A 72,089-nucleotide genomic window follows, 5' to 3' on the forward strand; every position below is an offset into this window, starting at 1 on the left:
CAAATTACAATGGACTATATTAAAATGACCTAGAGGGTGTTATGTATGATTGGTGGCTTGTGAGCGTTTGATTTTTTGATGATTTTGTGTTATTGTTTGTTACTTGGTTATAATTTATAGTTCTGCTGTGAATTTTTTTTGATTTTTATGTTTATGCTTGAATTAGGTCCCAATCAAGAAAGAAAATGGTCAAACTGTCATGGTCCCACTTTTTCAAAGTCAGCAGAATATTGTTGGACAGGTATGTTGTTCGACCTTAACATTCTAGTGTTGTGGAAGAAGTTCATGACATTCAACCGTACACTTTATGATTTAATCTTTTTTGGTCATTGTAGATCTCTGTAGAGCCCGTTCAAGGGAAGAAAATCGAGCACAATGGCATAAAAGTGGAACTTCTTGGCCAAATAGGTATACTTTCATTTTGATTCGTGATATTTAGTACTGTTTCTTGCATGCTATTCAATTCATTCATCTTCAATACGCTTGAAGTTCTTTGTATTGTTAGTTTATGTTAGTGATTATCATATTGAAGTATTTGGGAACATACATTGATGTGTGTTGGTTTCTGGTTGTGGTTTGTGTGTTTGCATACTTAACTTTTGGTATGCCTTTTTCACGATATTGATGAATTGCTTGTTTGACGTTTGCTTGTGATGTGTTTTCCCAAATCTATAAGTGTTCATGTGAAAAATAGTACAAATTAAAGAAAGGGGTACCTTGGGGTTGTTGTGGATGTACGGTGGTAGGGTGGAAATCATGTAATTCTTTCAAGATAACACCAAGAACTTAGAGGTGGGTGGTGCCTCCGATGCCCAAATTAGTACCCATTTATCACTAAAATGATGTAGTGTTTAGAGAGAGAAAGTGTTATATATCATTTGGGAAGCACATATCAATTAGCCTTAGCTTACTCCCTAGAGAGTATATATAGTGAGGCATACGTTGAATCCTAGTGGGCCTTTTCTAATGGATCTAGCCCATAAAATATAGAGCTTATATATTATGTATAAACAATTACCCCCCAACCTAAGAGCTATACTAGATGGGGCACCATGTGCTCCACTCTGTGTGTTTTGCGAGTCTTGCTCTAGAATCTAATCTTGGCTATCATTTTCTACTGGAATTCAGTTTGGATTGGATGTCAATGCAAATTAATGGCTTGTGTCTCAACATAGTTCATATGTTGCAAACTGAGAATACATTTAACCAACTATTTACATATACAAGGCTAGCGCCAAATTCAGAATGAGTCTGGGTTCTATCCACATGTGAAAATTTCAAATTTATTTTGTCCAAATGTCATCTAAGCCATACCTATACAAGTCCCCAATCCATATGCTTTAAGGATCATGTTAAAAGGATGTGAACTCTAGAAATGCAATCAATGCCATATGCTGATGCTATCCGACAATTCGTATAACTGTGATGAAAAGCAATACAATGAGCTATATTTATACAATATTATGAATTTACTTAGCTCAATCCGTTGGGTGTTATTCGTAAGGTATATGAGCAAGGTGATAAGTGTCAGTCACTTGCTATTAAAGTACTTTTCTATTAAGTACTTACCAATTAGCCTCTCTAACTGGGTAATCTTCCAATTGGGTACATTAACTTGCTACCAAAAATTTGATTCCCGTAAACTGGAGTCTGTAAATTTGCTCCTATAATCTAGGACGCCTTGTCTAGGCATTTCATATATTGACAATTCTACTCAAATAGTTATAGAAAATGTTGGTGATCCCACTTTTTGGAAGGATATCGTAACCGGAAGATCGTAACTGGAATGGGACACCATAACTGGTGCTTGAGCTTTGATTCTCAGATTTGGAGCCTGTGTCTCGTATCTAATTGGCACCCTTTTGTTTTTTACTTTTTGTTCGTTGTTTTGGAGTACACACTCGAAAATGGTGGGGAATAATACCACTTGTATTTTCAAAGTTTCTTGGCCAATTTTTCTCGTGAGGAGAGGATAAAAATAGTTAGATTTCTCAATCATCATTAAAGATGGTCAATAAGTTTTTTAGTTAGATTTGAATTTTCAAGAAGAATCCTTCCCTTGAGGATATGAAAATGGCTAATTTTTTAACTTATCATTTGAAGATTGTGATGAAAGAGAAGATGTGAAAATTTTGATGTACTTCAATGTAAGGTTTTGAGCTTAGAGGTCATTAGTGGCTGATCTAGAGTTTATAGTAAGTGGGGTCGAAAATGTGAAAGTCAAAGTCGTAATCAAATACTTCTTCCATTCCATTATACTTGTTACATTTTTCTTATTTAATCATTTCAAATTACTCTTGCTATCTTACTATTTTTGATAAAAATAACAATGTGTTAGTCTAATTTGTGCTACTTTTGTCCTACCCCGTACCTCATTAACTTTCACACCCTTCTCTTTAGGGGTTACCATGGTCTTTTTAACGCAAAGATACCTATTTATTAATTTTTGTCCAAAATCCTAATGTAGAACCAAAAAGGAACGGAGGAAGTTATAAATTCAAAGTTCAAATTTAAAGTTAAAGTCAAAATTATAATCAAAGTTGATCTGGTTTTATATACACACTCGCAAACATCTCATCGTCTATGAGGGTTGCATATATAATTGTGGTACCCTATCCTACTCAGACTTGCCAATTTTGCCGCCTCACTGGTGTGCGGTTCGACCAGTATGGATACTAGTGCTGGATAGATGTTCGATATGTCGGACCGAACATGGGTATAGAATTTGAAAGCTAGAGGGAATATATTTGAATTGAACATAGGGTTTTCTCTTAAATTACAAACCTAGATGTTATTGTTGAAGCTACTAACATACTTGAAGTAAACGACGTCACAGAAGGAGCTCTGATGAGAAAGCTTTTGCTATTTGTGAACAAGAGGAGAAAACAAAACAATAAAGACTAGTTTTTTCAAAAATTTGGTATATCTGAAAGTCTTCTTTTTCTATAACATTAAGCGCCTTAGCTGTCCCTAACTATGATTCTTTACTTATTCTTTTTTATTTGGATAATTCTTTTTTACAGTTTTGTTTACTTTTTTCCTAATTGAGAAATTATATTATTTGTTTTCTCGAATTCTTGTTTCAATATCCAATACTAGGATGGTGTCCCCATATCCTAAATATTTTAAAATGACGTAACGGATACTACTCGTACCCGAGTCCTGTAACATAGGTGGTACCCTAATAGTATTATTTGCATCTCAACATTGTACCTCTTCAGTAGGTCTTTAAGATGAGTAATTTAATGAAAAATAATTATTAAGAGTATTTTGAATATGTTTTGACATCCACTAACATAATATTATTACTAATACTATAAAAAATTGAATCAAATATAAAGCACTAAACTAATAAACTAAAAAAATACTTCTATTATGAACCTCTACTTAAAAAAAACTTGCATTTTAAAACTAAGAATATTAACTAAGTTATTGAAAACCTTTAGCAATCAGGACTTCAAAGTTTTGTTTTAACTTTCCGGGTATTGTCAGTATACACTAGTGATCAAAAGAGTTATGTGTCTGTTTAAGAGTCACTACACAATCGTTTTACTTTTACCGTCCCTTGCCATCTCATAAAAGCAAATAAGCATGCAAATATCGTTTAGTTCACTCCATTACCAAATGAAACCCCAAAGGCCAAAATAGAATATGAGCACAGTGGGCGGCTATGTGACATATCCCAGTTATTCGGCTACCATATTGTTAACCCTAAATTCCTCAACCTCTAGCTAGTTTAATTTTATAAGTTTTATTTCTCATTTATTTAAGATTTTAAAAGGCTCAATAATTGAAGATCTTAAGGTATGCATAATTCTATTTTATTTTGATTCAAAGGTAGGCTAGAAAAGCGCTATAAGAATGAGAATTAATCCTTTCTTGTGCCTTTTGAGAAAAAGGGTAAAAAGGGACTACCCATGATTCTCCATAACTCTATTCTTATTGATATACATAAGTGCAATTTCCCCTCAATTTACATATTTTTTAAAATATTTTTTTCTTTTTTTTTTTATTAAAAATATTATGTAATTTGAATTCAATTGCTTATTTTCTTACCATTTTAGGGTATAATGTAAAATACAATTTAATGTATATGCTATTTCTTTTTATTTTCCTATAACTTCGGAGTAACATGTAAGTCAAAATTATTTGTGCAATTGAATATAGTGAATTTTTTTAGTTCCAAGTGGGGTCATTTGACCCCATTCCGTAAAATCTCTTTCCACCTTTTGTGGTCATGAAGCTATAGGTAACTCACTATTAACACGATAACCCTTATCCAAGCCGCGCCAAAATATTCCTGTAAAAAAATAGGACACTATTGAAGGGATACGCTTGGGGTGGTTGTGGTGGATATTCGGTGGTAGGTCGTAAATCGTGGAATTTCTGCAAGATGACACCATGAACCCAGGGTGGTCCCTGGATGCCTTTAACACTCAAGTTAGTACTCAAATATCAGTAAAATGGTGTATAGAGAGAGAAGTTGTGATATTTCTCTAAGAAAGAGGCACATATCAGTTAACTTTAGCTTATCCCAAAGAGGGTGTATAGATAGTGAGTCATTTGTTTGACCCTAGTGGGCCTTTTTAATGTATCTAGCCCTTAAATATAGGGCTTATATATTTAGTACAAACATTATGTGTTCTTTGGATTTTGTAACATTTATATTTTTTTCCTTTGCAGAGATGTATTTTGACAGGGGGAACTTTTACGACTTTACCTCTCTAGGTTAGTGATTTATGTTCTTCTATACTATCACAACTTTGTGCAACTTCATTGTATATTTGACTTGATATCTAGAGTTTTCATATTATTATGTTGGTTTTCAGAACCTATGCCAATTTTCTTTGTCTTATATTTAAATGTGCTCCTGTCATTGTATAAAGTCAAGCAAAATATGTTGCGAAATATGTTTTAGTCATATTTACATTTGATCCCTTGTTATCTAATCAAATTACTTTTTGGAGATGAATAATTATGAGCTAAATGGTAAAAAATATTTCCAAGTCCAAAACTTTTAAAATTATCCCCAACATATCAAGTTTCAAGTGTTGATACAGCATAGATACAATAGGGAATTGTCTAATGTGAACTTCAAATGCTTATATTCGACTCTAGCCTGTTCTGATGTGTACTTTCATACTAGAGAACTTGGAAATCACTTATTTTATGTTTGAGCGTGCTGTATTGACATATTGTTATTCCATAGTCATAGTAGGTGTGGAGTGGTGTGTATATTCTAATTTTCTAGCTTCAGCCTCTTTTAACTCTAGGTTCCTATGTTGAATTTAAATCTGAAACTAGTATTAAGAAGCACATATTTGGTCAATCCACAGAGCAAAATAAGTATGCATCATGTCATATCACCCAACTTGCAAAGGTTCTCAAATCTATCGAGTTTATGTTGGTCATGTTACCCGTATCGTATATTCTTGTGATATCTCCTAATATTGGTGATTTGGAGGTATAAAAAGTAATAACTACATCACCTTCCTTACCACATCTTCATTGTAACCGTTAATGCAATCATGACCAAAACCCCATTTTTTGCACTATGGGCCAAACTTCAAATCTTGCAGATAGCAAATTAGCTTTGTTAGAACAAGATATTTGTGATCAAACTTATGTTTACAAATGTGTGACAAATATGGACCAAATAGAGGCGAAAGTTTGATGTATGGTTTTGGTTTTCCTGAAAATCCAAACTACTCCAAACCAAATTTATTTAGATTCTAAATTTTTTCAGTCTAAATCTGAGTCATATATAGTCCAAATCCAAACTGAACCGAGCTATATTCTTTTGAAAATAAAGAAGCCAAACCACAAAATGAGTTAGAAAACGACCTACTAATTGAATAATTGATCCAAAAAATCAAAAAGTTAAATTAGCAACATTCAATGCAAATATTCAGTCATCATTTACAACTTATAACTAACTAAAGTTTATGGCTTTTAGCAATTCAGGCTGAATTATATATGCTTTAGTTCGGAAAAATTATAAGCAAACTCAAAATAGCATTTCAATTACAGTAATCCAGGTTGAACAATAAGATGCTTAGTTTACAAGGGATGAGGCACTTAATCCATTAAATAAATGAGTGAAAGACCCTATATAAGTACCCTAGATAAAACCCATAAGAAAATGAGAAATAAAGCAGAGAAGAAGAATAATGGAGAAGAGGAGAGGAGAAGAGAAAACATAGTGCCCGCATTAAATGGGCTTGTTTGAAGGTCAATAGTCACGAACAAAAGGCGCCTCAAGGCTCCTGAGGCACTCATATTAGGTTCCATAAAGTGCTCACCTTAAGGAATCGCCTCGCCCACTTTGCACCTAGCCCTTTGATCACCCAAGGCACTCGCTTTAGGTGAGCTTTTTGAAACTACGATTATTACATTTCAATGACTACTTTATAAATTACAACTAATCAGGTTGAACAATTCAGCAACTCTGGTTTAATAGAAGCTTCAACGCAATCTGCAAAAAGCAAAGATATTCAAAGTTACACAAAACATCATCAATTATTAAAAATTCAAGTTGAGGTGCATCATATTTCATTCATTTCACAGTTCACTGTTTTTTAAAAATTAAAGGCTTTACAATAATGGAATATCACACCACAGTCTGATTCTTAGGAACGAGCTCAAGGTGTTAAATTGGAGTTTGAAAGGACCGAAAACTATTTGATTATCATTATTGACTGCTTGGTGAAATATCGTGTTGGATAGTAGTCCACATTGAACAAACAATAAATAATTTGAAATTGAGATTTAATTATATTTATTTCACAAACAATAAATAATTAAAAAGACATTTATTTCACAATTGCATTATTGATTGTCAACTTTTAAGCATTATCCACATCAAATTTTACCACTTTAGCTCATTACATCAAAATTAAACTATATGTTCTCATCTAAATTAATCAATAAATATGAGATTGTCACGATGTACAAGAAGGATTAGTTTTTCCTACTTGCATGTAGGAGATTCTTTAGCCTTACCCCTAATAAAAAAGCACAAAAAAAAAAGATCTAAGTGTAGAAGAAAAGTATCAAAAACCGCAACAATACATTTCTAATTACAGAAGTATTTGATAAGCAAAACAAAAACAACAAAAAAGGGAAAAAAGTGAAGAGCATTGTGATGTAGACTAAAGCTTGAAATATTTAGAGAAATAAAAAAAAGTGAGATAGTAGTAATGAGTTGATCATTATGAATAAGAAAAAATTCAAAATAAGCAAGAATTGCTTGCCCAAGAATTGATTCATGAATCTTGAAGAGAAAAGAGAAGAGTGAAGAACTCAGAGAGTTGATGACAATCTTGAACTTTTAAGAGAGAAAGTGAACTTTAATTTTTGAATTTTGAAGTGTAGAAACTGAAATGGTTGTTGCCTGCTTCTAGGGTTTATGAATCATTAATTATCAAAGTCTTAGTCCACTCAAAGAATTTTTAAATGCGCTAAGTTTGTAGTACCGTCGACGCTAACATGTAGGGCTAGAAGAAATGGCGCCATTTTGATCTTTTATGCCCAATTAAGAAAATGGGCTCAAGGCTACTAACAAAATTGGATTTAGAATTTTGGTGTTTTGGTTTTGAGTTGGCTAAAATATCTTGTTTTTTATTTTTCAATCCTAATTCCAATAATAATGTCATAAAAATCCAAAACATATTTCTTATTTAATTTGGATGAATCAACTAGCATTTTATTCGAAAAGCTTTAACCTTTATGGATTATTATGAAAGGTAAGATCAGTGGCGGAACCAACTGGGTATCCGAGTAGGCACTGGACAACACTTGATTTAGCAGAGTTGGTCTGGCTTTTACCTTGTCAACCTTTAAGTCTCAGGATCAAATACTCGCATCCCCATTTCCCTTTAAATTTTTAATATCATCAAACCTCTCTTTGGCTTCTCGATTTTAACGGTAGTCTTAACCCATCTCAATAACCTGCTACTGTTGCCTCTTGATTGAGGAGTTGGTCTAGCTTTGACTATGATTAGTATTTTAATTTCCATCAAATTTTTTGGCATTCATCAAAATGTTTCCAGGATGCTTTAGGAATTTGATTTCTGCTTTCGCATATCTTTTCTTCAATTTTTCTAGGTTTTGATGAATATGGCATTTAAAGTAGTTGAATTTTGGGGGTTTCAAAATTTGGGTTCTAAATATGATGAGTTAGAGTTTTGTGGGAGAACCACACTTGAAACCACTTAAATCACTATGCTTTTCCGGGTTAATTGCGGTATTAAGTTTTAAGTTTGCAACATCATAGTATTGTGGTATTAGCTTCTAATTTGGTTAGTGGGTTTTTTTTTGGGATTAGAGAATTAGTAATAATATCTCCTTTATCAAGAGAAAGTGGAGTATTTATCAAATTTAATGAATCATCAACAGTTGGCAATTGCATTGCAATAGTAACTTGAGATCTAGTGGGGTTAACAGATGAAATTGGGTTAAATTAGAAGAAGCGAAAGAGGAAGGTGAAGGGCTAGAAAGATATTGTAGAATATATTTTTATTTATGAACATCACTTGTTTTATTTCTGGATCCGCCCCCAGGGTAAGATGTTAGGCCTAGGGAACATATTTATTGGAGATATTTATCTTTTGAATATGGTGCATCTTGATTGAATTGTTGTGGTTTTTAAGACGAGCATGTTGAAACATAGTAGATGTGTAGAGTATGCACATCATGAGTGCAACAACGACAAATAGTGAGGTTCATGAAACTAAAGGAAGCCAAATATAGCAGTCCTCATTGGATTTCATGCTAAATTCACATGATTTATGCTACTTAACCCAAATGCCATCATAAAGTCACCTATACTCTAACTCATAGATACTTAAAACCTTAAATAAAAAGGAAAAATGACCATGGATACATTGCATGATTACACAATTTCAACAATGCCTTTTAAATCATAGAAATAATACATAATACATATCCCTTCTTCAAGAGAATACACTTTACTAGCTCAATATTAGTATCCTTGAATCATAAGTGCACTTATCTTTTACTTAGGATGGGTTCTATCTCAATGAGACAAGTTTGAAAAAAGGAAGAAACAAAACAACATATTAGAGTACTACAGCACCAATTAGTAAAGATTTGAGTTCAATGCAAGAATGCAATTACTAAAACCGACACATAAAGGTTTAAAACCAAGCCAATGCTTTTGTACACAAATTGCCTTTTCAATTCATAAAAGGATATGCTAGGAATTAAATGACTCACAGTAATAATGGAGTTGTAGGATTGATTTAGAGGGGAATGTATTACTAATATTAAGCAAAATACTCAGCAATACAATGGAAGCTTTACTTTCGAGAGGAAGGTGCTCTCCTAATAATAACTTGTTAATTAATCACTGGATACCTTTCACTTTCCCCCATCCTCTATTAATAGCAAAATTCATAACAAACTAACTTAAGTATACCTTCAACAAGGCAGCCAGGATAACAAACTCATAACAACTTTTCTCTAGATTTACTTTATTACCCTCTACCCCAAAACTGAATTTAACATCCTTCCAGCTCAACGATCTTCTGGCAACTTCAGCCTTCTTCTGGCAACTTCGTTTTGGGCCTTCTAGCATAAGTGAAGCGAATATCAGTTTTGGGCTGGTTCCTTGCAATACCCCCCACCCAAAGTTTCACCTTGTCCTCAAGGTGGAAACTAGGGAATCTGAGATTGACTTCCTCAAAATATTCCCAAGTAGCTTCAAAGTCCGGCAAGTCCTTCTAGTGAATCAATACTTCCATGTTGGCCTGAGAATTGCGCACCCCAAGCACTGTCCAAGGTTCCACCTCTAACACCAAATCAACAGACAATTGTGCAGGAAGACTGGTAGGTTTATGCCCTGCCCCTGAAGCCCTCTTGAGCTGAGAAATATGAAAAACGGGGTGAATTCTTGACCCTGGGGGAAGATGCAATTTATAGGCAACTTTGCCAATCCGCTGTATCACAGGATAAGGTCCATAGAAACGAGGGGAAAGCTTCTCATTGGAACGCTTCACCAAGGACTGCTGCCGATATGGTTGTAGCTTCAAGTAAACCAGATCCCCTTCCTCAAAATTTCCCTCACGTCTCCCCTTATTCTCATGGTGTTGCATGTATACTTGGGCTTGTACCAAGTGAAACTTCAAATCATCCAAAATTGCGTCGCGTTCTTGCAATTGTGTTTCCACTGAAGACACAGCTGTGCAGTATTCAGCCTAGGGTAACCAACGAGCCCAGGTGTGTGGTTTACCATACACAAAGCATCTCAAATAAGATTCCACTCCCTTATTGACAACCTCAGTTTGGCCATCTGTTTGGGGGTGGTAAGCCGTGCTACGCATGAGTTGAGTTCCTTGTAGTGTGAACAACTCCGACCAAAAAGTGCTCAGAAAATCCTTGTCCCGATTGGATACAATGGAGCTTGGTACTCCATGTAACTTCACTACCTCAGATATGAATTTTTGCGCCACACCTTGAGCAGTAAAGGGATGTTTGAGTGGAATGAAGTGCCCATACTTGGTTAGTCTGTCCACTACCATGAATATAGTATCCCACCGTAAAGACTTTGGTAATTTCTCAATAATGTCCACAGATATGTCCTCCCAAACCCTCTATGGAATTGGTAACGGTTGGAGGAGTCCCAACGGAGACAAGGTGGACAACTTGTTTTGTTGACAAACGTGACAGTGCTGCACGTACTTTGTCACATCTTTTCTCATCCCAAACCAAAACCATTCCTCAGCCAAATGCTGGTAAGTCTTGAGGTCACCAGCGTGCCCACCCACCAAAGAGTCATGGTACTCTTTGAGCAACTTAGAGGTTAGCTCACAATGTTTTGGGATCACTATCCTCCTCTTATATTTCAAAACACCATTCTCCAGAGAAAACCACTTTGGTGTCCTTTCTCCCTTTTGGATTTGAGACACTAATCGTTGCAACGCAGCATCCTTTGCTATGAAAGCCTGTACACAATCCCATCGTAATCCACACGAAACTACCAAGGTACTACATGTAAACTCAGGGCTTTGTTGGCGTGATAGAGCATCTGCCACTTTGTTTGTAGGGCCCGGCTTGTAGTGAATGTCAAATGTATACCCCAGTAGCTTACTAACCCTATTTTTGGTATGCTTGACCCACCGCTCTCTGTTCCAAGAGGAACTTAAGGCTCCATTGATCTGTGCGTACAACGAAGTGACGCCCCATCAAATAGTGCGTCCATTTTTCCACTGTAAAAACAATGGCCATCAGCCCTTTTTTGTATATGGGTTTACCCCTATTTTTAATGCCTAGAATCTTGCTATAGTATGCAATTGGATGCTCAACTTGTAGTAAGACAACCCTTAAACCATGCCTTGAAGTATCTGTTTCAACCACAAAGGAAAAAGAAAAATCAGGTGCTGCCAAGATAGGAACGTTTACCACAGCCGTTTTCAGAGTATTAAAGGCTGAAGTGGCGGCATCAGTTCACCCGAAATTCTCTTTGCGTAGTTGATCAGTCAAGGGAAGAGTAATCTGAGCATATCCCCTGATAAACTTGTGATAGTATCCTGTTAAGCCAAGGAATCCCCTGAGCTGAAATAACATGACCAAGATAGGCCACCCTTTCCTTCCCCACTTCACATTTTTTAAAATTGGCAAAGAGCTGGTGGTCTGATAGAACCTGCAGAACTTTGTGTAAATGCCCCTTGTGTGTCTCACTGCAAGGACTATATACCAGAATATCATCGAAGAACACTAATACGAATTTAAGCAGGAAAGGCTTGAATACTTCGTTTATAAGGGACTGAAATGTAGCCGGAGCGTTGGTTAGCCCAAAGGGCATTACCAGGAACTCGTAATGACCCTCATGGGTACGGAAGGCTGTCTTATGAATATCCTCAGACTTCACTCGAATCTGGTGGTAACCAGATTTTAAATCTAGTTTGGTGAAAATTGCCGATCCACCCAATTCATCGAGTAGTTCATCAATGACGGGTATTGGAAATTTATCCAGGACTGTTTCTTTGTTTATGGCCCTGTAATCTACGATAAAACCGGGCTAGAGTAAGCACTGGTTAATGGTTGAATCACCCCTGCTCTGAGCATATCCGCAACCAACTTCTCAATCTCATCCTTCTGAGTTTGCGGGTATCTATAGGGTCTGACGCTGACTGGATTAGCCCCACTACGCAGTACTATGGCGTGTTCAATACGTCGTTGTGGAGGTAATCCCTCAGGGAGTTGAAACACGTGCTGAAATTCTTGTACCAACGATATGAAATCTTTAGGGATGGTTGGCTCAGCTTCCCCTTCTCCCTCCAACTGATTCAATTCCAGTAGGTATCCCTGCCCTTCCTTCTGCAAGGTTTTGATCATGGCTTTAAGAGAAATTCCCGTTCAACCCAAATGACGGTCACCCTTCAAAGTGACCGTTGTACCATCTAACTGAAATTTCAATGTCTGTGTTTTCCAGTTGGTTGTGATGTTGCCCAATTTCTCCAACCATTGAATGCCTAGGATTACATCCGAGCTGCCCAGAGGAAGAATCAGAAAATCTTCGACGATCGTGACCCCTTGGAGGTCTAGCACGACACCTTTACACACCCCTTCCCCTTGTATCGTCTCACCAGTGCCCAAGGTTACCCCGAAACTTCTGGATTCGGTTGGATTAAGACCAAGCTTCTGGGCCGCGACCTTGGAGACGAAATTATGGGTTGCTCCTAGGTCAATCATCACCACCACGGAATTCTCATTCATTATACCGGCCAGGCGCATCGTTTTTGGACTAGTTAGTTCCATTACGGAGCTCAGGGAGACTTCTAGGGTCAGGTTTGGGTTCGGGTGGGTTGTGTTGGTTTCGCCCGGACTTATCTCCGCCACAGAAAACTCACCCACTTCCGTCACATCCTCCTCCTCCTCCGTGAGTAAGACTCTCAACCCGCGGCGCTGACATCGGTGATTAATCGACCACTTCTCATCACAACGGAAACATAACCCTAGCTCCCTCTTCTGCTGAAGTTCCTTCTCGGAGAGCCGCCTTATCTTACCGGAATTTTTGTAGTTGTTAACGGTGTTTCGATTCGTGAAAGGTTGGTGGGTGGTGGGGTTGTGGATCTGTTTTGTGTTTGAAGGGGATTGTTTTGGGTTGCTGAATTTGGATAAGAACTTGGGTTTGGGTAAGGGGTACGCCACGTGGGCAAGTTAGAAGCCTGTTTGGGCCTTGGGCCTATTCTCCATTTTTCCTCAATTAGCATGGACAGCTCCATAGCTTGGTCCAAAGTAACCGAGTCTAAGATGCGAACCTCAATCCGGATCTCCTCCTTCAATCCCTTAATATATCGCCCCTTCGCAATTTCTTCTGGGACACCTATCGGGGCTAAAAGCTCAATGAAGCGACGTTGGTATTCCGTCTCCGTTCCGATCTGTTCATGAGCGAGCCACTGCTCGTGCAACGTGCCGGTGGTGGAAGTTCTGAAATGTCGGAGAAGTAATTTCTTCAGCGCATCCCACGAAAGCACCGAGTGGCGACATTGATACCATAGCAAGGCATCTCCTTCCAGCGTAACAATGGCTGCCTCCAATTGATCCTCTTCCCCCAACCGATAAAAATGAAAAAACCGCTCAGCTCTGAGAATACAACCATCCGGGTTTGTACCGTCAAACAGAGGTAGGTCGAGTTTTCGTAATTTCCAATTCGATTGCCCCCCTTGGTAGCCACCTTCTCCATTTCTCAGCTGAGGCTGAGATGAAAATGGGTTATCCCATGTAGAGGGAGAACCGTTCGTCAATGTAGAACGAAAGTCTGACTGGATTTTCTCCTGGCCAGCAGCCAGCTGGGAATTGAGGTCAGTTTTGAACGCTGCTAATGCCGTGGTTATCTCCTGAGCCACGCGCGCCGGCAGTCCAGCCACCTTCTGTTCCAACAAGTCAAGCCGTAGTCCGTGATTTAAACGGGCCATCTATTTCTCCGGTTTGGAACATTACTGCTCTGATTCCAATTTGCTAGGAATTAAATGACTCACAGTAATAATGGAGTTGTAGGATTAATTTAGAGGGGAATGTATTACTAATATTAAGCAAAATACTCAGCAATAGAATGGAAGCCTTCTTTTGAGAGGAAGGTGCTCTCCCAATAACAACTTGTTTATTAATCACCGGATACCTTTCCCTTTCCCCCATCCTCTATTAATAGCAAAATTCATAAGAAACTAACTTAAGTATACCTTCAACAAGGCAGCCAGGATAACAAACTCATAACAACTTTTCTCTAGATTTACTTTATTACCCTCGACCCCAAAACTGAATTTAACAACCTTCCAGCTTAGCGATCTTCTGGCAACTTCGTTTTGGGCCTTCTAGCATAAGTGAAGCGAATATCAGTTTTGGGCTGGTTCCTTGCAGGATATAATCTTAGTTACATGGAACATGGAACGTAGCCATGTTCCACGATCTGGGAACATTCGCCTCCAATCACCACCAAACGCGACCCAATTCGCTCAAGGTGACGTTCCGGTGTAGAAGACCTTTTTAAATTTCACCTTCATTTACAAATTTAAGAAAAAAGCAAGGAGGACAAACGAGATTAAACCTAGAAAACTAAAGAACATTCAACTTAAAAACAATATTTAAAGCAAAAAACCATTTTAATTTAATTTTGTTTCAAATATACTTTTTATACATAATGTATCTTGTACCCAATCGTTCCTGAGTCAATCTAGGTTGCGTTCTTTGTTTTCGTTCCCGTTCCAGTTTCAAACCGACTGTCATTCTAGGTAACAATTGATATAATATCATTATTCATACATATAATTTTGGGAGTTAAGTCCTCTACTAGGAAAGTAAAAATACTCCCCTCTCTATATGTGAATATTTACTTACCCATAACGGTGAGTTGTGTGCTCACACCTAACCACGATTTCATTTGATACTTGTGAATACCCTATACTTATCGCCCAAAACGATTCCTAAAGTGTTTTGTATATATGTTTGATTTAAGTAGTTAGGTTCAAGAACCATTTAATTTAAGAAAATTTAATTGTTTTTCCGCCTTTACTGATAGTATAAATTCCACCTTTTGATTTATATATATATCACCTCTATATCATTTGTTCATTTAAAGTACTTTCTAGTTGTTTTTTGTTGCCTTTTAAAACTTGTATAGGTACTCCCAATCTTCTTATTAATAAAGCGGAAAATAGTTTAGATGATTAAATGATATAAAGGTGGAATATTTATATATTAGATTAAAGGTGGGCATTTAAAATTAATTTTTCCTTTTATTTATTACAACAATGAATTTACAATGTAAAATTGAGTTTAAGGATTCAATTCATCTATACCAAGATTACTGGTCCAAGTTGGCACCAAGGTTTTAGGGGTTCAATTAACATTTCATGATCAAAAGCATACATTTATTCGGCTTGATTTTAGTAATAGGAATAAGGATGTGTAAAACTTCTAGACTTTATTAAGTATACTGAATTTGAAATTTTCAAAATCATAAATTCATCTTAAATTGTAATTTTCCCATGGCAAAAAATAGTATGGAAGTACAAGCATGATGCAAAAATACGGTTACGATCATGGTCACTATAACGGTTGTAGTAACAATTGTGGAGTTGATTTGCGATGGTATCGACCTATATTTTTGTCACGGTTGTCATGGCGTATATCCAATCATGACTTACGATACTTGCAACTGTATTTTGCACTATGAGTGCATGTAAAAGATATTTTCCAAATAGTCCAATTACGTCAAAATACCAAACTTTTAGCCTTCACTTGAAATGATCCATAAAACTGTAGAAATAATTTTGTAGTTTTATGTGTAATGTAAACATGATTTTCATATTAAAACTTGTTAAAGGACTCACAAGACCAGAAGATTAAAGATGGAGAAGCAAAGAGTTTTTCGAAGGGAAAAAGAAGTTAATGAGAATAGAGTTAATAAAAAGTCTAGGGAAACAGTGGAAAGCGACTCAATGACAACGGAAATTTCGGGAATAACCAGCAAGGTTGTTTACAAATATACGATCGAGGGCATATAAAAAGGAGTTTTGGCACAACTTACAAGTGCAGGAAGAACCACTTAAATTGATGTCATGTGATGAATGCCCTCTCTATTATCAATGCAATCGACCTAAACATGTCGCAAAGGTCTGTTGGAGCAGTGGAAAGAGGCCTAAAGGATGTAGTCAAATCTTTGGAGAGATTAGATTGCGAAAGGACAAGGGTGGAATTTGAATCAACCTAGACAAAAAGGGAGAAGTCTCGGGCAGTCCCAGTTATAGTCTACTAGGAAAGGGGAAATGTTTGCATTCACGGAAGCAAAAATGGTTTTAATTGAATGGGCGAAAAAAGAAGTTAAGGTGGTTGGTGCATACAAATTTCTAGCACTTTTGTTAAGAAACTAAAATATAAATTGCTTGAAACAACAATTAACACCAATGTAGAGATGCATAATGGCACCACAATTGATTGTAGAAAGATATTTCAAAGTGCTCAATTTAAAATGGCTTGCCAAATAATGTCCACTTCTTAATTATGTGAAGTTAGGGATGTTGTTTGCTACCAAGGATCAATTATAAATAATGTCTTAGTCTAAGTGTCTTTTTCATGCTTAGTACTACTGTTTGCTTATAGGTTTACCTTAATTATCCTTCTTTAAAATGCGGAATTGTGAGGTAGAATTTTGAGGAAGTTGTGAAAGTTCTTTGGTTGTTGGGAAGATTAGGAGAAATCATCATGTAACTATGAGCTTCTCTGGAAGTAGCTTTTACTGTGTAGCTGCAGAATATAATTTTTGACCAACTATGCTTGGGAGAAGATATTTGAAAATTGCTGTTGTTTGTTCCAAGAAGATGGATTACTATTTCTTCTGGTATGTTATTCGTTGAATGATCTTGGCTAGGAGATTCCTCTCTATTATCTTTTTGACTTTGTTACCCCTCATTTATGACAGGCTGCCATGTTTTAAATTTTTGATAAAGAGGTCGTATTTCTGGGAATCTCCATCAAGGGGAGCACAAAGACTAGACTGGGATTTTTACCTTCTTGCAGATCTGTCTTGTTTGTTCCTGAATACCACATCCTAGAGATGGCAGTTGGTACTTGGTAGTTTGTCAGTTGTTTCCTCTTGGAATGTCTTCTAAACACGTGTGCTATGTGGACCATTCTTTTGCTGCCTTAAATTATAGTTCAGAAATCAGATGTCTATATGATGTCTTTTATTCTGGAATTTGCTTTAGAATTCAGATCAAGTCACTACTAGCATAAATTGCTGATGGAGGCTTTTATCAAGACATTGGAAGTAATTTTTACATTGCGAGCTTGCTACTTATTTGTAACATTAATCTTTGAATGAGTAGAGGTAGTTTGGCAGTCTGAACTCTGATATCCTCAGCTTCTTTTTTGTTCTTTTCTAAGTTTTGGACATTGCGCTTGGAAGGCCTTAGGGCTGTAAATTGTTTCTTATTTAGCTTTTTCTGCTATTATAGGCGCTAATGTTGGATTTTCTTTGATAAGTATTCAGTTTAACGTATTGTATTAAAAACCCACCAAGTGGGGATGGGGTCTTACATATGCACGAGGGTGAAGGACAAAATTATCGAGCTTCCTGCATGGGTGTGTGCTGGGATGATTAATGCAGGGATATAGGTTTTATGTTCATGTTGTCATTATAATTATACATGTTTTAGAACATCTATGAATGTTGAATGCATCTTATTCATTACATCCTTTTTTTTATCAGACTACGATTTGTGAATATAGTTGGCTTGCTGACTCATTCATTATTTGTGTTTGCAGTTCGTGAATTAGATGTTCCCGGTGAAATATACGAAAGAAAAATATATCCTTTTGAATTTTCCACTGTTGAAATGCCGTATGAAACATATAATGGGGTGAATGTGAGACTTAGGTATGTTATATTTTGGAATATCTTTTTTTGAAGGTGGATGTTGAGAACTTTCAGATGCAATAATTGGGGTGTATCTCATCTTGCTTTACCTTACTATTAAGTTGATGCTACCAAGGAGTCTTGGATCCATTAGCAGTTAGAGGAAGCCTTATATAATTCTAAAACTTTCCTTGGCTGGTATTTAAAATCTTATATTGATTCTTTGTTAAGTGAAATTATACTAATCATGGAAGAACTTTGTTTTGGATTTTTGGTGCATGCCTATGCTTTTATAATGTAATTTGGTTACGTGCTTGTCTCTCATTTATTTCTTTGTAATCCTTTTCTTGGTAATCCTTAATAAATTGGCTCTTACCAGAGAATTGTCTAAACTTTTTGGTGCCTCACATGAAAATGCCTTGATCCTTTATGCTATTTAAAATTATGTAACAACTAAGACTTGGCCTTCATTTTCTATGCTGTGCAAACTAATTGATATTGTTCATTCTCTGTTGTTTCAACCAGTGGTACTCTTTATCATGATTTTTCTATGAATTGTCAAATGATCAACCTGCAACTTAATGGCCAATCTCACCTTCTGACCTCTGTTCGGTTTAGTAAAAAATTACAGTGTATTCAAAAAATCTTTTGCTTGGATTTTATTTTATTTTTTATTCCCTTTTGTTTCATTATTACTCATGTGATTGCAAGCTATAACTCATAATTCTATTTATATGCAGCGTTCATATTGCATATATTCTGAACAAATGAAAGGCTGTCTTTTGTCTTGCCTTTCTGTCTTTAACTTGAGAGGCTGGGATAGGATGCTGTCAACGTTTTGTGGCTTTTTATCTTATAAGAGTATATATAAAGACAATTTTGCTAATCAAAGTGAGAGGTGTGAGAGCATTGCCATGTCTTGTATTGTTCAGTGCTTGTTTGGCATCTTGTGTGTGTGCCACAAAGTGTCATTGGCTTACTGCTCTTAAATATCTGTGAGGTTGTTTGTTGGTTCTTTAGAGGAAAATTCAAAATATAGTTTATAGTTGCTGCTTAACAAATCATGATTAATGCTTTGAGTATTCACCCCCTCCCCCTAATAGGAATTGTTTGCCATTTGCTTGAGCGAGCTTGATAAAAATACTCTGATTTGTTTCTCAGATATGTCCTCAAAGTAACTATCAGTCGAGGTTATGCTGGAAGTATAATGGAGTACCATGACTTTGTGGTAATGCTCTGTCCTTTTCATACTTATCCTTCGTTTGCATGTCTAATTCTGCTATTAGTATATTTTGTTTTGTAAGAACTTCCTATATGTTATACCTTCTTTTCACTTCCAGTTATCCCCACACCGCTATGCTATAAATAAAAGGAGAATAAATTACACCACATTCTTTTGTATTCTCATACAAAAGGTGCATACTAAATGTGTTTTAGTCAAGCCAAATGCACATTTTATCTTTATGAAATTCAAGTGTCCATTTATCCAGTTGATTATGTGTCATTTTTACAGATGGTGGAATGGTTGAATGTTTTGCTACAAGTCGTTTTATTTATTGTTATTTTGTGTATGTGAACTCGTTTGTTAGCTCCTAGAATATTTAATAGGATTTTGTAAAGGAACTCGTTTGTTAGCTTCATGAAATTAATTTTCCTACTATTCCTAGAGATTTACAATAACAACCTTTCCAAAATCTTGATCCCAAAAGATTGGGACAATGCCCAAGATATATCGAGCCGAGGGACTCTGTGGCCGCATCCTCCTTTATGGGTATGGGTTACCGTCTTCCTTCCCTTTCCAGACCCTGGTCATGGTTCCAATGATCGGGATACACTAGGTACGATGATAATGATGATGATTTTCGTTGACTATTTTTCAGGTCGAGAATTTGGATCATAGAAGTTTTTGCTTCTTTTCTTTATTTATTCATTGTCATTAAATCTTTGCATAACCGATATTTTTGTTGTCTAATTATGACTTTGTTGTCTAGTATTTGGATCATAGAAGTTCCCACTTCTTCATTTTTAGTTGCAATTTGGATAATAAATATGTCTGACATGAATCAGGTTCGCAACTATTCTCCACTACCATCGATCAACAATAGCATCAAGGTCAGTTCGATATTATGTTTTCTTCATGCAGATATGTCTGGCGTGCATTACATATTGAACCTGAAACTTATTTCTCATTCTTTTACTTCAAGGAAATTTTTTTTTCTATTTCCTTTAGAATTGCTCCTACGTTTGCAATCATGATAGCAGTTAACAGTCTATACAGGACTCATTCCTTACTCGAGACTCATAAAATTAGTTTTTTCATATGTTCTTAATACAACTTCCTGCTTATGATTTTGTTGCAAGTTGCGGCAATGTTTAGTAATATTACTGTTTTCTAGATGGAAGTTGGAATTGAAGATTGTCTACATATTGAGTTTGAATACAATAAAAGCAAGTAAGTTGAAAAATTCCTTTTCATTTGTTATGTGTCTGTTGAGTGTTTGAGTCTGGATGGTGGTTTAGAGAAAATAGCCATTTTTGCTTGATGATAGTGTTATGTTATGCAAATCAGTGATGTAGATGAAGGAACTAATGTACCGTATAATTGGTCAATATTCTTGTCTGGTTGAGGTTGTTTAAGCCTGTGTCTGAGATTTGTAACTAATTTGATTGTACCATGAGAGCATACTGCAAGGACGGTGTCATTCAGTGGTTCATTTCATACATTATCTTGTGCACGCCGTCACGTATTTTGCCTGCTTTCAGGTACCATTTGAAGGATGTAATCATAGGCAAGATATATTTTCTTCTTGTCCGAATCAAGCTAAAAAACATGGATCTTGAGATCAGGCGTCGAGAGTCTACTGGTTCTGGTGCAAATACACATGTTGAGACAGAGACTCTCGCCAAATTTGAGTTGATGGATGGGGCTCCAGTCAGAGGTATCCAAGAAGCTAATAGCTATTATCTTCCTCTTTCGGATACATATTCTTTTCACTCATGTTTTTGCCTGATATCCTTTTTCTGGCATTGTGTTGACTTAAGTTATTTGATAACCAAAAGAATGATATGAAAAAGAAAATATATCCATTTCAAAAACTTTGCAATAACCTCCATGTCCAAACTGTATAGTTACTCCTAGTCTAGTTAACAATGAGTCAGTGTTTTTGATGAGGAAGTGTTACTACTAAAAACTGAGAACTCTTATGCATACAACTCTTGCTCATCTGAATTGCAAATTGCTTCCTCTCTGAGATTTTCTATACTGGCTTATTGATGTCAAAAAATTTTGAAAAATTAAACTCCACACATCAGCATAAAATGTGCATAGTTTGTCTTACATACTGATATGCGCATTACCGCAAAATCTTATCAGGAATACTGATATGTACATTATATTTTCATTATCATCTCCATCATTAATACCAACCAAATAAGACATTTTAGCTTTTCTACTATGGATGTATTTTCAAACATAATTGTCTTTTTTTGACATTTCTTATGTTATTCCATCACCCCAATGCTATAATTAAGTGGATCCCACGTAGGGGAATTTGAGGGGTCGTATATATGTGACAATACTATTAGTGATGACAAGTGGTTGTTTCCAATTGACCAATCATCTGCACCTTCACATAATATTATTAAGTGCTCATAATTGTACGAGCCATTTTAATATAGTCCATTATTATAATTCGAAACCAAAAAACTATATATATTTCTTATGCTCACCACATGGAATACCTTTTTTGGGATCTTACATGCTTGCCTCTGGCCCTTTGATGTGACTTTATGCAAATGTCCCTCCCGTAAAATAATGGTCTTAAAAGATAAACAATCAGTCCTCTTCCATCTGTGCAATTAATATGATACACCACCTAATGTTTTTGAGATTCAATAGTATCTTTTACTACTATTACTGTATTCTTTGGTTAATATTCACTTTCTTATTGCCTCTACAGGTGAATCAATTCCTATTAGACTCTTCCTAAGTCCGTATGAGTTGACTCCTACACATCGCAACATCAACAACAAATTTAGCGTCAAATACTATGTCAATCTTGTTCTTGTTGATGAAGAAGATCGTCGGTATTTCAAGCAACAGGAAATTACATTATACCGCCTTGCAGAGAATTCTAGTTAGCTATCCTTTTAAAGTTCTACCATTGGTGATCTACTGATTCTTAATAGGGAGTGAAACATCTGTTTTAAATATCTGGCACTGCTTTGAGTTTACTCTTTCTTTCTGGAAAGGGTTTGGTCTTGCTGTATCTTCAACTCTTCGCGATATATTCTTTTTCTTTTTTATTTTTTGGACCGGTTTTTCTCTGTTCTTCATATTTGATGTGTTTCATCTACATTAAGTGTGTTACATCATATGCTGTCTTGAAATTGTCTCCAAACTTATTTGCATTTCTGAACCTATTTTGAATGCCGCCCCATTTTGGTTTTCCAATCGCAACTTCTATACTTTTTTAGCTATTGGTTGAGATTGGCTCAAGATTTTTGTAAAAACACTAGCTACGTGGAGCTCGTAATGAGAATGTTCTTAACCTTTTTGATTTCTTCTCATTATTATGTATATTACGGAGGAGACATGTGGGGAAAATTTTACTTACGGTTCTCGTTACGGTTCAATCTTTAATTTAAATTGAATCCCAATGGCAATAGATTATATTTTATTATTATATGGGAACATTTAGAAATTGTTCACTCAACATTTTTTTTTTTTTCCTTCAAAATATGGATTTTTTAACAACTTTGATGCAAGAATTATAAGCAAATTAGTTATGAATCAAATGATGCATTCATACTTTATAATATATATTGTACTTTACATTTGGATTATGTTTATTACTCCAATTGAATAAGAAAACAGCTAGTCTTTTGAGAGATCGTCTTTTTTAGAGGCGTACCTTAAGTCCAGCCCATTAAAGATTAATGTCTATTTACATTATCCTTAATGTTTACTTATCGTATTTTTAATATCTAATTTTAACATTTTAAATGTCTACTTATATTATTCTTAATGCCTATTTACAATGTTTTACAAAATATATAATGAGCCAGCCTAATTAAAAATGGTCTCTTAAAGAAACCGTCTCTCACAAGAATTTGTGATAAGAAAGTAATCCTGTTAAGTCAATTGGTTCACCTCGAATAGATAGTGGGTAATTTTTCAATGTTTGCAAGACAAATCATGTGAGCACTGCCCCTACATCTCTTCCTTCCTTGATTTGGGGAAATTTCCTTGTAGTTTAATCAATTAAAAAATTATTACTTTCAACTAAATACGATTGAATGTGGATTTTTAATTGTATAAGCTCCATAAATAAAGGTGTGTCTTAGTACCTATGTTTACAATTATATTTATTTAAACTTTACTTTGTAACATCAATGAAAAAATAAATTTTCATGGCATGCTTGAATTGAGTGTAAATATTTAAGGGGTAAAAAAAAGTCAAAATAAGAAAATGAAGTTGATAAATGAGAAAATAGTAAAATTTGATTGTTGTAGAGGTGGAAGAATGATTACAAAGAGATGAAAATGAAAGGAGCTCTCAATTTAATAGGGTAAATATTTATCCTAGGGGAGGTTGGAAGAATGTATTACCTCCATAATAGGAGAAATTATCTTTTTTTTCCTTCATTATTTTTATTTTATGCTTATTTTACCTTCTTTACAATTATCTTAACTACTTTAAATGCATCTTTATTTGCTTTTATTTTATTCGTTTGACTTTATTTTCCCCTTTAATTATTCACACCCAATCAAAGCATGCCCTTTGAGCTAGAGCAAACGGTGGATAGTTAGTTTTAGACTTTCAAAGGTAAACATTTAAGATTAAAAAAAAAAAAAAGAAAAAAAAGGAAAAAAGATTGAAAATGAGAAACAAACAAAAAGATGAGAAAATAAAAAGATGGGTGATGGTAGAAGTTTTGAAACAATTTTACATATAACAAGGGAAGGCAATTTAGTTTAGGATTCGTCGTATAATGGGGTGTGCAAAAATATCCATCCGAATTTATCGGATATTTAAAAATTTAATAATTAAAATTAGATATTCGGTATTTTTATAGTCCACATACATAAAACAAAAGACTCTTGCTTGTTCAAGCCCTACGAACGAACAAAAAGGCTATACATTCATTCGAATTAGCCATTATGCTAATTTCTTTAGATGCATCGTTTTATGGCTACTTTTTTAATCTTCATACACATTCAAGTCTCGAATTAACATTCACGTAACATTTGAGTCACTTATTCAAAAGTTTATGGAAAAATATCAATGGTTTCATTATGACACTCGTATCACAACTCACAATATGAGCACAAATTTAGATATTTTAAAACTTTAAAATTAATTTATACGCAATCCATTGATACGTGGGCTACCAGCTATATAGTAGATACTGAATACAGTAGATAGTCCACACACTCTACACATAGGGCTGTTTAAAAAAATCCGACCCGCTTGACCCAAGTCATCGACTCGCAGACCACAAATAAATGCTAGGTCAATTTCTAAAATATTGTAACCTACGGGTCGGGAAACCGACCCACCATAATTGGTTCGGGTCATGGCTCAATCAAATTTTAGCATGTACTTGACCATCTTTAAAAAGGTTTGCTTTTCAAACGGTTGCATCTATACTATGAGTGTATGACTATCTAACTTCATTTTTTAGAGCAAGCCGCAAATCCGTTTCTTTTCTGACTTTTCATTTCTCATTTTCTCTTTCCCTTCCTTACTTCATCTTCTTCTTCGTTGACTTTTCTGACTTTATTTGTAACACCCCAGAATTTCCGACCCCTTAACGAAACCAAATCCGTAAAGGACGGGAGGAAATTCGGGTGTTACATAAAATAAAAGGAAAATATTTTGGATAAACGTTAAATATTAACTTTAAAAAGGTGCGTGGAAATTTCGGCAACATCTTATCTATAAATCGAACATGTGATAGAGCATTTAGCAATATAAAAACATTAAACTTATCTAAGGCATCAATTGCCTTTAAAATCTCACACCACGGCGGAATGATTTGTCGCCGGCTTCTCAAATCAACATGCCAAGCATGGATCGTGGTTCCAGTGTCGACGTTTGCGTTTTAAAAAGACTTAACTCCTTAAAACCATGCAGAGTTATAAACTACGCAGCGGAAATACAAATATACGAGGGAGGACATAAGGCCTCATAACAAAACATATACAACCAAGGTTTACAAAAGATAACAAGAGCTACAAAATCGAAAGATAGTGGTATGACACAGGTTATGCTTCGCCCTCATCACCCTCCCCCAATGCAATGCAATGCAAAAGAAGCTCCAGTACTTACTACGCCTGTCTATGATCCTCTTGCTGCTCGACATTAGACCAAAGGTCAATGTGTCATAGCAGGACAATCATAGAAAGTCATCAACAATCAAACATAAACACAAACACGTACATGTCAGTAACTAGCATCAAATATAATAAGGCCAACTACTAGATAGCATTATATCATAAAACACATAAGATGATTTTATAAAACGCAAGCACAGATAGTAACCGTTTATCGGCCACTTATACTTCTTAATTTCATTACGTGCTTTCCAACCCGAACCATGTGTTCTTGGGTAGAATGCAGGTCTTCACGCTCCTCTTTTCAAACATAAACTCTTGCAAAACACGTATAGTTCAACTCGACCAAGGCAAGAATACCTAACGCATGACCTTATAGAGCTTGTCTATCTTAAGGTAAGTGTGATCATAGTCTGTAATACCCTTTAGGTAACTTCACTTAGGCACACTTCTCATTAGCATAAACTACTCTATCAATAAGTAGATGTTCTATCAATGAGTAAATATTCTATCAAAAAGGTAAACTTTCTATCAATGTATAAGCTTTCTATCAAAGAATGAACCTTCTATCATTAAATAACTTTCGATCAATGAATAAATTTTCTATCACTGAATAACTTTCTATCAGTGGATCTTTCTCTATTTCCTGGCATAGTGACACGGCCAAGGGCGTTATCGGCTATCCGGCGCCCATGGCAAAGTACGAGCTCATGCCCCCTCCAGCTGACCCTCTCGGGTCCTATCTTCGGGAAAAACTAACACACTGGGGTTCTAAATCAGTGAAGAGGCCACCATATTGGGGTTTGCAATGCCCGCATGGTAACACCTCGGTCAAAGGGCGGTATCGGCCATCCGGCGCCCAGTGACCCAAAGCATGCTCATACCCCCTTTACGGTGGTCCCGTCGAACCTCACCTAGGGGACTAATAAATCAACCGGACATAATCCAGTTGAGTCATGCCAGCTAATCATAATCTAATACTATATCAGGTGGGAATAACTTCCACTTTCGACTAATAATGAGCGCCCTGGGATAGCAGCACGCCAAAACCCACTGAGCCACTCATCAAAATATGAAATTCACCTCTAAAGGAGTCATTCTAACTCCAAGTAAGGCATAATCCAATTTTTAAATAGATAAGGGGTAGTTCTCGCCTTCTATTAATACTCTCATTCTCTAAACTATTCTAAGCGTAAGGATTTCATAGTCGATAGCTCATCATGTAAAGTGTACTCACTAGTATCTCATAGTTTCAATGTAATGTATATTATCACAATAAACAATAATGTCTTAAAGCAAATTGCATATAAGGGTTAGTTACTGCGTGTACGTACCTGTAAGCGTCACTGCACGATCAAAAGTCACAAAATCACCCAACTAAGGCTCTACTTTCCTCTTACAAAATAGGCACCTATACAAGTTATGAGTAGAGCTAATAAGTTCCCTTAACTAATTTTCGATACCAAACTAAATATCAAAGTAACCGCTATCACCCATTCAACATGAGTTTCCGATTACTCTAGCACGCACACAACTCACTCAATACAAGTCAAAATCATTAACTCAACACAACATAAGTGTAACGGCCCGGTTTAATTGACCCGGAAAAATCATGTGAAAACAAGAATCCGGCTCACAAACGGACGCAAGGAAACTCATCCTTACTCGGATCGTCAACGTTCCAACGGTAAAGGAATATGGTCAGCAAAGAATACAGCGCCAAACAAAACAAAACCAAACAAAACAGCGGAAGTCTTTACATACAACTCGAGAGCCCACCGGCCTCTAGACTAGCTAAAAGTTGTACGAGATAAGAAGAAAACATCATAAACTTTGGTTACATAAACTGAGGTATTTAGACTCATTACAAAGTAAGTCTAGACTTGATAGTTACGGGTTCTAAGCTGAATCCTCACTCCAGCCCCCTCCTGCAGTTAACCTGCTGCACGTCGTATGATAACATGTAGCAGGTTCCAAAGAACAACCAATACACGTCAGAGACTTCATACATATACAAAACAGGTTGAATACAAGCATTGTGTTTACCCTAGCATGCAAAGGCTCTATTATGTAATCTTTATTCATTATTTCCAACCTTGTAACGTTGCCCGTCCTGTTCGGGTCGTACAAGTCATATTTCAAATTTGTTTGGTGGAATACACTTGGGAGAGCAAATCCCAAGGCAACCACCTACCTAAGACGTTGCCCGTCCTGTTCGGGTCGCCAAAGGCTAAGTATGCATACCCCCATGGTGACCATAAAGATCCCTGAATGCCATGGGAAAAATAGTTGATAGTTTTCCAATTTATTTGTTAACCCTTTTGGGTAACATATCCATAAATTCTCAATTTCCACATAATTATTTCATATTATTTGAGGTGTCTAATCCTTATGTGATTACAATGCCTTGATTAGGAATAAAACAACATTACTTGCACAACCATATAAACAGTATGGTCTAAGCGTGTACCTTTTAACGTTGCAAACACACGTTGTTCAAGCACAATTAAAATTTCGCCCTCTTATGAAACGAGGTCCTAAATAACACAAAACGATCACGTATTAGACCGTGTTTACACATTTAATCCACTCAATATCATTAAGATATCACTAAGACTTGATAATTTCAAATGTTTTCATCAAACTCCTATTAGTTCCAAATTCACATTCTGACCAGAAACTTTTCTGGTCATTTCGGATAGTTTAGAAAATTCAAATTAAAAATCCGACTTCACCGCTGCGTCCGGAACGCATCAATTATCTTGGGTACCAAATTTCATAATTTCTAGCATCCGATTACTATTTTTAATTATTTTAAGCGTTTTAACGAGTTTTAAAACGCATCGGTTAAATAAAACAACAACGAAACACACCCAACACTCGGATCGGGGCGCCACTACCGAGGCAGCAGCTGCTGTCCGAAATTCCTTCTACTTAAATTATTTTTTTTTATTTTATATATATATATATATTTTTCCTATTTAAATTATTTTAATCCTTTTTAAATCTCCATACCAAAATACACCTAACCAAAAACCAAATTTACATTTTACTAAAATAAAACAATTAAAACCAAATCTCCTATCACACAATCCACTTGATATTTCCACACATGTAACAATACATAAAATCCCATCAACAATCTAAACCATCATCAAAAACATAAAACTAGCAACTTAAGACATACTCATCCACAAGATCCTTCAAGAGCAATTAAAGTTTCATAAACCATGATAATTAAATTAAATACTTGACTCTCTTATCAAATTAAAATTTTGTAGAGAATCATACATCATCATTTTAGAACCAAAACATATATATATAAGGACAATCCTTTAAACAAATCAAATTTTGTTAAAGGATTAATAAACTCATGGATACCTACATTACTTAATTCATACACTTAAAATTCCTACTAACAAATTGTAATTTAGTTAGAGATATGTGAACCATAAAAGAAATTTATTTAAATATCAATATTAACTTAATTCTTTTAACAAATTAAACTTTGTTAAAGAATTTAAATCAAAAGAAAACATAACCCAATCCTTTTAACAAAATTGAAGTTTATTAAAGGATTAGTAGAGAAAATTATATATAAAAGAATGTATATTCAATCCTCCTATAAATCATAGGATATATCATCATACATAAAAATATACTTCACCTTAGAAATCTTTTTGAATAAAATTTATAATAACAATTCAACTAAACTTACCCCTTGAACAAAAGATTGAATTGAACACCAAAAGAATTTTTTTTTTTTTATTTTTTTATTTTCTTTGAGACAGCCGAAATCCAGAAATAAGGGAAGGAATTTTTCTGATTTTGTTGTGATTTCCTTTGGGAATTAAAAAAATGTGAAGAGTTCCATTGAGGTTTAAGGATTAATAGGCATTATTAGTCACTAATTGTGCCATAAAATCCCATTATGAGAGGAGTTACAAAACTCCTCCCATTCCCTTCACCCAACCGGCTGCCCCTTTCCCATTCCCTCCTTAATTTTTTTTTTAATTAATTAATTAATTAATTGAGTAATTATTGTGTTATTGTCATAACCGAAAAGAAACGTCACACGATAAAACTCGTTACCGTTAAAATTAATCTACTTAAATACTTATAATTAACTATTTAAAGTAGCATACAATTAACTAATACACAAGATAATCATACAATTCTCTACAAGTCCGATATAACCAGCACAGCCAAAAAAAATTTACATTTATCCAAAATTCCTAATACAAATCTATAATTCCTAAGTACTCAGCTCAATTTACATCCTTGGAAACTCTATTCACCTCTGCTAATCCATTACTCCCGACTGGTTCCGATCTGTAATCAAACTAAAAGATGGAAACAACAAAGGGTCAGATTAAACTAAACGAGAAGTAACAATCCAAAACAACAAAACACAGTAATTCAAATCATAGGTTTAAAAGCAACATCAATTCCCTAGATCTATGTGCGCACAGGGAGTCTAGTTTGAGAGGTGCCCCATAGCTCTAAGGATATGTCGCTCTCGGGTGAAGCTAGTCAATATCTCAATGACAATTCGCTTCAAAAACAGGGAGCAGGGAACAATGTTCCTCAACTCCGTCAATGACCAGCTCGCAAGCCTGATCCATTGACCATATCATAATATCAGCATAAACATTCACAATAATATTTTTCTCAACAATTTCCAATTCAAAAGAACTTTAGTAAAAAGTTTATTTTCAAGAATGTAGTCTGATCAGACCCTTTAAGGGACTGCTACTACTCACCAAAGACGACGCTTCAAAGAGTCAGGTTCGATTCGCAGCTATCAGCTAGAAAGGTTCCTCGATGACGTCGCCTCCTGAAGCATAACAAACATAACATCACAACAAAGCGTTTGATACTACAAACTAGGTTCATATAGCTCATTGCATCTCCTCCTAAGACCGTAACTTACTCATGGATTCTTTTCTAGCATATCTAATCTTTAAAGAATTATGTGTGTTCTAACCCAAGCTGTAATATGTCATCAAGATTTATGGACACGATCTAGACCTCTTTAACATTCTCTTAATATTACTCACTTTTAGGACTCTTCTTATATTTCAATCAAACACAATTGTGAACATACAAACTCAAAGTCCAAAAGTCCTCAAAAGAATATAATAACCTGTTCAAGAACATTAAATCATCCATAACCTTACCATCAACAATCATTTTCCATCAATTTCTTAAATTTGATGTTCACAAATATCATACTAATCCTCAAGACCATCAATCTTAATTAATATCTATAATCCTCTTTATATCTATAATAAAACCCAAAGATAGACATTCAAATCCAAAATCAATAATAATCCACAAAGAGTAATAATTCATCCAAAATATCTTATCATCAAATATCTATCACTACAATTATTTACTAACTAAAACCAATAATCTCATCATTCACTAACTTATATCAAACAACATTAGATCTATCTACTCAAATTGAAGCAAGCGTATGTAATGAATCCTGAAATTACCAAATCAACTTTGTAATGGCTTTAACAAGAATTGAAATATATGACTGAAAACGAAACAGAGGACAAATATCTCTAATAAACAAAGAAAAGAAATAGGAAAATAATGAAAACGTTGAAATAGGAGATTGTTACAGATTGTTCGATTGTTAGGCTAAGGAGAAGAGATTGCTGCTGGTTCAAAGACTCAAACGAACATGAAAAAAGTACCATTGTTGTACCTTCGAAGGATTCAAAGCCAGGTTCCAGAAATAGCAGTGCTTGTGTTCTTGAAAGAATCAGGCGAAGGCGAAAGCAATTAGAACAAGTCACCATTGTTGATAGTTTTTGAAAGTTTCATGTCAAAATGGCAAGGAAAGAAAGCACGAAAAGCCATTGTTCTATACTCGAATTCTCAGAGTTATTCTGAGGAAGAAGACTGTGAAATTCAGAGGGATAGAAGGCAAGGGATTTCGAATGGCTTAAATGGAACAAGAGCAAATTTTGATTTCAGTTTTGTTAAAATGAAATTAGGGTTTAGGTATTTTAATAAAAATAAAAGAAAAGGAAAAAAGGGAAGAAATTAAATTGGGGATGTTTCATGTCATGGTATTTAGGATCATTCTCGCACTGATAATTCTCTTAAACTTACTCGTCTTAAAATATTAATTTTCCCGAATGTTACAACTGGTTGTACCAAAACACTCCACCCAAACCAATCTCTCATCAAACCGAATGTCCACTGACCACAAATCCACATCATCAAAATAATCCCATAACGGACTACTCAAGTCCCATGCTTCCTCCGCATTTTTCATTCTTACTTACGTTCTTGATTTATGTTTTGATTTTTCAGTCTGCATTTTTCATTGTTCGTGTTTTGCATTTGCGCTTTTCATTTTGTGTTTTGTTGTTCTTAGATCAATGAAGAAAAATATCAGGTTTTCATTGCTTCCCATCTTTCAGGATGTAATATTTTTTGAAATTAAATCAATTGGATTGCATAGATTTATTAACCGGATTTCAGGTACTCAAATAAGTTGGGTCGTGAAATGAGCTGATAAAATGGTACTCGACTAACCGGGTATCCAGCTTTCCGGGCTTCCAAAATGTCGGGTATCCTCTAATGAACACCCCTATCTACACATGCTAAACAATTAATTATTTTATGTTGTGGGTCGTATTTGATTGAACTCACATAAAAATCTGACCTTATTTATCATTCTATCTAATCTCATAATTATTTTATGTCATTTATAGATTTAGATATCTACCTCACACAAGTGACTTCAAGCCAATTATCCAAAATGAAACACACACAAAAGTTCACATTTTTGTTTTGGCATTGAGAATACAAGAAATACAACTATACAAGTTACATACATACATTTGCAAAGAAGAACAAAGCAAACCCTCATCCTTTGATCTATCGTGTCTTTCTCTCCTTGTCTCTGCTTCTCCCTAGGTTGGTTGTTTGCTTTTTCTTATAATAAAAATAATTAACAATCACTTCTTTAGAAACCCCCAAAACTTTCAAAACAATAATATTGTCTTCCCATTTGCCGATTCTTTGTTCAATTTACCCATCTCCTTGATCCCTCAATTTATTGATTCAATTGTGAATTTGTTACTGGGTTGGATTTATTTCATTTCTTGATTGGTGAGAAATTGTGAGCTAATATTATTTTGTGAGTTAGTGTTTTAATTTCTAATTGGTAACCCCAAATTAGGGTTTTTGCATATAGTCATCTAGATTAACTGATTAGCTTTAATACTTCAAATTCAATTATTTACGTATGGTTTGGCATAATTTTGATGGGAAAATTCATAAAGTTATGGTCTTTTTATTGGGTTGATAGGTTGTTAAATGGGAACTTGAAAGTGTGAATCTTTATGCTGTTATTATTCTTTGAATTCAATATATATGTTATTTGGTGGATTATTGTTGGATGAGCAGTCATAATATGATTGATTTTAGTAACTTTTATTATGATTTTTGATTTGGATTTAATAGAAAACTTAATAACCCATTAAAGCCCTAAGCTCAGGCACTCAAGGAAGCCTGATTGAAGTCTGGCTGAGTAAAGGTTCAATTGCCTCATTTAGTGCCATGATCCTTCTAATGGAGGTGGTCAGGGTCAGTGATAATTAGTTCCACTTTTAAATCCCTTAATTTAGTTTAGCTATAAGAATAAGAATTTGCTTATTACTATTTAAGGGTTGGGTTGATATTATGTAGAATGATATTACTAATGAAAATAAATGGAGAATGATATTATGTAGACAACCACTATATGCCGACTCCGATCTTTTGGGATATTTGCTTTGGCATTGCTGTTGTGACCTATATTGTATTGTTGTCATTCATTTGTTTAAGGGTTAGTATATTCTAAACTTTGATTGAAGGTTGCAACATGAAAATGCTTAACTTAGATGGGAAGTACATGAAATGTGATGAGAGGATCTTGTTTTTGTAGACTATATCTTAACATTGTTGCTCCAAGATCATAGGGCTTAGCTTTTATGATTTCCGTCAGCAAGATTTTTAACCTTTTCTTCTTTGAAAAGACTTGGCAATTTTTTATGTTCTTCAAAATAGTTTGATAAGCTCCATCTGATTGTCAGTGATTATAATTTTGGTGATACCTTAAACCTTTGGCTTTTTTGATACATTTTCTTATGCATTATTATAGCTGCATTAATTTTTCTTATGAACATGATGTATTTTTGCGACAATCAGCTGAGTAAAACCTAATCACATTCCATGATCTATGAATGAATAAGAACAATCTAGGTGGAAGATCACTGTAGATGATTTATTGGTTCATGATGCCAATCCCAATCTTTTAGGATTAAAGCTTTGAGATTGTTGTTGTTGTATGAACTTGGTCTTTGTGTTATTTATTTTGTTTTTATTCTCCCTTGAAAAGGGGAAAAGATGCAATGGTTGATGTTCATTTATCAACTGTTTAAAGCTTGCATTACACAGGGGTAACAAGTTTGCAACAACGTTTGGTCCAAATAGGTTGTACGTCAGGTTTATGTATGGGCTGACTTGTGCTTTTCATGGGAGGTGAAGAGAATGGACAACCACCCTCAAAGCGGCTGAGATTATCTTGTTCAGGATCAAGCAGTCTTTCAAGTGGCTTAACAGCTGAAGAAACCGTTGCTGCTGGCTCTTTGAGGGATTTGATGGCCCGACCGATACAATGCCAAGGGGAAGAAGAAGTGATTGGTTCAAGAGGTGTTATAAAAAAGCTCGAATTTGTTCGACTAATAGCTAGTGCATTATATGCGCTCGGTTATGAACGTAGTGGTGCGTGTCTTGAGGAAGAATCTGGTATACCATTGCACTCAACATCAGTAAATCTGCTTATGCAGCATGTTCTTAATGGGAATTGGAATGAAAGTGTTTTGATGTTGCAAAACATTGGTTTAGATGATCTGATTATACTAAAATCAGCCAAGTTTTTGATCTTGGAACAAAAGTTTTTTGAGCTTTTAGATGATGGAAAAACAATGGAAGCTTTAAATACATTGAGGACTGAAATTTCACCTCTACAAATTAAGACAAGTAGAGTACATGAACTTTCTTCTTCTATTCTTTACCACCCGCAGAGTCAAAAGGGCTTTGTTCCGAAGGACTCACTGAAAGCCAAAATGCGCTCCGAAGTTCTTGATGAACTGCAGAAACTGCTTCCTCCAGCAATAATGGTACCTGCTAGAAGACTGGAATCTCTTGTGGAACAGGCCTTGAATTTGCAGCGTGGGGCCTGCATATTTCACAACTCTTCAGACTCGGAGATGTCATTGTATGCTGACCATCATTGTGGACGAGATAATATTCCTAGTCGTACTTTGCAGGTTGGAATTTGTTTTTCTACTATTTGTTCCTTAATAGTGCAAAGCTCCTGGTTATTGTTTTCCCTAAGCTTGGTGTGATTTGCTACTTTCTCACTTCCGAGAAAGGTATTCCCTTTGTCCCTTTGAATTTGGTAAAATATATTCAATTATCTCTCATCAGCAAATTCAAATGGACTGAGGATAAATATTAGATTGAATGGTCAGTCTCATGGGCCTACTTTTTCGGATCATTATATACCTGGGTGCCATTTCTTGTGCCTAAAATATCTACAACTTTTGGCTAACCTATACATCTCAATTCCAAGTTAGAACAATGGTATCATTCTAACCCTTTTGGGGATGGCATGTATCTTTTACATCAGCCCGTGAACCTGAAGGCATTAACTGAATTTGTTCGTGAACTGAAATTAGTTAGCATCGTTAAGCCTTAATGTGTTGGCAACAAGACTCATGTGACACTTAATTCTTTTTTAGCTTACCTCCCATTTTCTTATAATCTAAATATCTAATTGGCCCCATGGCAGGCTGGCTTATTCCTACAGCAAACCCCATCTTTTAGACTAGATTTTGTGAAGAACACTTTATGAGATTTTCAAGCCTCAACGTCATGACTTTAAACTCAATTTTTATATGCTCTCTTGAGTTGTGCATGTGTTGCAATTTCATCTTTCTCCCACTTGCTTCACCTTTTTCATTACTTCATAATCATGCATATTCTATCTTCATTTGGTTGTCTGTTCATTGAAAATTATGGTTCTCTGGGGTCTTCTATGCTCTCAAAATTTGATTGTCAAATGGAATTTAGAATTACGAGATTTTAGAAACATGCATAATCAACATATGGTTTAGAAATTCATTTTTTAAAAGTAGTTGTTTATCCTTTAAATAGGTGGTATTTGACAATGTATATCTTTGAATAACTTCATCACCATATTTGAATGTATGATTCCATGATTGGAATTGCAATTTTATTAACTATGACTATCTTTATGCTTGCATGAACCTATGCATTCATTCCATTATTCATCTTTTTCACACTTCTCAGTGCACCTTTTTTCTTCCCTTGATATCATATTCTACAATGTTTATCATTGAATAACTTCATCACCATATTTGAATGTATGATTCTATGATTTGAATTGTAGTTTTAACAACTATGACTATCCTTATGCTTGCATGAACTTATACATTCATTCCATTATTTTTTTTTTTACAATTCTTGGTACACCTTTTCTATTAACTTCATATTATATATTGTCATCTACTCATATCCCTACTTTAGGGGTGCTTAATTTACAGTAAATTTATAGCTTTTTTCTACTTACGTAATAATTTAATAAAATGGATGGTTGAATCAATTGTGTTTCTTGTTAATGTGAAGTTGCGGATGATGTTTGAATCAAAGGTTAACTAGAAATAACTTTTTTATTAAAATGTGAGATTTGGTAGCACCGATGTAGGAGCTACGAAGTTGCATCAAGGTAATGGAATGCTTTAGAGCTTTTACACAAAAGATTGTTTGAATATTAACACTTTTTGTTAATTATAGCTACTTTTAGTAGGGAAGCTAAGGGGTTAGATTGAAAGATCTTGTCAAATAATGGCGTATTGTAGTTCATTTACTGATATTTTTCAATAATGTCTTTTGTTCACATTTGAAAAACATGACATGGTAATTGGAATAGAGCATAATTGTGGTGTTTTTGATATTTGAAGATGGTTGTGTTCATTATGCTTACTAGAGGTATATTGCTTTGCATAGACTATGAAGCTTGTTTGAAACGTTTTGGTGTTCAGTTCATTCCGCTTTTTTTTTAAACAGGTACAACTAGTTTCATGTGGGCTAGAGGGCCCATCTGGTTAAGCCTTTACCATTGATGTTGATGTAGTAGGCTTGTTGCTACTTGAATATGTCTAATATGCTAGTGCTGAAATGCATTATTTTCAATAGGTATTATTACTTATCATTGTTGTTGAAGTTGTAGTTATTGGGGTTGACCCGTTGGGCTAAGGATTGCATCTATGTTATTGGGTTGATGTTGGGGCGGGTCTTTACTGGGCTGTGATATAAAGGGTCATTGAGGGATGCTCATTAGTTTCGAAGGGAAAAAAAATGTGGATCAATATATGGGCAATTTGATGAATGTTGAAAAAATCAACATAATACTTTTGCTTCCTTCTCGCTATAGACTTTTCGTTTTTTGGTGTCACTTTTCAAGAATTTTCCTTAACCTTATACCACTTTCTCTCCTTATTCTTTATGTAGCAACTTTTGTTATTGATTTCTGTGACAATGTGAATGTGATTCAACTAAAATTTGTGTTTGGCATTGATTTTCAAGCTCATGCTTTTGGCAATGTGAAGATGATGCTCTAAATCTTCATCTCAACAATCATTTAATTACCACTCTTTCTTCATTTCAAAATAATATTATCACACTTTCTTCATTTCAAAAAGACTTCCCCATCACTCTCTTTGTCCACAATAGTATATCATGTGTTCTAGGGATGAGGAGGATAACGGATATCTTTTTCTACAAAGTAATTTTTCCAAAAGGGATGTAGGTTGATTTATTTAATGTCATTGGTGAGTCTTGGATTGAGCCGGAAAGTATTAGGGATCTCGTTCAAATTAGTATTTTTGGCTTTGAAAAGAAGAACACAATACTTTATAGCTCTGTTGCATCTTAGCCACACTTTGGGAAATATTTTCAGAAAGGAATAGTCACATTTTCAAGGATTGTTTCCTTAGATTGTATTTGTTTGGTATAAGGCTAAATCCTTTGCAACTTTATGGGTTAAGGCCAACGTTTTGTTTGGGAGTTTGGCTATAAATGATTTATGCCGAAGCGATGGAAGATATTATTGTAAGTAAATGCTATTGCAGTATCAATGTCTTTTACTCTAAAAAAGTTTTTCTTTATCAAAAAAATTACTACTCTTCCGTTTCACTCAGGATTTCTGATGGTAAATTTTTACACTGGACAGAATGATATAATTTATAGTAGAAAGGATAACATTAGGAGGGATCTTGATACACTAGGAATGCTTTTCCAAGTAGGAAAATAACGAATGATCCACCCCAAAAGGTGTTTGCCCTGCCAGTCACCCCTTGACCCGCGAGCCACCACTGGTCCTTTTAAGCCAGTTTGCTGACCTGCAACTTATATGCCCCAGCAGTGACCCGCCGACTCATTAGCTAGTGTAATTGTATATACTTGAAGCAGCAAGAGTATGTGCATTTTAAGATGTTTAGAATTCTTTAGGGTAAGTGTTCTGTGTAATGTCATATTCTGTAAATGTTTCACTTGTTTTCTCTTGGCTTGTATTTCCATCGACACCCTACCTTCTTTAGTTGGTAATTTCTTTATTTAAAATGTTTTGCCCCAATGTTATTAAATAACTCTCATCTAGGGTCCTTTTGTCTAGGCAAGGTTGGAGGTCGGATATATACAATCTTATTCCGATTGACCTTTAATAGCAAACATTATAAGTGCAAATGATAAAGAACTTGCCTTCTTACCAATGTTATGATATGAAAATCTGAATGTGAATATCTGTTCTACTGATTTTTGTGTAGATTTTAGAAGGGCACAAAGATGAAGTGTGGTTCTTGCAATTTTCTCATAATGGGAGATATTTGGCATCTGCATCTAATGATCGGTCAGCCATTATATGGGAGGTAAGATCTCTTTTACTTTCTTTCCCTCATCCTCCATTCTAATTTGTTGTTTTTCCTGGTGGATGTGAGGGTAAAGGGTGAAATTTAAAGATAGACAAAGATATTGATTTTCATGATGTGTGGGACAGGCCCTGTATGCTGTTGTTATTTTTTTATTTGACCTTCTAAGGTATTGGTGCCAATAAGGATTCCGGTAGTGGATGGGCGTGGGTGGGAAGAGGAATAAATATGAAAGTTGGCCTGTTACACCTTGCATGAACAAAGAGAACTCTTTTGCTTTACTTTCTTTTTAAGAAGAAATCTATCATCACTTCAGCTTGTCACTGAAGTGAAAATATCTTTCAATGCATTGCTACGTTAGAAATTTTATTTCAGTAATCAAAACTGAAAAAAAAATTGCTGTGTTAGAAATTTACTTACAAGGATATTGGATGACAGTATAGGTGAGAATTCAATGTTGCCGAGAGGTGCCTCCGAATCCTTTTATATTTAGCAAAAATAATTGTAAATCCTAGATAGTCTTCTTTTGTCATTGTAGCTGACACAGGAGTGGTAAGACATCATATAGTTGAGGTGTTTGAATGTATTATTGTAGGGGAGGGGTGAAAATGAGTATAAGCTTAGGGGGGTGGGTGGGGCGGTGCAAGAGCGGGGTTTAATGAAGTTGTGAATGTTGGAGCCTTTGAGGCTTTGATCATAGTGACTAGTGAGTTTGTTTTAATGGGAAATCAGGATTTGCACTTCTGTTAGAGATCAACCTTGATGATTAAGAACGACCATGATGGATAAGGGATCTTTATGCTTAAATGTTGATTGATTATGATATATTTATAGCTGAAAGAAATTTTAGATGGTGCTAACTTAAATTGGCCTTATAGGCATATCGCAATCAGCAGAAGTAGCAGGTTGCTTCAGTTCTCTTTTAAAAAGCCATAAGGTTATTGTGTGTTGTTAAGAGATGTCTGGAGGATTTAGAAGAGGTGCTCAATTTTACCATCTTATTGGAGGCCAAAAGTTAAAGTTTAAAGTGAGGACTTTTTAACAAGAGAAACCGAGGGCCTCTAAAAGTGCTTTAGTGTCATTATTAACCTTGAGCTGCTCTCAGATCACCGATTTTATTCTTGACTAGCTGCTAGGCTGTGTGGCTGTTTACATCTATGTTTTATTTTTTAAAAGTGAGATAAATTTTTTATGTGATCTATGTCGAGTTTATGCAAGATATGCTTTAAAATAGCCAAAATTCACGTTGTGAAATGTACTCCCCCATATAGTCTATTTAGTAAAGCCTTAAATGTGAAGTTCCCCTTTTCAAATTTCAAATTATAAATAAACTATTATCGGGGAGCTTCACATTTAAGGTTTCACTAAATAACATATAAGACGGAGTACCAAATTGCGTAATGTGCAAGTTACATGATTTTTATGCCTTTTCTTCAATCACAGCTCTGGACTTTTTTATTTCTCTGTGACTTGGGAGTCCTTATTATTAATGATGTAGGTAGGTGTCAGTGGTGAGCTTTCTCTTAAGCATCGATTATGTGGCCACCAAAGAGCAGTTTCTCAAGTTGCATGGAGCACAGATGATCAACAACTTCTCACCTGTGGAATGGAAGAAAATGTACGTCGGTGGGATGTTTTATCAGGCGAATGCTTTCAAGTATATGAGAAGGCTGGTATTTCTGTCATCTCCTGTGCATGGTCTCCTGATGGGGAGTCTGTGTTTGCTGGCTTTTCGGATAAAAGCATAGGCATGTGGGATCTGAATGGGAAACAGTTGGAGTGTTGGAAGGGACAACATACACAAAAAATTTCAGACCTGGAGATAACACGTGATGGCAAGCAAATCATAAGCATGTGCAGAGAAACATCGATATTATTGTTGGATAGAGAATCCAAAACGGAGAAGTTAATTGAGGAGGATCAAGTAATAACTTCATTCTCCCTCTCGAACGATGGAAAATTTTTACTCGTAAATCTTCTTGATCAGGAAATCCATCTGTGGACCATTGATGGTGATGTTAAGCTCGTTACCAAGTACGAAGGCCATAAACGGTCCAGGTTTGTAGTTAGATCTTGCTTTGGTGGGCTTGAACAATCTTTCATAGCCAGTGGGAGTGAGGACTCACAGGTTTGCCTTTTCTTCAATCATTCTTAATCTTACGCCGAACCATAAAATTGTTATATGATAATTCCTTTTTTAATTAATAGATAGCGTTGCCCTTTGTTTAGTCACAACTGTAGAGGTGTTCAATGGGGCGGGTCGGGTCAAATTTAAATGGGCTGAGTCGGGAAGGGTCATGTCAAATTTAAAATTGACCGGGGCAGGTCAAAGCCCGTATAAACTCAACCCACTTTGACCCATCTTTTAAAAGTTCATATAATGGTTTTTTTTATTCTACTTTATGGCAATAATATCGTACAAATGCAACAAATTCCTATAATTATCTAACCTAGCCCGACCCGACCCTTTACACCAGGCCCGTTAATGGCACGACTCGTTATTTACCCGACCTACTAATAAACTATTAAAATGTGACCCGACACTTAACCTGTTGGGTCGACTCGCCCTGTTAAACACCTCACTCACAAGTCTGTTCTACCAAACTACTAGGTTGAGGGATTGGCTTTCTTTGTGTTTGGTTAGTATGTCTAGTGACTAGCGCAGCACGAAATGTGCGTCTTTTAATCTTTAAATTGAGGTGTTCCATGATCTCGCCCTCAGGGCCGGTTAAGTTGCATTATTTGATTTGTGAAATTCATGTCACCCTGCCGACCGATTCCTTATCAATCTCCATATAATTTCTTGCCTGTAGCTGTGAGCTATTGGTATTTTCCAGCCTTTTGGTTATAAAGAAATCGGTTTGCTCGTCTATATGGTTCCTGTCCTTGCTATTTCAGAATTTGTTTTTCTAAGCTATATATGTATCTCTTCTTCTCCCATATTTTGGCCTGTTTTTGAAGTTTAAAGAATAAGGATGGTTTTAGATAATATCTGAGGAAATATGGTTCGTAGTTGCTTCCTTTTGTTTATTGTATACTCCATTACTCGATATTTAACCTTCATACTGTCTATGCATCCATAGGTTTATATCTGGCACCGAAGTTCTGGGAAGCTTGTCGATATTTTGCCAGGTCATTCTGGAGCTGTCAACTGTGTGAGCTGGAATCCCGTAAACCACCACATGCTAGCAACTGCTAGTGATGACCGTACAATACGGATATGGGGCTTGAATGGGGCGAATATCAGGCGAAAGGTTTCGCAAAGCAATGGCGTTCATCAATGCAATGGAAAATTATGAAAGCATTTCCTACACGGAGCCATTGGAAACAAACAAGGCATGCGTCTTCGAATTTATTTCTACATCATTGCTTTCATGTAAATTTTCGTTAGACTCGTCTCAAGTGAATATTCATGCTGATAAAATTATGACTTAACCTTTTATTATGACATTTGTTTTGGCATCTATTTCCTTTTGGATACTTATATGCCTTTACTTTTCCTAGTTCTGATAATTCATTTCATTAACATCATCTCTAGTCAGTATTGAAGACACAAATCCCCTTTGATATCTGAAAGGGGAGATGGATATAACAAGAGTTTAATCACAATTTTATGTGAATTTTTAAGGACAATTTTTCATTGAATTCAACATATATAAGTATGAATTCCACTAAAAGACTAATTTTTGACTTTCTAATGGTCTTGGATGTGTAAACTTTATGTGTAGTCAGAATTTTGAATCTCTAGAGGATCTAAGAATATATGTGCCTTCTAAACACCATTTTCTTGACACGAGCTCTAGTATAGTGTGAAAGGTAGTTAACGCTAATCCTATTAGGCATAGTTAAAGGGGAGCAAGTGTGACCCGATCGACTCAAATAAACATTTCCTAGGCTCACATGACTCAAGTGAATGTTTCCTATGCTCACATTAATCCGAAATGACACAATTTGAAATCTAAACCAAAACCGACCTCACCTGATGATCCGAACTTTTCGTCTTTTGTTAAGCACTTAGCTAAGTTGGTGTAATGTTGAGGGGTTGAGAAGGTTGCGATGATCGTTCGCAAGTGAGACATTTAAGCATGTTTTGGGAAAATTAACTTATTGCTATTTGCAACTTTGAAATTCGGTATTTATATATGGATACTTCTCCTTAAGAAAAATGAGCTGATAAACTAGAAAGCCCAAAAGGAGTTGAGATGTTGATTTACAAATAGAAATTTCTCAAATCAATTTACATTATTTAAGCAACACTGAAAGAGCTGGAAGCGTTCTCGACGAACTTCCTTGCACCCTTGAACCATCTCTTGTCTCCAGCTTGAGCCTTGCATATGTAAAGCTTACCGTCCTTCACTGTGGCCGTAATAATTTGGTGTTTGCCACCCTCATCACCATCAGCTGTTCTTGTCAAAACCGTCACGCTATAGTATTGCTTCCCATCCACAACTGGGGTGCTACTTTCAAGTACGTTTGCAGTTGCAACAGCATCTGAGTCGAAACCACCCTGTACACCGAAAGTTATCGTCTTAGAGCATAGATTTACTGTCTTCTCTTTTTTTTTGTCTTTGGAAATATAGATTTCGGTTTGAAAATATGGTCATAAAACTCGCTTCACATGAAAAGTGACTTGCTTGGAATTATTATTTCGAACACTAGGGCTTGTGTTAAATTTGCTATAGCTTAGCTGTGTTTCATTAATGACTTTTTCATTAGTTTTGGACTTTTCACCTTTTGGTTTCTCAAACAGGCAAAATATGTATATTTTACATGACTTTTAAGCCAGATTTTGCTTGTAAGTCAAAATCAAAAAATAAGTATATTTATTGGTTTTTGGCCTTTTGATTAATTTTTGTTGAATAACTAACAACTTATTCTTATCATACATCTTCATAACCGCTGGTTTAAACAACTAAATTGTCGGCCAATATTTTCAGTTGGTTTAACTTTAAATTGATAGTAATACTTAGATTTGGACGAAAGGGTTAAAATAGATATGAACCAACGCATATGAAAGTAACCCAAAATTGAATAGACCGAAAACACCGACAATTTGAATGCCATATTTCATATACTTAAATCTAGGATTGCAGGTATCCCATAGTACTAATCAACCATCATTGATAAAATATATGGATCATACCTCTGAATCAGTCTTTCCGAAGTAAGCTTGTTTGCCCAACAAGTAGTTCACCTGGAAACAAAAAAAACATATATATATATAAGATAAGTTAGATTCAGAACAAAAATCAGGATAATAAGATAAGCTAATGCTTCAGAATATTGAAGATTACTTGTGAAAGGAATTCTTCAGGGGAACCATAATCAGTGATGGATTTCTTGTCAGTGGGGGTGATCATAACAGCTAAATTGCTGGTGGCATCAAAGTTGTCCTCGAATCTCAAAACTTGACCCGGGTACTCTACTTCTTTGCTCGGATTCCATTTCGAAGGGACCGACAACTTGAATCCATCACCAGTGTAAGGCAAGAAGTCCGTGTTTGTCTTTGCCTTCCCGAATACATTAGCTGCATTATATCACAAAGCGTACATGTTATTAAGGGTCACTGAATAGTACTAGCATAATGCAAAATCGCAAATGCAGTTGCACTTAATGTGAATGCCAGCATGTAATTGGGGAAAAACACGAGGTGCACACTTCATAAACCAAGGAGATATATACCATCGCTAAACCATATGACAATGGAAAGAAGGTCTCCAATAGCTTATAAAGTATGCACACCATCTTTAATTGTCGATGTGGGATAAACCATTCCAACAGTATGCCATTTTTTAGTCAAGTGTCTGGTCGATTTATACTAAAACGAGCTATGGGAAAAGAGGTAGACAGGATAAATAGTGTCGTATACTCAATAGGATCAGTGAAAATGAAGTAGAAAGGAAAGTACATACCAGCTTCACCATAGGCAGCGTCAGCAGGGGAGACCTTAGAGCCAACAGCAGCAGCACCAATAAGAACAGTAAGTGCCAATCGCCTCGACACGCTACTGTTAAGGTTGACAGCAGACTCATCATCCTGCTTCTGAGCCTTGCAGACAAGCTGGTTAGGCTTGACGCTAACGGCCTGGTAGCGTTGTGTCGGGTTTCGACCAGAGGATGGGCTAGAGATGGCTACATGGTGCTGTAAGAAACATGAAGTGGATGCCATTTTTTCTCAGTATTTGAAACTTAGTCACTTACACCACCTCTGTTTGTTTTTTTGGTGTTGGATGTTGGGAAATATGTGGGTGTAGGAGAAAGTATAAGGAAGAGTTATGTGATGAAGAAATTTTGTTAAAAAGATTCTTATGAAATCAGAAATTGGATGATGTAAAGATTAGATTATGAAGAAAAGATAAGGTAGAAGAGGAGTCTATTGGATCCACGTTGGCTTCATATGTCCCACTTTGATCAAGATCTTGGGTCTATTCGTTCAGATGTGAAGGTAACTCATTACTCATTCATCACCCATGTACACTGATTACTTGACCTTTCTAATTCTCGTGTGAGGACTAAGAAAGTAGGCGTTAAAATTGGAAAAATTACCAATAATAATTTAAATTTTTAATTGATTTTCTTGCACTCATTTTTCTTTTTTTAACAATGAATATCTCAATTTTAGAGTTATTTATTCAGAAATATTGTTGCCCAAATGGTGATTGATTTTTGCAAGTTAATTGTTAAAAAATATAAATTATATTTTTTTTTATAATTTTTTATAAAAATTATTAATTTTTTATAAACAACTCCACTAATTGTTTAATTTTTTATGGTGATCGATTCTTGCACTAATTGTTAATTGTTAATTTTTTATCTGACATCAATTTAACAAGAAAATTTCTCGAGCCTAGCGATCAATCTGCCCATAAAAAACTCCACTTTGTAGGCACCAGAAATTTAGTTATCTTAATTTTTAATTTGAATCAAATTAACCTGTAGTATGAAAATTTCTGAACCTGAAAATTTGAAAAAAAAAAAAGGTTAAATTTAAATGTAGTTTGAACTCAATTATTTTGATTCTTTTTTCTATTTATTAATTTATTATAGTTTTGTATCATCATTTTTGGTTAAAGTTTATTATATTTCTAGTATTTTGAGTCAATATTTTCTTGTTAAAACTATAAGCTGTAGTTAATTTTGAGAAATATTTTTACAGAAAACTAAAAGTATTTATATTTGTTTGGAGGTTGGTAAGAATTTTTTTTTACACAAATTTTTACTTGAGATCGTCTTTTGTAAAGACGACTCTGAAAAGCCCGGCCCAAATCTAATTTATGTTAATTTTTAAAAAAAAATTGCTGCCAAAATCAAAGCTTGCGTGTTAAGTGAATTGTGAAAAGTCACATAATATATTTGGAGTTATAACAACATTTATTTAGAGTTATAATATAATACATTTGGTGTTATACCAGCATACATTTGGCGGTTATAATTTATAATATATTATGTTATAACCCAAATAAATTTATGTTATAACTCTCAAATATATGCTGGTATAACCCAAATGTAATACTCCCTTCTATTCTCCACAAGTGTCCCATTTGCTTTTTGACACTGTTCATCTCTTACCCTTTATTTGCATTTTAATATTAATCTATAAGTTAAAATATAGTCAAGTGAGATCTTTTTTGATTCGTCTCAATGCAAGGATTATTTATATCAACTTTTCATAATTTTTAGTTATGCACAATTAGAGATATTAAATATTGGATAAGTGCATTGGATAGAGTGCATAAAGCAAATGGGATACTTATGGTGAATAGGAGGGAATGGGATACTTATGGTGAATAGGAGGGAGTATGTTATAACCTCAAATAAATGTTGTTAAATATATTATGTGACTTTTCACATTACACTTAACACGCGCATTTTGATTTTGACAGCAGTTTTTTTGTAAATAAACATAAATTAGATTTAAACTGGGCTTCTGAGAATCGTCTTTACAAAAGACGGTTTCTCAAGAGAACACCTGATTTTTTTTTTAAACCCTTGATCCGCTGGGCAAGCTCCAACCAAATAAAATTGGCATAAATCTTTAGTGTGACTTTTAAAAAAAAATTAAAAAAAACAAACTTACAATAAAATTTCATCACCATTATCATTTTAGTTAGGCTCTTGAGTTACCGTCTCTTTGAGAGACGTATCTGAAGCCCATCTATTAAAGACTAATATCTACTTACCGTATTCTTAATGTCTACATTCAGTATTTTAAATGTCCACATATATTATTCTTAACGCCCACTTACAAAATTTTAAAAAAATATATAATGGGTTGGCCTAATTAAAAATGGTCTCTCAATAAGACCATCTCTCACAAGAATTTGTGTTATCATTTAACACCATACACTAGACATTTCGTTAAAATGTGAAAGGAAAACTTGTTAATGATGTTTTGGTGATTAAAAGGTTTTTGAAGGTGAAAAAAAATAAAAAAGAAATAAACTTTTTATAATAAAAAATTATAAAAATAAGCTTTCAAATAAAATATTTTCTAAAATAAGTGTCTTTCACTTGAACTTGAAGTAAGAAATTATCTGCTTTTAGTAACCGTGGGCGATTATTCAACTGAGACAAACTCATCAATAATCGTCCGTTATTACTAACAGAGGGTGATTACTGAACTAAATTAAAAGTCAACTCAACAATTGCCCAATGTTACTAAAATCGGGCTATTATTGAGCTAAATTTTAACAGAATTCAGTAATCGTCCGCCGTTAGTAATAGCGGGCAATGTCTGGCCTCAGCTTCAGTTGAAAAATGCTTATTTTTGGAATTACTATGTTCGAGTGCTTACTTTTGAAAATAGTTATCAATAATGTTTTTTTTCTTTCTTTCATTAAACAACAATTCTCCAAAGAGATGGTATCTTTGAGAGACGGGTCACTTTGGGCTGACTCAATATTTTATTAGATTAAAGAAGAAATTTAAACTTAATAATAAAAACACGCTTCTTAACTTGTTTTGACCTATTGATGTTGGAATTTTAATCTATATGAGTTAGCATTTTAATCTATTGAAATTTGTATTTTAACCTATTGGAGTTGGTTCCTATTTAAGTTGGTGTTAACATATTGAAGTTGGTATCTTAACCTATAAATGTTTGATAAATGCGAACTTTATTTCAAGTGAAGAACTTCAACTCAATAAGGAGGGGTGATAAAATTCGCAAGTGGATACGGTATGCCCTCTCCAATACTAATACTCACCACCTACCCCACCACCTATGGTTTTATACCCATGTCTGTCATTTTGAGTATGCATTCAAACTTATCCTTACTTGCCTATGACCAACTGATTATACCCATCATGTGTATATCCACCTTATATGAGCCTCACATTCACTCAAACTCCATATGATATACTTCATAAATCCTTACAAAATTAATTGTGCATCTAATATTGTTTAAATCATAAGATGTAATAAAATAAAAATATTCTTAATTTTTTGTCAATACTTTTGATAAAATAAAAAGTTAATATTAATTAATATATTTTAGATATAGGGTGAGCTAGGCAAGTGGGAGTTGGGTATGGGTTTGGGTGAGTGAGTATGGGGCGGATAAGACCTCAGACACATACTCATGACAAGTAGAACTATTCATATCCCTCCACTATCCATAAACGTCATACTTATACTCATTCCAACTAGAACGGATGCATTGTAAAATCCATATAATTCAACTCGTCTGCCATCCTTATCAATATTTTCTAATGGATTGACTTAACATTTAGTTTAGTTTTTATCAATAACACCCCACTACTTTAAATACCTATTATACTAAATATTAATTAAAATCATAATATTATTATCAATAAAAAAAATTATTTTATATATTAAAAATTTTAGTTTTGGTTGGATAATCTTTTAACTTTAAAAGCTTGTGGACCAAAACATAATAGTGTTTTGGGTTGCAATTATGGGATAAGATTTTAAAAAAAGTTAAATAAATAAATAAGGTGGAAGGCGGCTAGGGTTGTGAAATAAGGGGGATTGTTTTGATTTTTGAATTCTAATAACTTTCCAATTAATTAAAGAAATAATTATCTAATTAATTTTATTTTCTTAAATCTCTCTTTGCAAAAAAAAAATAAAAAATAAAAATTCCCTATATCATGGTTAGTTTTCACGACTAAAAAAGAAATCCTAATTTTCCTCTAAAAGTTTGCTTTTCCACTTTTTGCTCTTTCTTCTTCTATTTTCTTGGTAAGTACACTTTAATCTTATGTTTTTTATATGTGCAATTCTAGATAAGCATATACATGTAAATAATTTTTAAAATAATTAATTCAGAATTTTTAATAAATAAATATTGATATTATGTTTATTTTTATGATATTCATATGTTCATCTTATTTTTAAATCATATGTTGAAATAATCATGTTTTGGAATGTGATTTTGATTAATTTTTGTGTGGATGGTATATGCTTAAAAATATGTATATAAATTATATAAGTGTTTTAGATTATTTTTCTTATACAGGTAAAAATTACATATTTAAATGGTTCAGGAATTTTATTAGATCTTAATTTAATTATTGATATTGTGTAATTCATTATTGTGACTTTTAATGAAATTATGAATTTGTGATTTTAACAGAAATGATTAAGCATGAAAATTTTGAATTTTCACAGTAATTAAAGGTTGTTTTTATGTTATAAAAATTTGGGAAATTGTTTTGGTGAATCTCGTATATGTATATGTGATCTACCGAAAAATCGATGTTTCAAGCACTATTTAGCTCTAAAATGTGTTAAAAATACTTATACTACCCTAAAGATTATAAATATTGGTACCGAAGGGTATTGATATGTTTTAAATGCAATGTGGAAGTTGGATTTTCGATTTGAAAATTTTAAGTTACTATTCTTCCCAATTTAAAACTGTTGGTCCGTTTTTCTTGTTATGGAACTTTTGCTATTGTTAATATTTTGTATGTCATAAGTATGATTGATTGGTGTGATATTATAGGATAATGCTGGTAGTTAAATTACGGTAGTTGATGTTATGAACATGTTCTTACACATGTGTATGTGTTGTGTTTTAGGAAACCAGTTTGTAACTGGTACTCTTTAAAATATCTTGTGGGTAGTACTTAATATTATTTTGCTTTCAGGTACGTACACACAGTATCAATCCCTTAGTTAAGTATTTTTAGTAATTTAACCAATGGAACGAAATTATGATTTGCATGTATGAACATACATTTCATTTGATAAGTATGATTAAGATGATTTATTCTTCTTGTGAAACATACATTCTATTCTATAAGTACATATCACTTTACATGAGAATTATATATATACAATTGAAACTTATATTATTATGATACATTGGAGTATGGAGTATGATTTGATTGAAGGGTTATTTCTTTTCCCATGGCTAAGGTGTGTGTGAGTCACCACGGGGGTATGCATACTTAACCATTGGAAATCCGTACAGACCAGGCACTGTCTCTGGTAGAGGTTTGCCGTAGGGATTAGCTCTCCTTAGGTAAATCTCACTTTACTGTTGAAATTGTATACCTTTGTTTGGATACCAATGGGTGGAGTTGAAGGAGTATAACTTAACTAGTATGACTTTTCACTTTGTGATTGAACGTGACTATTTATTTAAATTATTATACAATCATGAAATCAATTTTTTACTAGCGCTTTCATATATATTATAACTTGAAACGTTGAACACATAAATCAACACTATAATAATTTCTTTTTTATTTATTTTAATAATGTTATCATATTTTATCAAGACTTGTTATCTGACGTGCACGTGTTTGACCTTAAATGGTACTACGATGATGTTATTCTTCCCTTAGTTGATAACTAGTAGGGTCCCATAGTGTAGGTGTGTAACACCCCTGAATTTCCAACCCCTTTTACGAAACCAAAATCGTGAAGGACGGGAGGAAATTCGGGTGTTACATAAAAGAAAAGGAAAAGAATTTAGATAAACGTTAAATAATAACTTTAAAAGGGTGAGTTGAAATTTCAATAGCATCTCTTCTAAAAATCGAACATGTGGTAAAGCAGTTAGCACAAAAAAAAACATTAAACTAATCTACGGCATCATTGCCTTTAAAATCTCACACCACGGCGGAATGATTCGTCGCTGGGTTCTCAAATCAACATGCCAAGCATGGATCGTGGTTCCAGTGTCGATGCTTGCTTTTAAAATGAATTAACTCCTTAAAACCATATAGAGTTATAAATTACGCAGCAGATATACAAATATACAAGGGAGGACACAAGGCCTCATTACAAAACATATACAACCAAAGTTTACAAAAGATAACAAGAGCTACAAAATCAAAAGATAACGGTATGACACAGGTTATGCTTCGCCCTCATCATTCTCCCCCAATGCAATGCAAAAGAAGCTCCAATACCTGCTACGCCTGTCTATGATCCTCCTGCTGCTCGACATTAGACCAAAGACCAATGTGTCATAGCAGGACAATCATAAAAGGTTATCAACAATCAAACATAAACACAAACACGTACACGTCAGATGATTTCATAAGGCAAACTACTAGATAACATTATATTATAAAACAACATAAGATGATTTCATAAGACACAAGCACAGATAGTGACCGTTTATCGGCACTTATACTTCTTACTTTCATTATGTTCTTTGCATCCCGAACCATGTGTTCTTGGGTGGAATGCAGGTCTTCTAGCTCCACTTTTCAAAACATAAAAACTCTTGCAAAACAGGCATAGTATCAACTCGACCAAGGCATTAACAGAGTACCTAACACATGACCTTATAGAGCTTGTCTATCTTAAGGTAAGTGTGATCATAGTCTGTAATACCCTTGAGGTAACTTAACTTAGCCACACTTCTCACTAGCATAAACTATTCTATCAATAAGTAGATGTTCTATCAATGAGTAAACGTTTTATCAATGTGTAAGCTTTCTATCAAAGAATGAACCTTTTATCATTAAATAATTTTCGATCCATGAATAAATTTTCTATCACTAAATAACTTTATATCAGTGGATCTTTTCTCTACTTCCTGGCATAGTGACACGGCCAAGGGCGTTATCGGCCACCCAGCGCCCATGGCAAAGTATGAGCTCATCCCCCCTCCAGCTGACCCTCTCGGGTCCTACCTTCGGAAAAAACTAACACACTAGGTGTAACGGCCCGGTTTAAGTGACCCGGAAAAATCATATGAAAACATGATCCCGGTTCACTAACGGACACTAAAAATTCATTTTTCACTCGGATCGTCAACGTTCAAACGGTAAAGGAATATGGTCAATGCAGGAAAAAACACCAAACAAGGAAAACAAGTCAGCGGAAGCCTTTACATACAACTCGAGAGCCTACCAGCCTCTAGACTAGCTAAAAAGTTGTACGAAATAAAAAGAAAATCGTCATAATCTTTCATTTCATAAACCGAGTTATTTCGACTTATAAACTTATTACAAAATATAACTTACTCTTGATGATTACGGGTTCTAAGCCGAGTCCTCACTCCAGCCCCCACCTGCAGTCAACCTACTGCACGTCGTATGATAACACGTAGCAGGTTCTAAAGAACAACCAATACACGTCAGAGACTTCATACATATATCAAACAGGTTGAATACAAGCATTGTGTTTATCCTAGCATGCATAGGCTCTAATATATATTCATTATTCAATAATTCCAACTTGTAACGTTGCCCGTCCTATTCGGGTCGTTCAAGTATAATCATTCATTATTAGATAATTTCAAACTTGTAACGTTGCCCGTCCTGTTCGGGTTGTTCAAGTATAAAACCAATCCATTTGGTGGAATACACTTGGGAGAGCTAATCCCAAGGCAACCACCGACCTAAGACGTTGCCTGTCCTGTTCGGATCGTCAGAGGTAAAGTATGCATACCCCCATGGTGACCGTAATGATCCAAAACTACCATGGGAACAATAATTATGATAATTCAAACCAAACGTTAACCCCTTTGGGTAACGAACATATAAATTTTCAATTTCCACTTTAACTTCTTTCAAATTATTTGGGATGTCTAATCCTTATGTGAATTACAATACATCAATTACGAATAAAACAACACTACTTGCACAACCACATAAACAATATGGTCTAAGCGTGTACCTTTAAACGCTGCAAACACACGTTGCTCAAGCACAATAGGAATTTCGCCCTCTTATAAATCGAGGTCCTAAAGAACACACACAAAACGATCACATATTAGATCGTGTTTACACATTTAATCCACTCCATACCACTAAGATATCACTAAGACTTGATAATTTTAAATGGTTACATCAAATTCCTAATGGTTCCAAATTGTAAACTTGAACCAGAAACTTAAATAATCGATTTGGACAGTTTAGAAAATTCAAATGAAAAATCCAACTTCGCCATTGCGTTCGGAACGCGTCAATTACTTTGGGTACCAAATTTCATAATTTCTAACATCCAATTACTATTTTCAATTATTTTAAGCGTTAAACGAGTTTTTGTTTTAACGCATCGGATACATAAACCAACAATGGAAACGACTAACGTTTCCGAATCGGCACCAATACCGAGACAGCAGCTGCTGTCCGGAACTCCCATTACGTTATTATTGTTATTATTATTATTTTATATATATTCATACACAAAAACCCCATCATCAAAGCATAAGAGTCATCAAAATAAAAAGAATAGGCCCCCATCCATAAGATCTTCAAGAGACTTAAAACTCCACAAATTATGATAATTAAATTAAATACTTAATTCTCTTAACAAATTAAAATTTTGTAGAGAATCATAAAACAAAAATCATCCTTCTTAAATCAAGACATATATATAAATACACAATCCTTCAAGCAAATCCAATTTTGCTAAAGGATTTATAAATTCTTAAATGACTACACTACTTGATCCATACCATTTAAATTTCTACTAACAAATTGTAATTTAGTTAGAGAAATGTAAATCATAAAAGAAATTTATTTAAATATCAATATTAACTTAATTCTTTTAACAAATTAAACTTTGCTAAAGAATATAAATCAGAATCATAACTCAATCCTTTTAACAAAATTGAAGTTTATCAAAGGATTAGTAGAGAAAATTATATATAAAAGAAAATATATTCAATCCTCCTAAAAGTCATAGGATATCATCATACATAAAATATATTTCACCTTAGAAATCTTATGAATAAAATTTATAAATAACAATTCAACTAAACTTACCCCTTGAACAAAAGATTGGATTGAACAACAAAGTTTTTTTTCTTTTGTAATGCCGAAAACAAGAGAAAAGGGAAAGAAGAGAACTTTTTTTTTTTTTTCTGATTTTTTTGTATTCACTTCAAGGGTTAGAAAGGTAAGGGAATTCAAATGAGGCTTATGGAATTAAAAGAGGAGTAAGACCCACTTAAATTGCCATAACACACCATTATGAGAGGAGTTACAAAACTCCTCCCATTCACCCTCACAACCGGCCACCCCCCTCAATTCCCTAACTTTTATTTTTTTTTAATTTAATTGACTAATTAAGTAATTATTATAGTATTGTTAAAATAGAAAAGAAAAGTCACGCGATAACCTCGTACGCGATAAAACTCGCTACTGTTAAAACTTAACTCACTTTATTTCTTGTAAATATCTATGTAAAATAATATAATTTAATAATACATATTTATTTTACTTTATTATATTATTTTCTTAAACCCGATAAATTACGAGGTGTTACACTGGGGTACTAAACCAGTGAAGAGGCCACCATATTGGGGTTTGCAAGGCCCGCATGGTAACACCTCGGTCAAGGGGCGGTATTGGCCACCTGACGCCCAATGACCCAAGCATGCTCATACCCCCCTTATGGTGTCCCGTCAAACCTCACCTAAGGGACTACTAAATCAACCGGACATAATCTAGTTGAGTCACGCCAGCTAATCATAATCTAATACTTTATCAGATGAGAATAACTTCCACTTTCGACTATTAATGAGCACCCTAGGATAGCAGCACGCCAAAACCCACTGAGCCACTCAATAAAATATGAAATTCACCTATAAAGAAGTCATTCTAACTCCAATTAAGGCATAATCTAATTCTTAAATAAATAAGGGGGTGGTTCCCGCCTTCTATTAACAATCTCATTCTCTAAACTATTCTAAGCGCAAGGATTTCATAGTCGATAGCTCTTCATATAAAGTGTACTCACTAGTACCTCATAGTTTCGATATGATGCATACTATCACAATAAACAATAATGTCTTAAAGCAAATTGCATATAAGGGTTAGTTACTGCATGTACGTACCTGTAAGCGTCACTACACGATCAAAAGTCACAAAATCACCCAACTAAGGCTCTACTTTCCTCTTACGAAATTGGCACCTATATAAGTTATGAGTAGAACTAATAAGTTCCCTTAACTACTTTGCCATACCAAACTAAGTACCAAAGTAACCGCTATCACCCATTCAGCATGAGTTTCCGATTAATCTAGCACGCACACAACTCATTCGATACAAGTCAAAATCATTAACTCAACACAACGTAAGACCTTCCCATCCACTAAACCAACAATCAAGTAAGCTTTCACAACAATTTATGGCGATTTTCTTTAAACCAATGAGACTCAAAGTGTGAGGCCTCATCACTATGAAATGCCCTAGGCTACTAGCACTTGCATAACAAAATCAATACCAGCAACTTATAATGATATTGATGTTAGTGATAGCCTTGTGATATAGTTTACTACAATGTACAAGATTACTCATGATGTCAAAAGGGCATGAAAAGGAGCACTTCCCCAAATAATTTGAAACAAAAATGGCAACAACGGTTTCTTCCTACTTCAACAATGATGGTATTCAACTTTAATAACCACGACCATACCACAATCGACTAACAATAATACTCAATTATAACAACAATATCCACCATCATCTTTATAATACAAGTGACAATTAACACCACTTTTTGTGACTAATACTCTCAATTATAACAACTATTATCACCTATTCACAATCAAATCACATTTTCAAAGCTTCTACTAATCTATTAAATTATAAAACATCCTCAAACACAAAGCGGTACAACTATTATCATTTTCATTTCTACTCTAAACCCTATCTCATGATTATATTCAATTCATTAATCAAGTTCTTACCCATAAGAAGATTTAATAAGGAATGATGAAAAATCACTACAAAACTCATAAACTTAATGAGATTCTAGTTAGAACAATGATAAAAGAAATCAATGGAGGAAGATGGCTTACAATGGGAGAACTAGTAAAGGGTAAGATTGTAGGTGGTTGTTGCGGTGGTGGAAGACCAAGGTGGGGAGTTGGCGGCACTAGGGGGCAGCCGGCTGCTGTGAGAGCAACACGCAGCCCTGCTCGCTGCTAGGAACAAGCCACGCAGCCCACTGTTGCTCGTGGTTGTTCGTGGGGAGGAAGAAGAGCTGCCTTGTTGTTGTGGCTACTGGTTGCTGTTGTGGAGGAGGGAAGAGAAACTAATGTTGCTGTGGGGCCGTGCAGCAAGCTAGCCAGTTGTTGGTGGCGGCACAGCTGATCACTCGCGGCGCAAAAGGAAAAGAGAGAAAGAAGGAGGAGAAGGAGGGGAGTGACAGCTAGTTTGAGCAACAAGGGTTTCATGCCCTTATTATTATTATTATTATTATTATTATTATTATTATTATTATTATTATTATTATTATTATGTTTATTTATTTATTTATTTAATCTAGATTCATTTTCTTGCGAGACTCAACTAAGAAACTCACCATTGCGTACTCACACATTTTAATAAAATAATAATTTTAATTCGAACTTCTTTATTTTAGAGATCGTAATTGTATTTTTAATATAAGTATATCTTAATATTTAAATTCGTAAATGAAAGGGATTTATTAAAAGTACTTCTAAATTGATTCAATATAATTATAAAATCCTCAAAAGTTATTAAAATATTAATTAATGACGTCAGAAAATCTCGGGGTGTTACAGACTACCCCCTTAAGAAAAAAGTTTCGTCCCCAAAACTAGAGTAACAAGAGTACAATTCATGAAAATTTGTATTTCTAATAACTCAAGAAGGTGTTTTAACTATTTTAAGCTCAAGAATTGACTCAAAAATCGTGACTTTATTGACACTATTAACAAAAAGATACTCAATCTATCAATATTTTCATGCATATCTCATTTCGAGTATTTATAATCACCTAAATTGGCTCAAATAATTAATCAAAAGCATGTCTATATCACACCAATTGATTCAAACAATCAATCAAAAGCATGTAGATATCACACAGATAGGTTCAAACAATCAATCAAAAGCATGTAAGTTTGTAATAGGTTGTTATCATAGACGCGAAAATGCGTGAAAGCGCAGGAGAAAATGCGTGTAAACGCGCAAAATTCTTTCGCATCCTACCCCTTAAAACTTAGTTACGACCCCGTAACTTTCCAACCTTGAAACATAAGCAGGAATAGTGTGGTTAGACCATGGAGCTCTAATTATTTAATATCTCTGATCTCAGTACTACACACCTTAGTATCTAGCAGAAGCAACAACAGTTCCAACTACTGAAGAAAAAGACAAAGGTTCGTTTTGTTTGGCATGTATGAAAGAAACCAAGAACCCAAATCTAAAAACCCCAACCAACTTTACCAGTTCAGACCACTATTCATTTTCGAACAACAGACCCACGTGTTCAAATCAGATTGAACACCCACATTTCAGAATCATCCAAAGAACCACAAATAAAGCCAACCCATTGCAACCCAAACCTAAGGTGGGCGCCATTAAAGATCCGGTTAACCGAACCGGCGACAAGGCTACCTTTGGCCAGCCAATACATATCACAAAATTTAGAGGGAATGACGAGTTATTAGCGCATCATAACACAGAGAGAAAGAAGGAAAGAGTTAAGCCAAAGAGGGAAAGAATCAAGGGTGAAGATAAAGGAAAGTCCGAAAATAAAGGGAGGGTTCATTTCTATAAAAAGCTCCTTTTATAAGGAGGCAAACTTTTCAAAACCTTCTAAACCTTTCATCAAAAAAGGACGTGGTGTTTGTCCAGTACACATACCCCAACATAAATCAATAAGGCCCATGTACAAATCTCAGCCCACAACTATTTTTCCCACACCTCATAAATCCAATACATCTTGGATTTTTGACCGTAGGGCAACAAATACCATGACCTCATATCCTAACGATGTTTTATCTCATAATCCTGCTACTCATACATATGTCAAAATTGCGAAAATTTGAAATAAATGAGATTATTTATCTACTTAATTCCAAATATAAGATTCGGGAAAACTTATGTCCCAAAATAAGATTCCGTACGTCCAAGCCTAGCCTCGGGTAACTCGCTGTTACTAACAGCGAATAAAGGGAAAAAAAAATTAAAAAGTTGAAAGTCGCTGTTACTAACAGCGACTATCGGGTTTTTATTTTTTTTTTATAAAATTTAAAAACTAAACTAGCCGTTGTTAATTAGAAAAATAGCCGTTAGGAATGTGAAAATAGCCGTTGTAATGTTGTTGTATAAATAGGTCCATCATTTCTCATACTTCATTTTATCCATTCTACATCATTCTTCTTCTTTTCAATCAATTATTAAAGTTAACATAAGGTATTTTGTTAGTTTTATTATTATAAATGTAAATATTATTTTTGAAAGTTCACTAACGTTACTATATTATATGTATTATGTAGATGTCAAAGGCGCATTGTATTGAAGAGCTTTGTGATTGTGGTTATGAAGTTGAGATTAATACTGATTGGAGCGACTTCGATCCAGGGCGTTGTTGCTTGCCCTTTCTACTTGGCTAACGGATTAGGATGCACATACTTTCGCTGGATTGCTCCGGAGGGTACAAAATGGCAGAGAGACTTAATAATACGGCTTGAGAAGGAAAAACAAGAGCTTAAAGATGAGTTATTTAATCTAAAGAGACAAATAAATGATATGGCACATAGGAAAGAAGAGACTGAAAGAATTATGAGAAAGTTAAATAAGCCTTCTTAGTTACGGACGCTAGTTTAACTTAATGCATGAAGTATGTAATTGGATTTGGATTTGTTGAACTTGCTTGAAATTGTGTTGAATGTTGGATAGCAACATCCTTATTTGAATATGATTGTATGTTTGTTTTTGATTAAATTCATGCTGCATTGTTCGCGGAATGATTCATCGCCCAAAAGTCTGAGTAGTTAACATCAATTCACTCATAATAAACGTGTGATACTACGGTAAAAATATATACATCTACATATATGTTACAATTTACACACAAAAGACCAACAGTTACAAATGAGTATGTACAAATGTTCAATAATTACAAAACTATTGTAATGCTAATCCTCCTCCTGTACCCTGTCTAATTGTGACGGTTTACAACGCCTCCTACGATAGTAAGATGCAGTCGCATGACGCTCGGGTAGGGGAGGGGATTGATAGTGTGATGATGTGGCACCCTGTGAGGACCCGACACCGTAGTCCGGGCACGTTAAGTCAACCTCCTCAAGATGAACGTCGGGGTGATGAGGAGATGACTCGTACTCGTACGTAGTGGTGTGGGGCGCAGTCACTTCCGGAATGAAGTGTTGAAACTGCGTGCCTAGGAGTATGCCTTGGGCAATCTCCCGTACGGGCTCCTCTTGGGAGGAGCCGATGACTGATGCAATGCCCTGTGCCTGCAGTAAGACTTAATTATTAATGAAATGTTTAAAGTGTAAGTTGTATGGATGATAATCAATGTTGAATAATACTTACAAAGTGTGTCATCGTCGGTGCTGCGGGATTGTACTGGGATTCCGCCAAGATACCTCGTGGTGTCATTCATCGGCGAGTAATGGAGAGGAACCACGGCATGTAATCCGCCGTAGTAGGTGCGCCTGCAGCGTCGATCGGCGCACCTTGGGCAAGCAGATCTAGCCTGTGCTCCCAACGAGCGACATGGCGCCAGTTGACCTCTAGCTAGTTCTTGGGTTCCCGACCCTTGCGAGAGTGGTGGAGCTCCGCTTCTGTGTCACATGGAGGCGGGATGCCCTGTACCATCCCAAATGGGCGCAGTACGCGCTCAGGGAGATGCACTTCGACTATGTCGAAGCAGATCAGAGGTACAGATGCTCTCCACGCCCCTGACAATATGCCCGAGTGTTGAGGTAATGCAGCATATGCCTCAGCGGGGTAAGGGTCCCACAGAAACTAAACGTGAAAATTCGATTAATAAATTACTCAATGTGATACTTATAAAACAAGTTGTGGTGAAGTTGTTACCTGGTCAGCACGTAATAGATCGAGTTGATCGCAGTAGAACCCCACGCCCGATCCAGTGTGGGTCCTTGTTCGTCTTTCAAAGGACCACCGCGATCCATATGGCACATGCGGGGGAGGAAGCAGTGGTAGCGCAAATGCACCACGACCCACACTCCTCATCGGTTGACCAATGAGAACATGCTCCCATGCCCAAAGCTAAGAATTACCATTATAAGTAAGTAAAAGAGGTACAACAATATATAATAAATGAAACAAAACGACAACATGTAAACTTATTATTACCTGTAGAATAATCAGGGGCCCAGCGATCTCCTTTACGTTCTTCCGTGAAGCTTCACAAAGTTTCCTGTACAGATACGCTAGGGCTGCCGAACCCCAGCTGTACCCGGAGATGACCTCCATGGCGAATCAAGCAACGTCAAGTACAATAGTTGTACTCGGTTGCCAGTCTTGTCGGAGAACAAGACAGCACCAATCAGATAAAAGAGATACGCCCTAGCGTATCTCTCAATGGTGGCGTCATCAGCACCTTCAGGGAGTTGCGAGAAGTTTTGTGCAAGCCATGTTACACGCAGGCTACTCCCTTTGGTTACCTCAGCCGGAGGTCGGACTCCTAATAGTCTTTGGACTTTGTCTTGCCAGCTTTCGAATTGGCGTGCATCGATGCACACGGCATGTCCCTCGATGGGAAGTTGTGTAACACAGCTACGTCAAGTAACGTGACGGTAGCCTCACCTATAGGTAGGTGGAAGGTATGAGTCTCCTGGCGCCACCGCTCGACTAAAGCCGTGACTAGCGCCCGATCGACTCTCCCGTACGCTATCATGTGGAAGTCATGCAACCTCGCAAGCTGAAGGTACGGGACGATCCGTGAGTCAATCGCCCACGGAGCTGAATCGGGATGTCTGGTGTATATGGTTTCCGTATCGGACACCTAAATCAAAATATTACGTTAGCTTCAATTTAAAGTATTATGAAGTAATAATTTCAAAAGGGTTAAGCTCAATGACCTGTACATCCCATAGCACACTGCTCCTATGATTCGCCTGCATCGTAAGGACACTAGGGTCGAGAGGGCCTGGAGCTGCTGGATCCATCTCTCCTGAAATTAAATAATAAGTAAGCCTTATGTAATCTAGAAATAATTAAGAAGTACTGAAAATGTTTATTTGTTTGTTTCATAGGGTCGAGAGGGGGAACCAGTGCATAGGGTGTAGGAGCAACGATTGTGGGAATGTTTCCTAAGGTCATGTCATTAGCTAGAGCCTCCTCGTCAACACCCACATCGTCCTCAGAAGGAGCCTCAACGAATTCATTACTCTCACTATTAACATCATCCCAAGGCTCATTTGTATCTTGTAAGTTAAAAGTAACATCATTTGACACTTGAAATTGAACTTGGTTGGGTTCATTACAAGGATAAGAGGAAGATGGAATAAAGGGATTTTCGTTTTCTTGGGTAGGGAAGGGCGTATGAGAAGGGGCAGAAGAAGTTATATTCATAAATGCATTTGTTTCCACAACGTTCATATCTTCGTTCCCTAGGGGTACCTCTTCTACATATAACTCTAAAGAAGGACTAGGCGTAGACCTTGAATACTCCCACATTGCATCTATAGCCTCCTCATCCTCAACCGGAAAAGCTAACAAATATCCACTCAGATTGTATTTAAAACTTAAATTAACAGTACTTCTTGTAGTGTCAATGCCAATCCTAGAGCATATAAAATGTTTAAATTCATTCAAATCCATGTATGCGTTGCATGCAAACAGTTTACGTTTTCCCCCAACATACTTGACATTGTTACTAGTTGATCGAATTGAACCATTCCAAAAGTATACAACAGTCACACGAAATGAAGCCATTTCTACAACAACACATAAAAAATCAACATCACCATCAAGTTCATAAATATATGACCACTATACATTTTACATTCAACAACAAATTCTGGAACAAACTTTTAAAAATGAGGATCAATGTAAATAACAACTACATTTGACATAATCGTAGAGCTCAAGTGCAAATGCCCACTATACATGACATACAGTTTAAAATCACCACCAAATGAAAAAATTTATAATAAAAACGAACCTCAATTAGCTGTAGATCAAGAAGAATTACTTAATTGCAAGCTTGTCAACCTACATTAATGTGAAAATTGATTAGAACAAAACAAACCCTAATTTTTCGAATAATGAAAAAAAACACAAAAAATTACCTTAGGTCGATCTAGGAAGACTACAACACTAATTACTGGTACAAACTTGAAATTTGATGACTTTAGTTGAAGGATTGAAGTTTCTAAAAAGGTTGGAATGAAGAAGGAGAAATCGTAGGGATTGCAAACGAAAAACAAAGCGAAATGAACCGAGGAAGAAGATGTCTGGAAAAGTAATAACCTGATAGTCGCTGTTAGTAACAGCGACTTTCAACTTTTTAATTTTTTTTCCCCTTATTCGCTGTTAGTAACAGCGACTTACCCGAGGCTAGGCTTGGACGTACGGAAGCTTATTTTGGGACATAAGTTTTCCCGAATCTTATATTTGAAATTAAGTAGATAAATAATCTCATTTATTTCAAATTTTCTCAAAATTGCCAACGGTAAAAATGTTCGTGTGATTAACGAAGGCCCAATTAGGATTTTCCTGTCTATCCAGCTTAAAAATTGCCTTGTACTTCCAAATTTACCATACAAGTTATTATCTACTAGCCAAATAACCAAGGAATTAAATTGTACTGTGCTCATGACCGCTAATGAATGTGTTGTGCAGGATGCTCAGACCCAGAAGATCATCTGTTATGGTACTGAACATAGAGGTTTATATCATTTGAACAATACGACTAGTTTTCAAGGGGAGTTAATTTGCTCTAGACAAAATGACGATGCTGATTTGTTTTTTTTGGGCGCAAGTTCGATTTCGGTGATCCCAAGACCTAACTTGAGGGGAAGTGTAGGAAAATAAAGATTAGTTATGATATTATTTTTGATGTTATTAGAACGAGAATATTCTCGATATTATTTTTTTCAATATATTTTTATTATGTTTCTATCTTTAGTTTCTTTAGGGTTGCATAAATAGAGGGTCTCCCCTCTTTTATCAAATAATACAAAACAAGTATTCAAAATCTCAAATTCTAATTTCTACTTTATTTTTCCACATTATTATTTTCTTCAATGAGTAGTATACCACAATATATAAGATATGCTCTTTTAAATTTTCTTGGAATTTTATATTTTTGAATTTAGAAGCTACATAAATTTCCGTTTCTTAGAATATATATTTGTTTTGGTTGCTAAGATAGTCTGATTGCCTTCACACAGATTTTAGTTGGCTGATTTTTTGCATTAATTTATTTGTTTCTATAATTGTTATCTAGTCCAATATACTTCACATTTTTCCTAAAATTTAAATTTGTTATTATGGTAGTCTAATAATGTAAATGACTGATTTTAATGATCAACTAATTTCCTAAATTTCTGTATAAAATTATTCACAGTGTAACTTCGCAGTATAATTTTTTAAATAGTGTAATTCCATTTACACTCGAATAATTGTAATTTATTATGTATCATAATTTTCTACGCGGTGTAATTTCAGAATTTAATCAGACATGTTATACATAGTACATTATATATTTCCCATTATAATTTTTTAAATAGTCCATTGATATACAACAGTGTAATTGGAATAATTGTGATTTATTGCATCCATAAATGTATAAGTTTATCTGAAAAATATAAATTTGTAAATATGATAAATGTAAAAACGCAAATCAATAAAAATCTCATTATAATTTTTTAACAGTACATTTATATACAACAGTGCAATTGGAATAATTATGATTTATTGTAGATTTATTGCATTCATAAATATATGAATTTTTCCGAAAATATAAATTTATAAATATAATAAGTGTAAAAATGCATGTGAAATTCTATTAATATCATCCAATAAAAAAAACAAATGACTTATTTACGATCAAACTTTATTTTTGGTATATGATTTTACGACGTGAAGTCAAAGTAACTAATCAAGTCGGTGTGAACGTGTAGCAAAGTCATGCAATTCCACGTCATCTATTCTTACTCGGCTTTCCTGTAATTAATGGGGTGTATGGAGTAATTAATTTCTCAGCCCTACCAGTAAAATCTTTGAGTTCTTCCTACAGATCAAAGAAAACTTTCTCTTTTTTTATTCAACAATGGATGCTATTGACCAAGTTTTTGATCCATTGAGAGATTTCGCTAAGGACAGTGTTCGTCTCGTTAAGCGTTGCCACAAACCCGATCGCAAAGGTTTTGTTTTTCCTAATCTTTTCTCAAACTCAATTGGGTATTTTCTTAGGTTTTTTTTTTATTATTTTTTTTATTTTTTATTTTTTTTGAGATCTACTTTTGAATATTGTTTGATGATGTAGAATTTACAAAAGTTGCCTTCCGTACTGCTATTGGGTTCGTGGTTATGGGATTTGTTGGATTCTTCGTCAAACTTATCTTTATTCCCATCAACAATATCATTGTTGGATCTACTTAACTGGTATATTTCCATTTCTTTTTAATGAACATTATAGATTTTTCTGTGTAAAATTGTTATTCAGTGGATTTTTCTCAATCCGGTGTATACTATTGTTGAAATAATCATCTTTGTATTTGAATGAATTTGCTAGAGTTTGAAAAAATTGCATTTTTGAGCTGACAAATTTAATTATTCTGGGTTCATGAATAATAATAACTATTGATTTTCACATAAATTTTAAGACACGTGATCAGTGACAGTGAATTGCAAAACCACAGTCCACCAACTGCTTTAGGGTTTTGTTGTGCATAGATCTTAATATTATGTGTGAAAATGCACCCTTGGAGCTGGGAAAGTTTGCAATTCTAGTTATGACGTTTGTATTGAATTATTGAGTATCAGGGTTGTTTTATGATCTGAAAGTTGTGATTTTAATTTATGTTTAATTTTGAGTTATTGGGTATGGGCCAGTGAGAATGCTTTTGATTATGTTTGAGTGTGGGGTTTAAGCTTGATGTTGGTGGTTGTATCATGTATGAGAGATGATGATAGGAATGAATTTCATGAGATGTATTGTGAATTGTTACTTGTTAGTTTGATTATGTGGATTTAGTGATTGATAGCTGTAGTGAATTATGTTTGGTGGATTACTAGGTAAATTGTTGTATTATTGAACTTAGTGGCGGAATCAGAGCTATAAGTTAGAAGGAGCCAAAGTTATTAACAAAATAAAAAAATTAGGGGGCCAAGATTCAAATTTCCAACTTGTTTTAAATTCATCTTCTTAACCAATGAACCACATATCTTTATTGTACATATTAGGCAATATTTTATTATTATGTAATGACCCGAAAATCTTAAGGGGGTCGAGCCCCTTTCGGCCTTAATAAAGATCTGCCATTTAACTATTAGGATGAAGAGTTGCGTCTACATCATTAAGAGTTTCCATTTAACTATATATATACCGAGTGCTCTAACGATGTTATTGGTCCAAATTTAACGATTAGAGGTTTCCATTACATTGGATTGTCGCATGCTGCAATTTACTTCACATGTTGAGCTTTAATACAATGCCAGGACTTGTATGTGAATGTATTTCTTCTCGTCTCTAAGGCAAAGCTTTTTGCAACTTGCAAGTCTTTGCGTCTGCCTTTTATCGTTTTCTTGAAGCTCAATATATACTCTTGTGAGTGATCAATCTTGGGTACAAAAGTTAATTTCTTAATCCGAGCAATAGGCTAATCTCGTAGAGTATTATAATGGAGACATTGTTATGGCCCCACGTTTCGAAAGATTTGGTGTGGCGTTTATAATCATTGTCTCATTCAGAATGGTACTTGGATCCTTTGAAGAGAACGTAATTAGGAAATATTTTCTAGGCTCTAAGTACTCCCAATTGGTAGAGTTTCGTATATTTTCGGGGCATATCGAAGCTACAAAGGAACTCACCAAAAATTTCTCTTGGGCTTAAATCGAACACTACATTTTCATTTGATACACATCTTGAAGGAGCAAAAGTCCAAAACAATGTATTCCTCTTTCCGCTTGATAAATACACAACAATCCTTTGTTACTCTCTCCTTTTCAAATCCTTAAGTTGGCCCCTTTTTGAATTCTAAGACGAAATCTTAAACGAAAAGAATCAACAAAACGCTCAGCCGCTGAGGCACGTAGGACGAAATGCTGCAGAGAAAAAAGTGCGGCCATTATGGGGTGCAACGAGGCTCATAGTGTGTGTGTGGCCAATACAAGTCTTCGCATAACCTTCTGTTGATGGCATAAAGAATTTAGAGTTGACTGCACATATATTCGATGAGGTTCCATCTTAAAATCAAGTGAAATCCACATGGTAGCATCGAACTTTCATGAAACGCAAGTGGTAGTACTCTTGTAAGATTTTTCCACATGGTAGCATCCAGTTTATGCCTCATTTAACTGCCGTAGCATTTTCCGTTAAATTCTTGTTAATTTTCGTTTAATTCACCATTTTGATGTTTCTACCCTTATTAAGTGTTGGTTTTTGTCTTTGTAATTTGTCTTAAACCATTTTTATGTCTTAAATGCACCATTTTGACGTTTAATCTAATTGTTTAATTCATCAACGCTCTTAAACGGTGAATTAAACGTCAAAATTGTGAATTAACCATTTGAGAACATAAAAATAGTTTAGGGCAAATTATAAAGACAACAACTGATATTTAATAAGGGTAGAAATGTCAAAAGGGTAAATTAAACGAAAATTGACAAAAATTTAACGGAAAATGCTACGGTAGTTAGATAAGGCATAAATTGATGCTATCATGTGGAAAAATCTTACAAAAGTGCTACCACTGGCGTTTCATGAAAGTTCGATGCTGCCATGTGGAATTTCCCTAAAATCAATTGATATTAGGAGAAGTAGTCCATTATATATGTTAGTCAATTTCTTTCTAATCATTTAATGTGGCATTCCCTGTGGGTTATTTTCCAACACTGCTCATCACATGTGAACCCATTTTTCTAAAGTTCTGCAGGAATGCCATTCTTTCTGAACCCGATAAATTAGGATGGATTTATTGTGAATATCAGCATATTAACAGGGAAATACAAGGTGTACATACTTCATAAGTCAAGGAGATATATACCATCCTAAAACCATATGGCAATGGGATTACGGGCTCCAATAAGTTATAAAGTGTGTACACCATCTTTAATTTTTCGATGTGGGATAAACCATCTCAACACCCTTTCAAATGCAAACTCCTATCAAGTTCCACGTGGGAGTAATCGGAGCTACCATTTTTAATTTGTAATCGAACCATCGGCTCATATACCATGTTGATTAGGCTGGACTTATCATACTTAAGTATTGGTGATGACCTAAGATGGTTCACATGTCCGATAAGGATGGACCCTTCAAAGTGAGTAAGGTAACACCGCTGACACTGCTATTGACCACATAGTATCTCTCTCTTAGATCACTTCAATCCTATTTGATGAGCATCCCAATGAGCCAGAGGTAACAACTGAACCTGAACTATTTATAGATGATATGCCCGGTAAAGTGCATATCGAAATCCTTGTTGTGATTTGCTTATCTTTCATGTTATGTCCAAAACTTGTCTGTTTCTCTTGCTCATTGTTGGTGCTGCGTCTGTCCTTCATTGTTTGATGGGTCTTGGCTCGCTGTGCTTACTTGAACTATGTCATTCAGAGTTTATCATTAACATTTGGCTGTTGACATTCTTCTATAACCCCTTCGTACCCAATCAATTCAACAAATTGATTCACCATTTCACTACAGAGCTTAGTGAATAGGTATTGAAGGGACTCAACTACTAATTGTTTGTCCAAACTCAGATTATATGGTAATGTGCCTTCCCTTGCTGCCTTGGTTTTGTTCATATGTGGGATGTGTTAATCAAAACCACCTTTTCTTTTCATTACTTCAATCATGCATGCTTGTAAAGTAATGAACACAAACCTTAAACATCGAGGACTTAAATCATCAAATGCATTTTGGACAGCCCGAAGTAATTGTGTTACGTTGTATGTTGCTTTTTGATATTGCAAAACCTAAATGGATCTAAAGAAACCAAGATCTAAGACATTCATGTCGGGTGAATTTGGTGGTTGTTGTGCAAGTTGAATATTGAAACCATTTGTTGTTGTTTCCTCCATGAATTCCCTGTCATTGTGTGCTATCTTGTTGAATGTATATTCTTTGACAGTCCTTTGGGCCATTTTGCTCTTATGGCTGGCAGTACATTACTTATGAGCATTGCTCTCATATGCTCTTTGGTTATGGATTGCATGGTTTCCAGTTCCCCCTTCTTTCTATTCTTTGAGCTTCTTTTTGCAGGCTTTTGAGTGGTAAAAGGCTATATTCTTTTCTTACCATTAAAAAATACATCACCATTAGATGCAAAAATAGGTTTTACAACAGCACACGTGTACATGATTTTTTCTATGAACATTTTAGATTGACATTTTTTATGTGTTTTTACTTCACGCGAAGCAAGATAATAAGTTTGAGTTTTTCGGGTTAGATAGAAATGCTTTTTATCTATGTGAACAACATTATTACGTGACTTGAATTTGCATTATTTTCTTCATCATAATGACACTTGGACAGTGCAAAACTTAACATGTGCAATTTTTCTTTTTCATTTAGAGTAGGTTGTAGTGTGTTTGTGTGCTTTCTAATGACTTTGCTCTTCTTTCATTTACAAACTGTTGATAGTGAAACTTCCATTTGCTTTTCCACTAAATGTTGAGTTGTCTTGAGTTTGAATGATGGACTTGAATTTTTCTTCATCTAATTTGATCTTGTTTGGTGCTTGTTGAGGTTGGTTATTGTAGTATTGTTGATGATTTGCTTCTTAACTTCTTGCCATAATCTTGTTATGGTTCTTCTATTCACTTCAAATTCAAATTGCTAATGCATTTATTGTGCTTTGTTGTGTACTTGGGTTTTTGGAGTGAGCTATGACTTGAGGTAGTTGTGTAATTAATTTATTTGGCTCAACACTATTTATTTACTGTTGTTGCCTGTTGAGGATAATCTGATTTTTTGGATTGTGTTCTGTTTTAATATGCTGCCATTTCTGTTTGTGGTTCTGAATTTTTTCATATTCCATTTGTTGGACATTTCAGTTGGGCACTGTGATGAAATTGGGTTATTTGATGAAATTCTGTAAATTGAAATATTGGTTGTTTGCAATTCAATGGCAAATTATAAAAATACTGATACATTATTTTGGGTAATGTGTACAAATCAGAAGTCAATGAACGAGAATAATGCGCAATCACATGATTAGTAACGAGTACAATTACTCCGAAGCAGTTGAAGAATTGAAAAGGCTACGAGATTAAATAGTCGTTCTATGTAATTTTCTGCCTTTTTTTAGGATTACTATCTTGTATTGTTAGGACTAATTTTCACTATTTTTAGGGGTATTTTTATGTACCGTAATTTATGAACTTGTAATTAGAATTGTAATTTTTATTCATCAATTTGGAATATTGAGAATTTTGGAGGGAATGAATAAATTAAAATGGAAATGAAATTTTGTTGCTATTCAGAAATTTGGGTGGGAAAAGTGAAATTTTGGAGGAAGTGAATAATTTACTAATCAATTCATTAAAAACTCAAAATACTGAAAAAAAACATTAGTGTTTTGAAGTCATTAAACCATTGCCATTCTACCAACTATTTAAACTTCTATGCTGATTTTTGGCGATCGAAACTACGTTTGACATCGAACAACAAAATATGTAATTTCAATGAAGCGTTAGTGTGATCTTTTATTTTGTAAATGCATTTTCAACAACTTTTTTAGTTTTTTAAAAGAGGTTCAAAATTAATAATAATGGTGTAATAAGCATGCAAGAAAATTAGGTTACCAAGTTTATGCATAATTTAGTTTTAGAATAATTTGCGAATTATAGTATTTAACTTTAGGGCATTACAGTCCAAAAATTTATGTTTTGCAAATTATGCCAACTAAAGTATCAAAGTCTATACCGCTGAGGCCAAGTGACCGTTGATCAACCCAAGTGACCGTTGACCAATCTAAATGACCGTTGACCATTATTAATCACCTTTGACTTTTGTTTACGATCCTTAATCACCTTTAACTTTTCTAATTATCAATGATACCCTTGTGTTTTAGCTAGGGATGTTCAAAACCGGATATCGGATCGACCCAGATCCGGAAATCCGGATACCTGGTTTTTCGGATAGTGAAAATCATTATCCGATTCCAGTCCAAAAAAACCTGATACTTGGAATCCGGATATCCGGTTTAATTCGGATCGGATACCAGATATCTGGTTTTCAATATTTAAATTTTTTGTCATTTTTTAAACAATTTAATGTTTTTTTCACATAAATATTTAACCTCACTTCGCTTTATTTCTTTATTCAAGCTTATTTTCTAAACAATTAAAAAAAAGCTAATTTTTTAAACTTAGAATACAAATCATTTTGGAAATATGAATGGATTTTCAAAAATCTAAATTAATTAATAATAAATTAGTTATACAACTTTGTTATAATTGAGAATTGTACATAGTAGTAAGTTTAACAACCAAAACATAAAATTTTTATGAAAAAATATTTACATATTATAAAAATTTAAAAAAAAAAAATAGAAAACCACATATCCGGATGCCCGATTTTGCCAATATGCTGAACCAGACCCGATATCCGGTGAAAAATCACATACACGGTTTGAATAATCCAGTTTTCAAAAACCGGATACCGGATGTTCCAGATCGGATAATTCAAATTGATAATATTTTTGAACAACCCTAGTTTCAGCACTTTGACGTCGTTTTTAATCATCATAACGATATTTTTTCAAAAAATCGACGTCGCTTTTACTTTAATGGTACAGCTCTTTCGAAAATTCGATCGAAACAAGTAATTATTCTCCTATTTTCAGACACATAGATTGAAGAAGATATTTAATGTCGTTTTTACCCATCATAACGATATTATTTTTAAAAACCGAAGTCGCGATTATCCTTAAGGGATAATTCCTTCGGAAAATCGATCAAAACAAATACCTATACGTCTACTTTCCTGCATGTAGACGGAAAAAGATATTTAATGTCATTTTTACCCATCATAACAATATTTTTTCAAATGATGTTAATATCTTTTTCGGTCTACATGCCGGAAAATAGGCGAATAAATACTTGTTTCGACTAGATTTTCGAAAGAGTTACCTCATAAAGATACTTGCGACATCTTTTTTTTTGTAAAATATTGTTATTATTGGTAAGAATGACGTTAAATATCTTTTTCGATCTATATGCCGGAAAGTATGCGAATAAATACTGGTTTCGACCGGATTTTCGAAAGAGTTATCCATAAGAATAATCGCGACGTCGATTTTTTGAAAAAACGGGTAATAACGACCAGAAAATATCTTTAATCAACTTTCCCTTTGGAAGCATTTCTTTTACTTGTTTGCATAACTAATATATGTGCATGTGCATTGCACGGATTTCTTTTAATATAATCTATATATTCAAAAATATTATAATGATTTTTCTAGTTTCAAAAAGAATATATATTTTCAATTGTTTTTATAATCACTTAACTAATAGGAAAATAAAATAAGATCGATAATATAATTGATGATGCATGTATAAATATTGAATAAGCATGATAAAACAATAAATATGTGCATGTTTAATATCGAATGCATTGCACTACATGTTACTTTGTTTAATTAATACAATACATAGCACTAAGTGAATACAATATGCATGTTGCTACATTTATGCATTGCGCTATAACTCTATTAACAATTTTTATTACATCACAAAAATATATTAGTCAGTTACATGTTCACTAATATAAATTGCATTAAGAATTGCAAGTATAAAAAACTTGATTTGCATGTCTCCTGGTTAGTTTTTATATAAATCAACTATTAATAAACACATGACTCACATAATTAATTCAAATCGAATAGATTAATTCATTTGGCAAGACTCTTTAAAGAGTGTTATTTATCATTTTTCAATCTTTTTTATTAGTTTGTATGATTTTTTTTTTCAGAAATTAAATGTTGAAATGTTGAATGTGAATGTTTTTTCATTTATTTAAAACATAATTTCTCTTTATTAGTGTAACACCCCTGAATTTTCAACCAAACCAGAAATCGTGAAGGAATGGAGGAAATTGGGGTGTTACATAAAAAAAAAAGAAAAGGAAAAATAATTTAAATAACGGTAAAGATTTAAGAAAAAGGTGGGTAAGTGGAAATTTCGACAGCATCTCGGTTAAAACTGAGGATGTGACAAGAATATATAAATGATTAACATAACTGAACTAATCTAAGGCCTTTAATGCCCTTCAAAAATACGTCACGACGGAATGAATCATCGTCGGCTTCTCAAATCATCAACTCTAACGAGGATCGTGGTTCCAGTGTTAACGCATCGATTTGACGGATACTAAAGGAGTATTCTCACTACTATACATTAAAAAACTATGCATCGGAACTATGGATCATACAAGAAGTCACATGGCTCCATACGAAAGAAATTATACAATCCCAAAAGAAAGCTTTACAAGT

The 72,089-nt window shown here is 34.7% G+C and overlaps 4 protein-coding genes and 2 long non-coding RNA genes across 12 annotated transcripts in view; 4 read left to right on the top strand and 2 right to left on the bottom strand.

Annotated features, from left to right (window-relative positions):
- The window catches only part of LOC130820191 (vacuolar protein sorting-associated protein 26A), a 23,085-nt gene extending 754 nt beyond the window's left edge, over nucleotides 1-22,331 (top strand). For both annotated transcript variants that reach the window (XM_057685463.1, XM_057685462.1), the window contains exons 4-12: nucleotides 167-241; nucleotides 336-408; nucleotides 4,684-4,728; nucleotides 17,788-17,899; nucleotides 19,040-19,106; nucleotides 19,946-19,990; nucleotides 20,275-20,330; nucleotides 20,642-20,817; nucleotides 21,838-22,331. In XM_057685463.1, the coding sequence (XP_057541446.1) occupies nucleotides 200-241; nucleotides 336-408; nucleotides 4,684-4,728; nucleotides 17,788-17,899; nucleotides 19,040-19,106; nucleotides 19,946-19,990; nucleotides 20,275-20,330; nucleotides 20,642-20,817; nucleotides 21,838-22,019 (798 nt within the window). In that variant the 5' untranslated portion in view covers nucleotides 167-199 and the 3' untranslated portion in view covers nucleotides 22,020-22,331. The remainder of the gene's footprint in view (nucleotides 1-166; nucleotides 242-335; nucleotides 409-4,683; nucleotides 4,729-17,787; nucleotides 17,900-19,039; nucleotides 19,107-19,945; nucleotides 19,991-20,274; nucleotides 20,331-20,641; nucleotides 20,818-21,837) is intronic.
- Nucleotides 22,332-29,311: 6,980 nt separating this feature from the next.
- LOC130820195 (uncharacterized) lies at nucleotides 29,312-31,818 on the bottom strand. The gene is made up of 3 exons (XR_009045127.1): nucleotides 30,937-31,818; nucleotides 29,981-30,054; nucleotides 29,312-29,560 (listed from the first exon to the last, which is right to left on the bottom strand). It is a non-coding gene; the product is annotated as an uncharacterized LOC130820195 (long non-coding RNA).
- A 116-nt stretch (nucleotides 31,819-31,934) lies between these two features.
- Nucleotides 31,935-41,703, top strand: LOC130820192 (WD repeat-containing protein 26 homolog). Of its 5 annotated transcripts, none has more exons than XM_057685465.1 (5): nucleotides 31,935-32,354; nucleotides 33,684-34,558; nucleotides 38,138-38,239; nucleotides 39,738-40,367; nucleotides 41,323-41,703. In XM_057685465.1, exons 2-5 carry the CDS (start codon nucleotides 33,761-33,763, stop codon nucleotides 41,536-41,538), a joined length of 1,746 nt encoding a protein of 581 aa, XP_057541448.1. In that variant the 5' UTR covers nucleotides 31,935-32,354; nucleotides 33,684-33,760; the 3' UTR covers nucleotides 41,539-41,703. The 5 variants fall into 5 exon arrangements, with proteins under 5 accessions (XP_057541448.1, XP_057541447.1, XP_057541450.1 ...); XM_057685464.1 differs by having other exon boundaries at nucleotides 31,935-32,159; XM_057685467.1 differs by having other exon boundaries at nucleotides 31,935-32,159; nucleotides 33,720-34,558.
- A 624-nt stretch (nucleotides 41,704-42,327) lies between these two features.
- LOC130820194 (oxygen-evolving enhancer protein 2, chloroplastic-like) lies at nucleotides 42,328-44,629 on the bottom strand. Its single transcript, XM_057685470.1, has 4 exons — nucleotides 44,152-44,629; nucleotides 43,534-43,766; nucleotides 43,383-43,433; nucleotides 42,328-42,746 (listed from the first exon to the last, which is right to left on the bottom strand). The coding sequence occupies exons 1-4, from the start codon at nucleotides 44,405-44,407 to the stop codon at nucleotides 42,486-42,488; spliced, it is 801 nt and encodes a 266-aa protein (XP_057541453.1). The 5' UTR covers nucleotides 44,408-44,629; the 3' UTR covers nucleotides 42,328-42,485.
- A 3,601-nt stretch (nucleotides 44,630-48,230) lies between these two features.
- LOC130820196 (uncharacterized) lies at nucleotides 48,231-58,873 on the top strand. The gene is made up of 3 exons (XR_009045128.1): nucleotides 48,231-48,442; nucleotides 49,285-49,353; nucleotides 57,927-58,873. It is a non-coding gene; the product is annotated as an uncharacterized LOC130820196 (long non-coding RNA).
- Nucleotides 58,874-63,530: 4,657 nt separating this feature from the next.
- Nucleotides 63,531-69,062, top strand: LOC130820197 (protein transport protein Sec61 subunit gamma-1). 2 transcript variants are annotated; one of them, XM_057685471.1, is made up of 3 exons: nucleotides 63,531-63,794; nucleotides 63,917-64,035; nucleotides 68,775-69,062. In XM_057685471.1, exons 1-2 carry the CDS (start codon nucleotides 63,701-63,703, stop codon nucleotides 64,030-64,032), a joined length of 210 nt encoding a protein of 69 aa, XP_057541454.1. In that variant the 5' UTR covers nucleotides 63,531-63,700; the 3' UTR covers nucleotides 64,033-64,035; nucleotides 68,775-69,062. The 2 variants fall into 2 exon arrangements, with proteins under 2 accessions (XP_057541454.1, XP_057541455.1); XM_057685472.1 differs by having other exon boundaries at nucleotides 68,778-69,062.
- Nucleotides 69,063-72,089: the final 3,027 nt, after the last annotated feature.

Source organism: Amaranthus tricolor, chromosome 8, assembly GCF_026212465.1.
Source record: "Amaranthus tricolor cultivar Red isolate AtriRed21 chromosome 8, ASM2621246v1, whole genome shotgun sequence".
Classification (NCBI taxonomy): Eukaryota; Viridiplantae; Streptophyta; class Magnoliopsida; order Caryophyllales; family Amaranthaceae; genus Amaranthus; species Amaranthus tricolor.

Excerpts from the sequence above, each read along its gene's own strand:
- LOC130820192 (XM_057685465.1), top strand. The coding sequence starts at position 33,761 with ATGGGAGGTGAAGAGAATGGACAACCACCCTCAAAGCGGCTGAGATTA. Across the intron at positions 34,559-38,137 it reads TTCCTAGTCGTACTTTGCAG|ATTTTAGAAGGGCACAAAGA; the intron begins GTTGGAATTTGT and ends ATTTTTGTGTAG. Across the intron at positions 38,240-39,737 it reads GGTCAGCCATTATATGGGAG|GTAGGTGTCAGTGGTGAGCT; the intron begins GTAAGATCTCTT and ends TTAATGATGTAG.
- LOC130820194 (XM_057685470.1), bottom strand. The coding sequence starts at position 44,407 with ATGGCATCCACTTCATGTTTCTTACAGCACCATGTAGCCATCTCTAGC. Across the intron at positions 43,767-44,151 it reads CGCTGCCTATGGTGAAGCTG|CTAATGTATTCGGGAAGGCA; the intron begins GTATGTACTTTC and ends GATATAATGCAG. Across the intron at positions 43,434-43,533 it reads CTGAAGAATTCCTTTCACAA|GTGAACTACTTGTTGGGCAA; the intron begins GTAATCTTCAAT and ends TTTTGTTTCCAG.
- LOC130820197 (XM_057685471.1), top strand. The coding sequence starts at position 63,701 with ATGGATGCTATTGACCAAGTTTTTGATCCATTGAGAGATTTCGCTAAG. Across the intron at positions 63,795-63,916 it reads CCACAAACCCGATCGCAAAG|AATTTACAAAAGTTGCCTTC; the intron begins GTTTTGTTTTTC and ends TTGATGATGTAG.